This window comes from Sesamum indicum, linkage group LG9, assembly GCF_000512975.1.
Source record: "Sesamum indicum cultivar Zhongzhi No. 13 linkage group LG9, S_indicum_v1.0, whole genome shotgun sequence".
Lineage (NCBI taxonomy): Eukaryota > Viridiplantae > Streptophyta > Magnoliopsida > Lamiales > Pedaliaceae > Sesamum > Sesamum indicum.
This window is the reverse complement of record NC_026153.1, coordinates 5111991-5183575: the sequence shown is the minus strand read 5'-3', so window position 1 is coordinate 5183575 and position 71585 is coordinate 5111991. Positions and strand designations below refer to the sequence as shown.

The window sequence follows — 71585 nt, the reverse complement described above, 5'->3', positions numbered from 1 at the left end:
GGAACTGAAACGTGCATTGCTTAGTGGAGGTCTGGAATGATTGGAGAAATTGTTCTCTTTAATGGTTGGGATACCCACATATTCTTGTTTGCCATAAGGCTTGTTTGGTATTTGGTTTTCATTTTCTGAAGAAAACAAAACTATTAAGCATGATATGTTCAAGATAATTAATTAGACAAGTTACTATTTATTTAACATTTGAAATGGACATATCCTATACATGCCTTGATGGTGCCCCCAACTTTAGACAATAGACTACTGACAAGACATGCTTGGCAAACTTGCAATTGAGGTTACACAAGCTCTTAAGAGAATTGAATATTGATAAAGTTCAAGCATTAATGGTGTGATATTGATGTTATTTTGAGTTGATATATGCTATTTCGCTGATGTCAAATACATTCACTTTCAAGCAATTTTTCTTTTTTTTGAAGAAGTCAACAGTTTGCAAATGATGATTTGTGCTGTGCATCTCTGTCTGCATGCAAATGCTTAGCTGAGACATGCGAGGTACTGACTTCTTTCTTTTTTTCTGGTCAGTGTCGCTAAATACCAGGAGGCAAATCCTGCAGTTTATACCATTGTTACATTTCCATTTCTTTTTGCTGTGATGTTTGGGGATTGGGGTCATGGCATATGCTTGCTGTTGGGAGCTTTAATCCTCATAGCCCGTGAGAAAAGGCTTGGTTCACAGGTATGTCATGGCATTGTTCATGTATCTTCAAAGGATTTGGTTTCCGTTTAAACACAACTATACAATAATTTGTCGGTCCAATTTTATTACCCCTAGTTACCCTTTTGATGGATCTCAAATTTTGTTCTTCTGCTGTGTGCAGTCTCTGCCTTGATTCATTGATCTGTTGATGATTGATGTTGTTTTAGACAGATTGTTATTCTTTATTTGGATTGTGAAGTAGCTGAGGTGGGTACATTATTCAAGCAAGACCATTTCCTTTGGGCTCCTATTCTTGAGCATGTCATGTAGTCAATTAATTGTTTTAGAACATGCATAGGCAGTGGCTGGACCTAAAAAGTGATAAATGGTTCACTATGCTTATGATTCATTGTAGCTTTTGTTGTTGACAATAGTGTGGAGGAAACTTAGAATTCATTTGCTGGATTATTTCCTGGATAACAAACTTTCTTGCATGACAAAAGTGATGAACATATATGAGGGCACGTAGCCTGGAATACAATTCAACAGGCTGCTATAGCTTTACATATTTTCATGAAGTAGATGTAAAGAGTGCCTGTATCTGTCGAAGAGTTGGAAACATAGATCAACTTTCAACCATATTTCATTTACAATCAGTGGTGAGGAACCTACAAAAATATACATCGGCTGTTTGGTGACACCTTAATGACTGAATTTTGTACAGAGTTGTGCATGTAAATAAAGCTTATGAAGTTTCCTATCTAGCAAGGAACACAAAAAAAATGCAATTTTCTTGTTAACAAGAGCTAAATTGTCATGTGGTAGAAACAAATAGATTTATCAACCCCATGAAACAGCACAAAATGCACTCAAAACTAGATTCTGTTCCAATCTCTGTGGAGTGTGAAAATTCCATGGAAGGTATACAACATTTCGTAGTTCTGTTGCAGTGTAAAGGCACATGCTTAGGTGCCTCAAAAGTAAGTTGTTGGAGTAGCTGAGTGAAAAAAGAAAAGTACTGAAAAAGCCAAATACACTTATGAAGGATAAGCAATATAACAAGTCACTTCATTATGATTGGGATTTGATCACTGTTAATTAACTTGATATTGCCTAGGTGAGAGTTGATATATATTAACTCTAATAGAGAAGGGAAAGGTCTTCCTTGCGAAAATTTGAAAGAGTAGGTGAAGTAATTAGGAAAACTAACCTATTTCATGTTTTATCAATAAACTTTATGATGGTGATGCGTCAATTTCATGGACGTAAGTTTATATGTATTTGTATAAATATATATTTATATAATATGTGCTGCTTGGTTATGTTTATGTTAGTTATTTTACCTCCATTTAAATGTTTGTTCTGATCAGAAACTTGGCAGCTTCATGGAGATGCTATTCGGTGGCCGATATGTCCTCCTTATGATGTCTCTCTTTTCAATTTACTGTGGCTTGATATACAATGAATTCTTTTCCGTTCCTTTTCACATATTTGGTACCTCTGCCTACAAATGCCGAGATGCTACCTGCAGGTATGGAGTACCCATCTTTTTGTCATTGAGATACGTCTGTTCTTTGTTATATTTCCAGTTAAATTTGCAGTCTTATCTATTCTTCCTCTTCATGTTCTGCCTCCAAGGTCAGAGAAAAAATGACAATGAAAAAGAAAACTGGGGGGAAATAGTTGCATCAGGAAAGAATCAAGACTTAGAGATTTTAAAAGAAGGGTAGGGCCCTAAAAAGAAAACTAAAATACGGTTCCTAGGTCATAAAACAGAAGGCTAAGTGTGAAGTAGTTGTGATTGAATTTGGCTTCATGGACCAACAAATAGGGTCCATTAAGATGCCTTAAGTTACACTTAATAGTTTTTGAATTAGGATATGACCACCACAGCATGTGTGTATACTATTATCATTATTTTTTCCAAAATTTATTATCTATCGAGCATTTAGCTTACGTGTGACTGAAGTTGTTCATGTTCTATGAGATTGTGAAGTTTGTACCAAAATAAAGCATTGAATGATCATAGGCCATGTACGAGAAATTTGATGTGCATGCATTATTATATTCTTGGGATCTAAGTAACCAGGAGTGGATGAAATTAGCAACTGAAGCTTGTTAAACCCTGAGAATTCAACCGCCTGACTTCTTTGTTTGCCAGATCTCAATTTTTTTTTTTTTGGTGGAGTAAAAATTTATGATAGATCTCATTTGACCATGTTAATCAATGCTGATCTCCCATTAGCTTTCTATATTTCTGTGGTTCCCATTTGGTTTTTCCACATTTGAATATCACTATATCTCTGATTTGTGCATCTTTTCTTCTTTCTGATATATTATAATAATCATGTTTCTTCTTTTACTTGCATAAAAATTATGGATGTTGCTCTCTCTCTCTCTGTTTTAACAGTGATGCTCGTTCAGTTGGTTTAGTCAAATATAGAGATACATACCCATTTGGTGTAGATCCAAGTTGGCGTGGAAGTCGTTCCGAGCTGCCTTTCTTGAATTCTCTGAAGATGAAAATGTCGATTTTATTTGGTGTGGCTCAGATGAATCTTGGAATTGTACTAAGTTATTTCAATGCACGCTACTTCAGCAGCTCACTTGATATTAAGTATGTTCTCTGTCTTCTTTGCTCAACTCTCTAAGTTTTTATAGAGGCTTATTGTTTTGCTTTCTTACCAGGTATCAGTTTGTGCCACAGATGATCTTCCTTAACAGCCTTTTTGGGTATCTTTCTCTTCTCATTATTATTAAATGGTGTACTGGTTCTCAAGCAGACCTCTATCATGTGATGATTTACATGTTCCTAAGTCCATTTGAAGGTTTGGGTGAAAATAAGCTGTTCTGGGGTCAGAGTGTACTTCAGGCATGATTACCGTTGAATCTTGTGTAATTCTTCTATTATGCAAGTGCATAACTAAAATAGCGCACATTTAAACCAAAGTTGATTAGTAATAAATTTTACAGGTTATATTGTTGCTCTTAGCTGTTATTGCTGTCCCATGGATGCTCTTTCCCAAACCTTTTATTTTAAAGAGACTTCATACTGAGGTATTGTATGTACCATATATTTCTGTTCTTTTCCTTCAAACTGCTTTTCTTTTCTTTCATCTTATCCATCATCATAGGAAAGGATGGAAAATCTTTCTGCTTGAATCTGCCACATTCTTTCCCTTTGTGCTTCAAAAATATGTTTTCTCTTCTTTTATTCAGAACATTTACTGTTGAGGAATTTCCTCCCCATCTTTTTCACTGATATGGTTGTACATAATGCTTTTTGCAATAAAACCGGAGTGCCTTCTACTTTATCTCAAGAAAGCTATCAACTTGAAGTGCTTAGTTGGCCTTGTTTTCCTCGTGATTGTTAGCTGAAACAAGATCAGAAATAGGTATATCTGTGTATGCTGTTTTAATTTGGCTTATATGATTGGGTTCTTTAGAAACATTAGGAACAAAATTTGAAGTGAGTAATGTCCAATCTATTTGCCATTTTTATATAACTTTTTCTCCTCCTCGAAATATGCAGCCCATAGTTTGTTTTGGCACTAAATATATGATGACAGACACTGTACGATATGCATGTTCATTGATAGATTATGATGTTTTAGCATCACTATCCAACCATATGATGTTACAATTTTCCTGAAAGTAGCAACTTGATATTGAGTAAAGATTTCAATCTTGTAGTATTAGAGCTGTGTTTGGTAGTGTAGAGTCTATATTCATGAATGGCCACTTAAAAGAGTTAGATTAGTTTTTGCAATCTTGCAAACCTTGGATCAGGATTAACTTTGCATTTTCTTGTGCATATCTAAGAGATTTCAAGGCCGGGCATATGGAATTCTTGGGACCTCTGACATATATAATGATGAGGAGCCTGATTCTGCACGACATCCTCACGAATCGCACAATGAGGAGTTTAACTTCAGTGAGGTCTTTGTGCATCAAATGATACATTCTATTGAGTTTGTATTGGGTGCAGTTTCTAATACTGCATCATATCTCCGGCTGTGGGCTTTGAGGTATAGCAGTTTCAACATGCTGTTCTACAAATTTTTTATTCTTGGATTAGCTTCATCTTGTAACTGTTTTCGTTTCTTATCACAGTTTGGCCCACTCAGAGCTATCAACTGTTTTCTATGAAAAAGTTCTCCTTCTTGCCTGGGGGTAAGTTTTTGCAAAGCATGCACTCTATGCAATCGATGCCCTTTGAATTTTACAGGCTTTAATTTGAATATTCTTTTAGATGCACAAGGACTACTAGAGAAAAATAAAATTGGTTTTCAGAAAACTCCTATTGCAGTTTTTCCGGTCATAATTTCGAGCATAGAGTTCTCCTAAGTTCATGTATTTGTGGTGATTTTTAATAATTTTCTCCTTTTCTCCCGCCTTGTTTGCTGAATGATGATTTAGTGTGAAATTGAACAAAAAGCTATTTTTAACCTTGGATTTGGGTGGGAGAAACTTTACAAACTTAATGTATGTGAGCAGTTAGTCAATATCTGATGAATGTACAACCAGAGGTATTAGACATAGCCTGACAGATGACTTAACATGTTAACTTGATGGGCACTGTGACAGGATGAAACTACAGTTTCATATCTCTTGGAGGAAAATTGGGGGCAATTAGATGGTGGGTTTGAGTGAAAGATGCTGTTTAGGATGCCTGACAGAATCACATTCGTGATAAACTCTCTTCTGTTTGCTAGTATATAAAGGGTGTTCACATTTAGTCCGAAAAGAAAATTATTAATTGACAAGGCATTCTAATAAATGGTCAGTCCAAGAAGGGTGAGAATTTGACGATGAAAATGAGATGCGCATTCTTGCTGAGTGCGAACATGCTTCAGGCTCCAGTACAATGCTCAATATCAAGGTTGCCTTTTAATTGGTTGAATATTTTACTCTGCTTCATGCCAATAATGCAGGTATGACAATTTTATCATTCGTTTAGTGGGTCTGGCAGTTTTCTCTTTTGCAACAGCATTTATACTACTCATGATGGAGACTCTTAGTGCTTTCCTCCATGCCTTGCGGCTTCACTGGGTGGAGTTTCAGAACAAGTTCTACAGTGGCGATGGATATAAGTTCAGACCATTTTCATTTGCCTCATTAACTGATGATGACGACTAGCAATCTTTTCACGTCCATTTCTCTTTTGAGGTATTTGGAGGAAGTAGCAGGAAGAAGAAAAATTTTGCAGAGCCAATGGGACCATATAGTGGACCGCTAAGAGTCTTAGTTCTCAGTCTTTAACATGATACTAGTGGATTAGACTTGTAACTATAAGTCCTGACTCAACATTCGTTAGATGCAAAGGCGAGTTCATTGAGAGAGCTTGTAACTATTTTTGTCCTACATCCTTTCCTCCCTCATGCAAATAGGAATTAGGGATTCAGAAGCTGTAAAGAGAGACCTTTTCTTTTACGTACATACATTCTCTACCTTTTTAGTTCTTTCCAGGGAGCTACATTTATATAACCTTTATACAGAATGTGTACACGATTCTTTTTGTAATAATGTATCAAAGTCCGGCCGGTACATGATTTTCCAGATTATAGCATGTTGGCAAGAGAGTTATGTAGCGTCACTTGATCATAACTCTGGTTGTGTTATTTAACGAGGTTTTAGGTTGCAGGGCTCTTAGTTCATCTTGTTCTTCCCCGTTGTCTGTTTTTTGACATTGTTCTTTTACAGTTCAGTATTACATGTATCTGAATCTGCTTCTCTTGAGAATTCTCGTTTACTTTCAAGCATAGGCTAAGAGGCTACAGGGCATTACTGCAAATGGCGGATGATTGATATGGGTGGATTGGTTAAATGTCTGTTAGGGTCAATGTACAGGCCGTTATATCAAGTTAATATCTGAAATTTATTCATATTTTTGCATTTTTATTATCTTAATATATTTTCTTATTTAATTTTTATTATGACATAATTATGACATCATTGGTTATACCTCAATTCAACCAATATTCATGACTCAATTATTTTGACTCAGTTATTTTTTCAGTTCAATTACCGATTTTAATTTTAGAACATTGATTGAAAGCGACTCAAATTTAGAGGTCTAATTGCTATAATAAAATTTTTCAGGGAAGTAATTTGATATTTTAGTAATTTGTTCTTTATCAGTTCCTTTCTCTCCATAAACAAATTCGACAATAGAAACCCTAAGTTTGATTAGCAGTTAGTCTTTTCAAATATAAGGAGGGGTATTTTCATCTTTCACCCTTCACACCAACGTTTAGTTCGTGTAGGAAGGCAGTGTGCTATATTGTTTAATTCACATAGGGTAATTTATGTTTTTATTTAACATAGGGGTGTAATTTGTTTTTTATCAGTAACACATGTGGTATTTTGCTGTTAACCCTTTAAAAATATATAATCCTCATGTGAGTGGCAATGGTATTAATCATATAGTTGGGCTATTCTTTCCAGCTGAGATTTTCCTACAACTTTATGTGAATTCATGAGACTCAAATTGGGCATCTTGTGTTGTATTTTCTTAGAAATCAAATAAACACGTAACTGTATCTCGTTCTTCAACTAAAGTTGAATATTTCAACATGGGTTAGACCGTCTAGATTATTAGCTATTTCTTGTGGAGTTCATTTGTATGACAATAAAGCAGTCGTCTACATAATTGAGAATCCAATATTTCACGTTATAACTAAACATCTGACTATATTCATATACATATATATAGAGAGAGAGAGATTGTCATCACGTTTGTGCATGAATTATATAACCAGAGGTTTAGCCTATGTTTGTTTTTGTGTTTTGGCCCATCTTAGAGATGGGCCAAAACACAAAATCAAGTTTGGATTTGTAACTTGCACACCTCCGCTAGGTGTGCAAGTTGAATTTTAAACTTTTTATTATTTTCTCTCCACTTCTTTTCACTCTTCTTTCATCTGTCTCCACTTATTATTGTTGTTCCACGACACATTTCAGGGAAGCGCGTAAAATATCATGATGATGATGAAGCAAAAAGCAGAGGAGTCGGAGGGTCGGAAACTTGGGCAACCCCCTCAAGCATCTGTAAGACTCTTCGCATGGATGGCCTTAGAGAAGGATTTTCTTGAATGCACCAAATCCCCACCATCACTAGTCTCGCCACACCCTTCATGTCATTCCTAGCTTCCTCGTCATCTCCACCAGCATCTCTAGCTTCTCTTGGCTGTAGCACTCATAAATCCAATCAACCAACCCCTCCTCTTCATCATCCTCCATACCAAATTTCACACTTGACATGCAACAAACTATTTCAAGCAGCATCACACCAAAGCTATAGACATCCACTTTTGCTGTGATCGATGCTTTCCTAAACCACTCGGGTGCAAAGTACCCGACCGTCCCCCTAACATGCGTCCGTGCAACACGACTCTGCTCGGATAGTAGAAGTTTAGCCAATCCAAAGTCGGAGATTTTTGGGACGAGGTATTCGTCCAAGAGTATGTTTTGAGGCTTGACATCACAGTGTATGATCTGAGTGCTGCATTCTTCGTGCAAGTAAGCTAGATCTCTAGCGATACCGCACGCGATTTGCAGTCGTTGGTTCCACCGAGGCCTTGATATGCCGAAGAGAAGGCTAGCTAGAGAGCCGTTGCTCATGTGCTCGTACACTAGAAGTCGGTTATTTCCCTCATCACAATAACCAACAAGGTTTACTAAGTTCTTGTGGTGAGTCTGTCCAATCGCATTAACTTCAGTTGTGAACTCATTTTCGCCCTCGTTGACAGCCATATGCAATCACTTGATCGCAATATATCTCATGGGGTTAGACGGATTAGCGCCCTTATAAACAGTGCCAAAGGAGCCTCGGCCTAGTTGCTGCTTGAAGCTTCCGGTTGCCTCCTCGAGCTCTTTGTATGCGTACCTTCTTATCCCATTTAACGTTGAAGCTGGCTGCAAATTCAGCATCTTCTTGTGGTATACGAAGAAACTGGCGACCGATATAGCTACTAACAGAAGAAAGTTAAAGAACACAGAGCTGCCAAGAAGTACTGATATGGCAAGAACTAAAGTAGACTGATCTGTGCTTTTAGGACACGAGGTCGTCTCATTGTTCCGTGGAATCAAAGCGATCCCATTCACAGAGGCGGATTGTATTCCATTGGAAAGGGGGAACCTCTTCTTCCAACATTGGTCTTTCCCATTATAGATAGCAGCCGCACAAAAACAGTCACGGAGGCAGAATTCTTTACACATCTCCTTATCTACTTGAGGTCCTGTTTGGAGCTCATAGTCATTAAAGGGCCAATTAGTGTTGTTTAATTCCGTAAATCAACAAAGTCAGCATTCAGTTCCCATCCCTTCTGGTGGCAGCTTGGTAACTGAAAGTTCGGTTTGCAGCCTTGACTCATATCGAGTGGATCCACATGAGAGTATCCTTCTGGACACAAGCAATTAGGCCTTCCATTCGAATTCACACAATAACTATTATATCCACACGCTCCGCTTCCTAATTCTCCCAAGACTGCACTACACATATCTTCTGGAGTCGTCTGAATGACAGACCAAGCCGGTGAGTGCCTTCTGGCATCAGGAGTATAGTTTCCTCTCGGATGATTATAGTGCCTCAAAGCTCCATCATAATCAATCCTGGCCATATCCTGCCTGGGTCCCAAGTCCCTTTTGGTGACATTGAATATGTTTCTGTTTCTATCTTCTATGTAAATCAAACCAGCCTCATCAAAAACAAGCTCAGAGTCAGCATCAGGACGATTCGTCCCACTGGCCCAATAAGCTTTGGCTACAGCTTCACTTGGTAAGAACACAGGGAAAAGCACAAGATTTCCCGTCAAGTTGCATCCGGAGCTGGAGCTTCCCGTCTGTGTAATTAGTATCAGATCGACGCGAGAACAATCTTCCATCCTTGTTTAGCCTCTGACCAGGCAAGATTGTGTCAGTAGGCAATCTGAAGCTCTCCCATATATAAGTAGATGCTCTATTAATCAGCACAAAGTTGCCTGAATCAAGCATGGCTGCACATGCTATCCTTTCACTCCCTGTCTCAGCCATCCATATTTGCTGGCCCTGAGAGTTGTAGAGAATAAGCCGCCCTTCATCTGTGAGTTGGATTCTTGATCCTTCTTGAACTGGATGGTCATTCAAAGACCAAACTATGTTGGTTTGGGTATCTGATTGTAGCATATGGCTAACAAGAAGAGATCTTGATTGGTAGACAGGGAACGTAGGAGGGGCTGAAATCCAAATGCAAAATCACCTGCAGGGAAAATCCATGCCCCGCTATTCCCTCCTGCACCTGTAGTTAAAACTGACCTAAGTTTATGCTACAATGGGACTGGCTTACTGCAACTATGGCTGACAAAAGAGGAAACACTAAGCTGAGTAAACATAAGCGGAACTGTTTAGCTCGAAAGGCCATATCTAAAGCTCAAACTTAAGTACATACACATAAACCACAATGAATTGCATTCTATGATCTGCTTCTACTATTTAAAGGGAGACTGCTTCATATGGTTTTGGACAAGTCTGTCTCATTGGAAAAGTATGTTCATTAAGTATTAACACGTAAATATGGTTGGTAAGTATTTGATTATTCTTTCATCATTTTCTGTGCTGATTTTCATTGTCTTAGTTATCATGATTGGAATTGAGGTTATAGGACTTACAGATTTTTATTTCACTTGAAAGGTCTTTGCTATCTGTTCTGGATGAAAATTTCAAGTCTCGTGCTTCTTGACTACTTGCAATAGTAAATGCATCACTGACTAATTCCGCCTGCACTTTGCATCCCTGAAATATGCCTAAAGTCTGTGCCCCTAAAATATGCCTATAGTCAATATTTTGAAAATTGAACCGATGATTCAACTGGATAAATTATGGGAAAATTGGAACGACTAGTCCGATAGAAATGAAAATATCGATTGACTTGAAACATGTTATATACATGTATGTATATTTGTAGCATGTCAATATGTTATATATCAATAATTAAATAAATATAATTCATAAGAATAATTTATAACAATGATACAATTTTATAAATGAATGATATTTATAACAATTTAATAATAAAAACTAGCAAACCAATTGGAGGAAGCAAATCAAATCGAAATTCAAACTAGCAAAAATTTGAAATTTTAAACCCCCCAAACTAGTAATGTATAGTTTGTTTAAATAATTATTCATAAACCACTTGTCTATTTATTTCATTACCTTATCTTTTTGTAGAATATATTTTATTTCACTACACTATCCATTTTTTTTTTAAAAAAAATCAAAATCGATTTTGACTAGTTATCAGACAGATCAAACAACCAGTCCACACCAATTTTGATTAAGGGTGGTTCTTAAACTAGAATCGAACTAAGGATCTGGACAGCTCCTGATTGAACCGGTCAGTCCAATCCAATTTTAAAAACATTGCTTACAATCGTATTCACCTCCTAAAGTAGAAAAGTTAACAATTGTCCATAATTTAGAGTAAAAATTCCCTTTTCACTTATCTACCTAAAGTATGGTCTAGCATAAAATTGGCTCATAAACTATTTTTAGTATTTTTCAATTTTAATTCCAAACTTTCATTTAAAAACGATTTTAAAATCATAATTCTTTTTTTAAATTATATGATGTCGAATAATTATCGAAATGTGTAAAAGCTCAATATATGCAACTTCTATTAAATAATTAATTAACAACATTATTGTTAAATACTATGGAATATATAGAATTTAATTTTAATCTTTTTCATAAAAAGATTAAACGTATAAATATTATTCTTTTTGTATTTTACACTAGCACGTCGTTCCTACGTGCATATAATAAATAATTTTTTACTTTTTAAAATATATTATAATTAAGAGAAATATATAAATTAATACATTATATTAATAAAAAGAAATAAAAATCAATAATTTATCAATTAATGTAAATTTTAAAAAGTTGAATAAGTTAGTTATTCTATCATGATGGACATTTTTTACTTTATAAAAAATTGATGCGATATTATTATTAACCGTCATTTATGAGTGTAGAAAAACTTTTTTTATATTAGTATAAATATATAAAAAAATATTAATATAACCATGTCATTAACCATCATTTGTAAATATAAAATAATTTTTTTTTGTTAATATTAATATAGATACACATTGAGCGTAATTTTCATACTGTTCAAATTAAGAGTAACGGTTTGGAATAGGCAGCGAACTTCCACGGCGACTACCATCACGCGCTCCCCCCCGGTTATATTCCCGCTCGCCCCATTTTGAAAAAATCAATCACGCTTTCAGATTTCAGACGACAGCAGATCAAAATCTGAAACTCTATCAGTGTTTCACTGTAAAGGTGGATTATCGACACTGTTTTTATGAGTCGTCTTTTTAATATATCAATTCGCTTCATCGATACGCGATTGGAAGAGGGGAAAGATGCGATCTGTTTTGAAAAATCGAACCGCCGTCAGCTCCAATGCTCGTGCTTCATCCGCCGGTCAGATTTTTTTATTTTGCTTTATTGCTTTTCTTCTAGTTGCTTTTTTCACTTTTGAGGGGCTTGAGGAGACTAATTCCGATGTAATAGTAGCTTCGAGCTATTAGGGTTTCGGTATCTCGGTTTCGTTTCAGTTAGTGGGTAGTGTTATGTGTGCTGCATTGGTATGCAATCTGGATTTGTAAGGAGATCCAATTCGATTAAGTTTGTTACGGCAGTGAGAAATTTGATTGTTACTTAGGTCTTGAAAGAAAACTTTCAAGTTCCGGATATGTAAGTGTGCGCAAAGATGATGTTCGTAATCCTGTTACTATACTAAAGACAAAAGACTGACTTTTCACGGGATTGGAATTTGTATGCAGACGCGCCTCAATGTTAACTGATATGAACTTCTTCTTACTGCAAATTGGTTGGACTGTTCGTGATAATTACACTTAAATATGCTCCTGCACTGGAAAGATGATTTAGCTAATGGTTATAATATATTCACTCAATGCAGGATCAATTTCTTTTCTAAATTGATTTCAAAAGCTGGAAATTTTAAGGCAGTAATTTTTTTTTCTGTTTTGTCTTCTTGACCAAAGAGTAGAGTGTTAAAGACTTCATCTTGTGAGAAATGGTAGGGCTTTGGGGCTATCAGAGTAAGTAAATCATTTGGGAATCACTGATAGGCTTTGGCATGCAACTGCTTTTCACAATGGTTTTTGCCTAAAAGCACTTTAGATACAGTTATAAAGCTTCATATGCTACTAATAATTGAAACATTTAAAATATATCTACAGATGAGTTAGTCAATTCTCAATTGATTTGCCTCAACTTGATATAGGTCAGTGGAAATCTATATGGATATCTCACAATAAAGGAAAAACGAGAAAACAAAAGAATGCAAATGAATATCATAGTTTAATTTGTTAATCAGAATTATTACTCTTCTATCTTGCAGAGGCTTCAGAGAATTTTCCGGAGTTAGCAAGTCCTTGTTGTCCATCTAATGAAGGTAGCTGCTTCAAAGAGAATATCAATATAAACAAATCTGAAATCCCAAAGCTTACTTTGGAGCCACTACAGATGAAAAGGAAGAAAAAGGGAGCCGGATATAATTTGCGGAAAAGCCTAGCATGGGATCGAGCCTTTTTCACTGAAGAAGGTTACCACTTTTATGATATAGGACGAATGTTGTCTCTTAAAGTATAGCAGGTATTAGCAGTTAGTTATTAAGTATGGCTGATTGGTTCTCTCTGCAGGTGTATTGGATCCCCTAGAACTCTCTGTCATTACTGGTGCCTCTTGTAGAGAAGTATTGCCTTTCACTGATGAAGATACTCCTGGTCGTTCCCAGGTCCCTGTTAAACGCAAGGATGTGCAAAATCTTAAAAAAAACCTATTAAATAATCTGCAAACTAAAGATTTTGATAAAGATCAGAAGAAGGATTGGTCATCACCAAAGTTTGATTCATCTTCCTCTAACTTTATGACATCAACTTCTCTGGTGAGTTTCACTGGGTCACATTCCTCTTTTGAGTGGGAGAGGGTAGTTGGCGAATTAGTCTGTCTTATGTTTTATGATCTTTCAGACTTCAGACAAAGTTCCAACTGGTCTTGGTAGCAAATCCAGGCCAGGATGTGCTGACTGTCCTCGACCTTTACCACCATCATCATATCCTTCATGCTGAGTTAGACATTTCCTAATTTTTATTCATTCCGCATTAAATTTTTAAAGTGCAATGACCCTTAACAATTCCGTACATTAAAGAGGCCTGCAAATGTAAATGTCGGCAAAGCTGCAGGCAAGGAGTTAAAGCTGCCAAAAGTTCCTGGTTTAAAGTCAGACATTAGCCCAATTTGTGCAACAACAGAGAGTACTATACTGAGAGTGAACTGTGCGAATTACAACCAGATTACTGAACCAGGTAACTGCTGGTGATGGTTATTAGATTATGCATGTCACCTGCGTTTATGTTATTCATGTTAAAAGAGTTAGGTGGTTCAGTTTGACCTGCGTTTATGTTATTCATGTTAAAAGAGTTAGGTGGTTCAGTTTGTTGTCCTAGCAGGTTACATCTGATGCTTCAGACATTTGGACATTTTGTTCAGTGTGCCATACCATTGGTATATTCTTGGTAGAATGATGGTTCATATAGTCTCACTTATGTTACTTCTATTCAGGTTTTAATGACCAGAGCAATGAAGGATCAATCAGCTCCTATAAAAGTCTCAAGAACACCCAAAATGCATCAAAAGCTAATTCAGTGCGTTCAGCCCTTTATTCGGATAGAAATTCAGTAAGTACCTAACTGCTCTTCTAAGAGCCAGTGACGTTAAAAGTGTTCTAGCTGGTTGCAACGTACGTATTTAAGTCAAATCAGCAGACAACTTAACAGCACAATTTACCCTTCAGTTAGTACCAAAATTACATCTGTAGCAGTTTATTGAATGTGGAGTTTACAGGGCAACTCATCATTCAGAAGACATTCATCTGTGAGTATGCATTCTCTGCTGGTTGACAAAGCCAATCATTCAGTTTCAAAGATGATTCCAGACCATATGACTCCAGTCAGGCTGGTGAATTCATCTCAGAGCCAACATGAGCCGACAACTTCTACAGCTCCTTTTCCTCAGAATGCTCATCTTAGTTGTAGGACTATGCATACTTCACAGAATCAAAATATGAAACCATCAGGTTTGAGAATGCCATCACCATCTTTGTCATTTTTCAGTCAGGTATCACGATGTTGATTATGACATAGAGGTTTATAAGTAGAATATAGAAGTCTCTATGTTTCTTTACTAATGTTAATTCTCTGATACTTATGCAGCCTAAATCTTCGGTCTTCCGCAACTCGTCATTGAGAGATACTGATTTTTCTAGGGCTCAAAGACCTGGAAGTTTGATTTTGCTAGACAACTTGAGAAGAACACCCAAGACAGATAATAAAGTTCCAGAGAGCACAATTAGTAATAGTAAGACCATAAGCTCGAGAATGGAATGTTTAATGTCATCTCATGGCACTGCTGTTGATTTAATTAAACCGGAGTTGGAGGGAAATGATATGCAGAAGGTGGGTGTGAAGGTCCTTCATTATTTTTTAATTCTGCCAACATGTAGTAAGCTTTTTTTAAGACAATATTTATGTTTTGATGGACAGATTCAAGATATTCAGGAGAAACATGGAAGCAAAAGAATTTCTCATGAGGAAGCAGACATGCAGAAGATTGACACTGAAATGCCCTCACAAAGTGGAAGTTGCGAACAAGTAATGGATGGCAATTTTATTAAGAAGGCCATTGATCATTATCCAGGAAAAGGTGAATCATGTGGAAGTGGATGCAGAAATCCACAATTAATTTCAGAAACGAATTACTCTATTCTTGAATCTAAAACATGTGCAACTGATGAACCACCTAAAGAAAAAAAGAGAAGCAATTCCTTGGTCTTGAATCATGATGCTACTAATGGAACAAAATGTGAGGATGCACTTGATCATAGGCAGTGGAACTCTTTGACAATGCCGAGTGATGGGGAAGAATCCTCTAAGCCAGATTGTCAAGAACTTCACGGGGAGCAAACTGACCCCTTCAACTATTCTCTTTGTGGGATTGATAGGAGAACTGATAAAGATAATAATGTTTTGAAGACAAAGCAAAGAGCCAGTGATCAACTTGGTGTGTCCCAGCAGAATGAAAGTTGGTGCAGTAGAAGTGCAAGCACTGAAGCTTTAGAACCCAGTCGAGCCGAGGATGAAAATACGTATTTTAGGTCCAAGCATCTACCTGCAGATCTTTTAAAAGAAGCTGCTTTTATAGAGGTACCAGCTGATAATTTACTTGTGGGACTGAACCATATTCAGGTTGCTGCATGTGCTTCAACTATTGGAAGTTGTAAGAATGACGTCAATTTAATTTCAGAGGTTGATGATGACAGTGAACAATCTGCGGAACATTTGGTGGTTCAAAATATTAGTCTTAATGTTGAAACGGAGTCACAGAGAAATGTCGAGAATACAAGTGATAGATTGCTGTGTGAGAAACAAATATGTTGTAAGAAGTCCCAGCAAGAAAAGAATGATGATAAGCCTCTACTTGAAGTTCCAGACAGAAAAGATGAAAACGGAGCGATGGACACTAAGATGGCAAGCTCTCTGTCTCCTGGTAAAATGCATGATTCCAACTTCGGTAAAGAGAAATTGCTTGAACAACCTCTTATAAGCACAGAGCTCGATTCTATGGATAATTTATTCTCATCTGAAAGCGACAACAATTTAATCAATATGACTTTCAATCCGGATGGCGAACAGAAGGGCAATGCTAATGTGTTAACGAACGGTCCTTCTAATGAAAGCGTATCTAACAGTCTTCATGACGAAACCTGGAGAGCGGAGATTACCTGTTGCAGTTCATTTCCTGAAAGTGGGATTCATGAAGTGTTGCAGAAGAATACTTTTGGAAAGGTGACAATGGCTGGGCCAATTATACAAGTTGGTTCTGCAAACGATTGGTTTAGCTCCACAATGTCATTCAAGGAAAGCAAATCTGATATTGATAGCCTCAGATATATACGAGACGCAGCGACTGTGCTGGTGCAGTCACCAGAAAGCAGCACGTTGAACAAAAGCTGCTTTACAAAATCAGAAAGCATGGCATTGCCTATTGCAGAATTTGTAATTGAAAATACAGTGGGTTCTAATGACGGATTGCAATCTGAGAATTATTTGCAGAACGAAACCCTTACTGATGTGTCCTATGAAGATAATGCATTGGGGACTAAGGAAGATTCTGGTACAGGACAAATGGAAATATACTCGAGCACATCGAGAAGCTCCAGTATTTCTGCACAGGAATCAGTTTTAGAACATGAAAGTTGCAATACTGCATATGGAACTGAGGGTCGATCACATGTTGCGGATGCAATAACTGATCCTTCAAAAGTCGAAACTTTTTCTGATGTCACTAAAAGTGAAGTTTTTGATGACCCGAATAGTTCTTCCAATCGTCTTCACCCTAAGTTGGACCAGGGCAATGTTAAAGCTGCATCACCGCCAAAGTAATCATTAATTAACGCATCCTTTCCTCTTGGTTAATTTTGTATTTCCCTGTAATGTTTTTCTGAATCCAAATTTTTGGGCTCCATCCTATTTCTTATCTTCACAGCAATAAAGATGAGGATGGTCTTAAGGAGAAAAGTTGCTCACTCATTCTTCCACAAAATGCTATTCCATTTTCTGATGAATGGTTGGCTGCCATGGAAGCTGCTGGAGTGGTAAGTTCATGCCTTAGCTTTACGATGTGGCTCAAATTAAACATAATTATAACTCTTTTTTTCTCTTTCAGATGGAGGAAACTGCATTTAGATAATCATTATCTGGGGCATGATGCTAATTGAAAATTTTTGGAATCTTGGCTTTCTATTATATGTCAGAATGTCTCACTCTTAACAAATATTTGTCTGGGACCTGCACCTGGTATATGTATTAAGAAATGAAACACATGTTGGTAGGCTGTGGATGCTAAGATAAGTTGGTTTGACCTTTTGACATTGTTTGTCATCAACTTGACAACTTCCATCATCCCTTCCTTTTCTTAGTTTTCTCATCTGTATTATAGACGTATCCTTTTCCTTGTATATATAGTTTTTCCTTTTCCAGTCAATGATTTGAATAAATGAATTCTATAATCAGTAAGTTTTTTTTTTGCATGAGGTTTCAAATTTAACCAACTTATAAATGCATGACCAAGAAAAGAATTACAACTGTCCTCGTAAGAAAGTTTCTCCTTTCTGACTTATAAATTGTATTGTTTGGAGGTCAATCAGACTTCAAAATTAGTTTACGTGAAGTAAGCTAGTCTTGGTCCCTCGGATGGGTAGGACAAAATCAGTAACGAACATGTTATGGATGTACTTGCTGTCAACTCAATGAGTAGATGATATGGGAATAATTCACACAAGTATACATTGAGTGAAAATCATGAAACTTCTAACTGTTTGATTAGCCATTGTGTGCAACCGAATATCACATTCTCGAATTATTATTCAATCTTTTTACAAATAGAAATGTTGTACTTACCAAATTTACTATGCATTTCACAAAGTAATAAACAAAGTTTAATCTATCTGAATAATCTTTTATCATGTTTATATTTGAATGTTGGACCTCTGCCCGTAAAAGATGTCTAGATGGATCTTCTAATACACTTAGTTTATATTTGGATTGAGGAATTTGGAGCTAAGGATTTCGAATCCACAATGACAAATCCTTTAGTACTTATATAGATAGTTTCATACTTCAAAGGATTTCAAATCCTTGATCCCCTATTTTGGATTATATGTTGTGGCATTGTAATGGATTTTAAATCCATTTTAATATAGAGGCATTTGAAACTGTTTCGCCAAGTCCTCCATTCAAATATAAGTCCTTCCATCCAAATGTAGCATAAGAAAATTCAAGTTTCAATTGACCATTCTTTTGAAGAGCTGATCTTACACAAATTTAAAAGTAAATTGATTTTTCAATTGATAATATTGTAATATAGCTGAAAAAGAATTTGATTTTGCATTTCTATGCACGAGGATTGCATAATTGCTAGTTTTAATTTGTATTGTCAATGTGTAAGCCACTGGAATAATGGGATTATAAAAATGCCAGACTTAACTCATCAGATATAAATGTAGTTTAGGTCTATCTACCAAACCATTTGAGACTGAGTCCTAGGAAGTTCTTATACTGAATTTTCTTGCATGATTGCAATTGGCTAATTTTAGTTTCTTGAGATTTTTATACTGTTTATTGTATATTTAAACTGGCATGTGATGATGTAACATGAACTAGCAAGATGCAGATGTATTAAAATTTGTTAGACATTAGATATCATTAACACTCTTCAATGCAACTGCTCACATTCATTTATTTCTATGTGTTTATTGGTTTACTGTTGTCCATTCTGTTTGATTTCATCATTAGACATCTTTTGTTTAATTGATTGAACTACTTGGAACTATTGACAGGATATCCTCACCAGGAAGAGTGGGGCAGTGCAAAACTCACCCCCTGATAAATCTCTACCGGAGCCAAGCCCATGGTCACCGGTATGCTCTTGAGTTATATCTCTTCTCTGACTATTATATATGACCTTTGCTACGTAATAGTATATGTCGCATTTATGCACATAGACATATTACCAAATCTAAGGCAGGGCAAATCACAAGTTTGAGACATCACAATGATCTTTGAAGTTGACTGTCCTTGTTTAGTTTCTATATGTAAAATGTGGCATGACATGTGGCAGATAAGCAAGATGAAAAGCTATCTTGGGATTGGGAACGTGGATACTTATAGTCTTGAGAGAATTAGAAGTTAATTAGTTTGTATTCCTTACATCCCATTCACATTGACCTTTTCTTTCCTTGTCAGCATCTTGGTTAACCTTTTAGCTTCTCATTCCTTCACATTCGTCTCTTTCAATTTTATGTAAAAGGTTTTCCTCCTTCTCATCATAATTTGTTTTGCTAGCTGTCCAAGTTATGAGTTATGTCTTGTTCCATTGTGGCCTTTTATCAGCACAAAGCTGCTTTTTCCTTGCTATTCTTACATAAGTTCAACTGCCGTGGACTTGACATGCTCTGTTTGTTAACACTGGCCATCACTCTGCAAGCAAAATAAGTTATTGTTGTTATGACTGTCTTTAGCCTGTCAAAAATTTCATGCCTGCAGTGGTTTTTTCTTTCACATGTGGTAATTTTACCTAGATTTCCCTTCTTGGAACCCTCTTTCCATTGTGTTAAACTCAGAATTGTCAAAAATGCCCAGAAAACAAGCATAGGTCAAGCAAGGGCATTGTCTGCTAGGTCTTCTAGCCAACGTGCTATGATAAGTTCAAGACTAGAAGAATAAATAAATGCATAATGATAAAAAAAAATTCTATGTGAGATCTACAAAGTTTCTTTCTTCCTCCTTTTCTTTTCTCCTTTTTGTATTAATTTTTCCATCTCTACTACATCACACTGTTGAATTTTTTTGGGCTTATAATTTATGTGATTTTAAGAACCATTCAACAGCAATATAACACTTCGAATAATGGAAACTGTACAAGTGCTAAATATAAGCTTCTAAAGATATCTTTACTTAATACTGTAAAATAAAGTTCAAAAGATGTAACCTTGTCAAGCATCATTGCATAGGCGACCCCTTGCTTAAAATGAGTGGAGATGCTTGTTGTTCATGCATGCAAATGTCTCTGAAAACTTCAATTAGATAATTTAGATTTAGATTTGAGATGGTCTAGGAATTTTGCTGGATTTATACTTGTAGCTGGACACTAATTTCACTAGTTATCATTATCCCTGGGCTGATACACATGGGTTGGACTGTGTAGCTATTTGCTAAAAAAGGAAATACACATCAAGCAAGGTAAAAATTTGAAAGATAACAATGCTTTCTGTCAAAGGTAAATTAGTCAGTTCACTTTTATATTTAGACATGCCCCTCCCTAGTTGTGAAAATCTTGGATTTCCATAGCAATTTAACAATGCATACGGCTCTGCGTGGACTTTAGCTCTTCCAGGAAGAGCTAATTAATCAATTAGCAGCCTTGGAAGCTTCTTCCAGTACACCAATTGAATAATGTGCAAGAAATCAAATTAAGATAGCAATTAAGAAAGTCATACAATATTTCCTTTCTCCACACTTCTGTTTTTTATTTTTCGTGAATTGCATGTTATGACTTTTCAGGTCAAAAGGAAAAACAATCAGATCGGACCATTTGACTGTACGAAATTCACCAATATTCCTCCCTCTGACTCTAGCTAAATCACAAGGTTTGCCAGAAATTCATTGTTTTAATTGTAACTCTCGTTACTAATTCAGAATCATTGCAGTAAAGTCGGTTTGCAGTTTTCCTTTTTCACGAATAATAAGTCTTTTGTACTCAATACTTCAATTGGATTTGAGATGTTATACCCTCTCTGGCAAACGCTTGCACTTGGTTTGCCGCATTGCTTCATTCCACTCAGAAACTCAGAAGGTTAGGAAATTTCTCCTTTGTCATATAATCTTGACACTTGCTGTTGTACAATTCTGTTATTTTTGGCTAAGTTCGCGGACATTTTACCAAATGTTGTGGAGCTTAAAGCTGTTTAAATGTCATCATCTGCTGCTGCTATGATATGTGGTTATCTCTTGGTTTTGTTTAGGGAATTGCTCATGCCAAGAGCATTTCTGCTGATAGATCATTTCTTAGTTGTTGAAACTTTTTTTATCTCAATGCTAAAATAAAGAATGCTTATGTGCATACAAGATGGATGGATAAACTCAGTGCTCTGTACAAAGAAATCATAATACATTGTTTACCCTCTCATATGTTATATTTTCAGGCAACTATTGTGTTGGTTTCTATAGTAGATTTTTTTTTTTTTAACAAGTTTTGTATAAGATAATCATTCATGGAGTTACTCCACAAAAGGCATACACAACTGAAGTTTACTTGCTTTTTTATTAAATTAGTTGCCATAGAATAAATAATATTTTACGTTTTAAATTATATTATGAATATATATATATAAACCAACACATCATATTTTTAAAGAAAAAGAAAGAAAGAAAGAAAGCAACAAAGAAAAAAAAATTAACTTAAAGATATTATCGACATAATAATAAAATTAGTGTTGCAATATTATGATCATTATTTGTGAGGGAAAGGTCTTCTTTTATGTATTAGTATAGATAAATGCAAGAAAATGATAGTTAACATAATGTGTAGGAGGTGTTTATTGAAAATATTTTATTAAATTTTAAATAATAGGGAATTTATAAACTCCTTAAAGCCAATGAGTTGCAATTTTTCCCCGCTTCTTATTCCTTCTCTTTTTCCTTGGACCTCCAGTAGGAATAGATAGACAAAAGGCTTAGGATAATTATATTAATACTTTTTAGGGTTATGTCTAATGATAAAAATATTTTCTATTGTTGTGAAGTTACTAGTATACAATTTGAGAGTGTGTTATTATAATATTTTTTAGGGATAAAAAGTAAATATATTTGTATAATTAAATTTAATATTAGAAAGTGTGATGTAACATAGGAAAGGCTTAAGAAGTCATCATGAAATGTGTATAGTCTGAAACCATGTAAATCATAATTGTGGAACAAGTCAATACCATGATTAATCAGTTGAATACTACCAAAAACCATATCAATAGTTAAACAAAATTCCGTGGGCTAATGTCTGTTGAACCAAGAATCATGCTTCATATTTATCAAAGCTCTTTATTATTATTATTATTATTATTATTATATAATATAAACAGAAAATCCTTTTACCAATATATAAATGCATGTGGTCTGAATTACAACTAACCCACAGTGGAATGACTTGCATAAAGACAAAAAAATATATGAAACCCGATTTTTCATTGTCCTCACCTCACACTCCTACTCATATTTACTATATTCCACTAATTAAAAATTCAAATAAAATCTATAAAATAACACCAAAAACAGTTCTTGTAGTTCATATATATATATATATATATATATGACTGATAGGATTTAAAAAAAGTAATGAAACCTACATTATGATAAACTAATAATAATATCAATTTCATCTCAAAATGATTGGAATATTGAAATATCATTTTCAATTCTCTATATATATCAAAATTTCTACATAATTTTACTTTTCACAGAAAATTGACATATATATGGTAATACTAATATTATAACCAAATACGGCTGCAATTCTTTTATATATTTCTCACTTGTTTTATACTTAATCTCTTAGTATATAAAGGGAAATATTGCAGGCCAATGTATATGAGATATATTTATAAAATAAATCTCTTCAATTATGTTACTATCTAATATTTTTAAAATTGTTCCACTTCCAAGAGCTTGGATTGAATTGATATATTTCTTCGTCCAAGCTCTCACCTCCTCTCTCGGATCGTTTAAATCCCCAGGGACTGGTATGGAATCTTGAATTGCTGTGTTGCCATTATCTTCTTCAATGTTTAGCCATGCTGTATTTTCACATAGTCTCATATTATTATTATATGGTGGAACGAGAGCATATTCCACTTAATTGTAATTATAACAATTAATTATTATTTCTAAGGATTATCCATCATTTTGTGGGACAATAAACTTTCCTTATTCCATAATTGTTGTTGAGAAATCATTATGACAGATGATGAATATGTGCATAAACTATTAAGAAAAAGAGAAAAAAAGTAAAATTAGTGCAAGACACAAGGTCCACATGGTCTGAACAATCTTTCTACAAGCACGCTTGCCCAAAATCAATCAGTTTCATATAACTAATTGTAATAAGGCTGTCTGTAAGCTATTGATATTAGGGCACATGTAAAATATTATAAAATAATAATAAGTTTAAAATTTAGAGTAAAATGTAAAGCAAACTCTACACTCCAACAATTGTTCCAATCACCGGTAGAAGACAAGAGCTGAGAAGCAAACAACAGTAGCATCCATTTGGAGTGAAATGATAGCATATGTAAGAATAAGTGCACAACCATCATATGACTCTAGGAAGTGTGTTGGGGGGACAAATATACAATCAATCATTCAATTGCAATATGCAGTTTTAGGCTTTAGGTTGAGCTGTTCAGTTCTTCAAATTTGGGCTGCAATACTATTCATGCACATGCCGCCACGCCCCTTTGCATTCCATTCATTACAACACTCTGATTTTATTTCAATTGGTTTTTGTCTTTTGCTGTCTTTTAGAACTTCAGTTGTATCTCGTTCCACTGAAGGAAAAAACAACAGTACTGATGTTTTGTCATGATTATTAATATGACCAAAAGGAAAAGAATCGCACTTTAGTACTCACTGTTTTTATCGATAAAACCAAAACATTAGCTATTACTAAATTATGCTAAATATTTTTATTACAGTTAAAATCATGATAATATTGACTAATTGCAGTCAAAATGTGGTCGTGATTACCCATCTGATTCCTACTTACCATCATCTGGTTGTTGATACATTATCAAAGGTGGATCACATTTACATGGAATTAAAGCATTAGTTTCTTTATTCAAAACTGATGATCATAGATGAGTACGTAACATCACGAAACCTACAACATTATAGCATCATTCATGATTCAGAAACACTCTGATGATCCGCCTCCTCCTCAACTTGAACAAAATTCTTGTACTTATACAACCAAGAACACAAAACATAATAACCAAAGTTGAAAACCCCAATCACTACCACAACCCAATACACATTGTCTACCCTCCCACCATCATCAATATCATCAGGCAACCACTTCGTCACTCTTCTCACAAACCCAACCACCGCACTGCTCAAGTAAAACGCCATTCCAACCAGCATTGCCACCATTGCAGTCGCCATGCTCTTCAGACTAGTCGGAAACTCTTGATAATACAGCGCCACTTGCCCTGGAAAATGAAATGCCGCTCCAATACCAACAATCACAAGTTGTGGAACCAACCACATCACCGACATCAGCCCGTGGTGGGACATTCTGGCATTCCGCCTTTTCGACTCCACAATGGCCGAAACTGCCATGCCGGCGATGTTCAACACGTGGCCGACTCCTATCTGCTGCAATGGGGTTGGGCTCTTGCCGGCCACTTTCTTCCACATGGGCCAAAGAAAGCGATCAAATAGAGTGAGGGAAACTGCAATGGAGATCAATGAGAAGACTACCATGGAGCCTGCCGGGATTTGGAGGCGGTGGCCGAGGTGGCGGTTGGTGGTTAGAGCTTGGAGAACAGTGAGGCTGGCTTCAATTCCTATTGGGGTGGCTAAGAGAATGCTGCTTGACCATAATGGGAGGATTCTGATAAGAGTTTTGAGGTCTTCTACTTGTTGGACAGTGCATAGTTTCCAGGGTTTCGAATTGGAGCCGTTTGGGAGGATGTCTCCTTCAGTCTTGAGTGCTGCTCGATTCAGTATTCTGCACATATATATATATATATATATATACATATGATGACAAGAATAAAACTGATTGATCGCATTGCATGCACCCCAATGTTTATACCAAGAATATTATATGGAGCTAATAATCAATGCAAGTGATGAAAGATATTAGCCCTAAACGTGAATGAATATGATGTGGTTAGGGACTCGGCAAAGGATATCACGGAAAAATACATTTGGCACACAATTACTTCCCAAGTACTGGTAGAAAGAGAATTTTTTAGAAGAGAGTGTGTTATGAGTGGTTTTTTTCAATGAATAGTTAGCTTATTTTAAAAAATAATATACAGGTATTTATAGTAGTATTGAGAGTTTTAAAATGTGGTAGGATGTATGTGTTTATTGTGTGTTTTACATGTATATAGAAAATTATAAATAAATGAATACTACAAACATATACACTAGAATAGATCTTCTCCAGCAAGCTCTGATTGCTTACAATAAAAGATTAAATGATTAATTGTAATGGTTAAAATAAATAATTGTAGTAATAATTATTGACTACAGAGTCATATACGTTAGTTATGATTTTTACTAGTGGAGCTAAAACATTTGTCATGATTAAGAGCCATGACAAAAAATATTTTTCATAATGGATAAGTTAAATTTTTATATTGATTTTATCTAACAATAATTAATAAGTTATTTACCATGATTTTTAATCATAGCCGTTAAAACAATAGGCAATAATAATTTTTTTTTTCTAGTGGTAAAAGGGTTGAGCTGGTGGCTTCTGTATAATAAATTGTTGTTGCTTTGCATATTGTTGCCCCATTTATTTATATCCCATAAATTGAAATTATTTGTTAAAATGATAGAAGTACTTTAGATATTGCACTAAGATGCGAAAAACAAATAAACCCCATTACAACATAATAATAAGATGACAGAATCATAATAGACATCTAACCATATTCATAAATAAATTAATATCCTTACTTTTTAATAAATCTAGCACCAAGATTTGTCGGTCCAAAATGCTAAAATTACAATTAAAGAAATAATTATTAATTATTTAATGGATGGCAATACATATATATATATATATATATGCAAATTTTTTGTCAAAAAAAATATGTTCATTGCCTTCAATTCCAGATTTAAATTATTGTCATCTTTTCTATTTCGACCTGGAGGGATTTGAAAATCTGGGGGGCGCATCCATCCAATGAATCAAGTTGCAATGATGAATTGGTATAGTTGCTAATTAAGTTATTGATCAGATGCTGTAATGCAGAGCAGAACAAGTATGCATAAGCCTAAAAGGCAGCAGAATGATGATAGATGCGTCCAAGAACTGACCCAAACCTGCTGAATTTGTAATAACAAGTTTAATCCTCTACACATCATGAAAAATTATCTGATCAAGAATGGATTTTTACCGGAAGCTTTTTGTGAGCGCTCCAGCGGCCGCTCCTTTAACTCCATCGACATCTCCCCTGTGGTTTGTCATGATAATAAAACCGACTGCCAACCAAGAATACGGCTAATCCCACCACGTTACAAGCTATGCATATACCGTATCCCCAAACCCAGCCCAAATTATCTTCGACATAGACAATGCCTGTGGCGGAGATTAAAGAAGCAACATACAAGGTGAAGAAGTACAAATTAAAGTAAGTGGCTTGGTGCTTGAGTTTATTGAACTGGTTGGCTCCGAATGTTGCCAGGGTGTAACGTGTGCCGCCTAGCCCGATGGAGACAAGAGCCAATGCTGCAAACAAAACCGCATATTGGATTCTTGATGGGGTGGCACAAACACTTGAGCCTGTTTCACAATCAGGAGGCCTCAAGCCGTCAAGTGTAACAGTTAGCACCAAAAGAATTAGGCCCTGTGCTTTTCAAAAGGCAATAACTCTGGTCACATAAAAAGTATAGGGACAACTTTATACGTATGTGTATGTGAATGTGTATGTGTACCAGAAAAGATATGAGAGAGGAGATCCAGATGACAGTGAAACAGCCGAGAAATGAATCAGCAAGAATGGCAGCTAAGACAGGGAAGAGTTGGAGCAGCCACAGGCAACATTGAAGACTTGGGCAGCATTGATGCTCTTGATGTTGAATTCTTGGATCAAGAATACTATTAGGTTGTTCAACCACCCGCCTGCGGCGAGTGTCATTCCGGCAACGCTTGCTGCTTCCAATGCACCAAAATTAGTACTGCAGCATGTTACTGTCATAGAAAGTTGCCTTTTGTGTGTGATTGTGTGAGAAGAGTAGGGAGCACTGACCTAAGATTAAGGGGGCGGTGATGCAACCGCCACCTAGTCGCGGGTCTACAGTGGGTGGTGGCGGTGCTTCTCCATCGCCGGAGAGTGAAGTGTTTCCACCAGCATGCAAAGCAGCCATATATATATGTTCTTGTACTGTTGAGGCTTCCTCCTGGTGCTTTTGTAATGGGCTAACCAGTTGGAATACTCTCTTATAAATGTTCGATTTTATAGGCATTCCGTGTATATAAAGTCAAATATAAAATCAATAATAGTTTAAAAGGATAATTATATTTACGCTCATTATTTATGATCTATTTATATAAATTATTTATATTTTTGTGTAATTATATGAACTATTTCTGACAGTCAAAACTCAGAGATAGTTTGTGTAATGATTTGGACGTTTGTGGTGATATGTGTAATTTTTCAAAAAAAAATAGGGCTAATGTATTTAAATGATGTTGATGTTTTCATGGTACCAAGTGACATATAAAATTTTCATGGGCTTAATTGCATTTACTGTCCCGTGTATTAAAGGATGACAAAAAAAAGATCCTAAATATAGAAGTGGCAAGTGGCAACAAGTACCTTGTAATTATTATTATTATTATTATTTTTGAAATTATAGGACTCCGGCCATCGAATTTTTAAAGGTGGCCAAAATTTGCTTATGTGAACAAAATTAGGAGGTTCTTTTTGGGCCTTTGCTGACTGAGCATTTTTTTTAAAACTCAACTGCCACCTAAGCATTTAAGTGAAAAAAAAAAAAAAAAAACTTCTTCCAAATAAGCAATGATGTGCAAAAAAAATAAAACACCTTTTTATTTGAATTTTTTACTGATTGGACTTTTTTTTTGTTTCTCATCTACCACATAAACAATTACATGAAAAAAAAAATGTCCAATTCTATACAATAAAATTTTAAATTTATATTATATACTAGCTGTTGTGGCACGACGTCTCTAAATAAGTATAAATAATTTTACACACTTTAAAATGTATCATAAATTTAAAATTATATACATAAAATATAAATACTTAAAATTATAAAAATTAAATTATAATATTATAGATAATTCATAAAAATTAAAATTATTATTTTATATAATACAAATTTAATTAAAAAAACTTACACCCTAAGTCCACCCCCCCTCCCCCCCCCCCCCCCCCCCACCCCCCCCCCCCCCCCCCCCCCCCGCCCTCGGAGGGGGGCGAGGCCCCCACAGCTTGGGCAACAATTGTCCACTGGGAGATGTTGCATCGCCGCCTCTCTCCTGGGGCCGGAGACGCTATCCCCCCTCTCTGCTGAATCGTCGCCCCCTTATGTGAGGGGACGACAGCAATATCGGTGGCAGACGGGGGATGGATTGGGTTAGGGGATGGATTGAAATTCATAATACCATCATAATTTTGTCCACATAAACAAATTTCGGTCACTTTAAGAATTCGATGGCCGGGGTTTTATAATTAAAAATTTAATTTCGAGGTACCTTTTATTACCCTCTATATTTAGAGTTCTTGTTTTGTCACCCCTGATATACGGTACAGTAAATGCAATTAAATCAATTTTCATGTGCAATTATTCCATTGAGGATTAATATTTGATGGTTTAATATCAATTTTAATAAATTTTTTTATTGTAAATTCATATTATGTTTTATATACATAATATGCAATTATTAAATAAAATAAACGATATAACACGAATCTCAATAAAAAAATCAACTCAATTTCGAGCTACTTTTTCAGGGAATGGTATTATTATTTTATCAAGTAAATCATAATTTCAAATACTGACAAATGTAATAATTAATGAATATACTAATTATTAATATAAAATATAAAAAATTAGTCAATAATTACTATTAAAGTAGAGTAATAATTAATTGTTAATAAGATATGAACTCATGACCTTTTATTTATGGGACCCCAACTAAACTAAGCCTCATCAATATAAATAATATGATTAATGCAAAAGTAAAACGTCTTAATTATGATCAAAATATTTAAATTGCCTTTGTACTCAACCATATTAACTGCGTATGATCACCAGATAATTAAGGTAGATTTTGGTGCAATTTAAAAAGCGTTGGTGAGACGTAATTCGAAATAAGCAAAATCGTTGATTTCATATAATTATATGTTTTGAGCCTTAAGTTCCACGATTTCTACTTTATTTATCTTTCATCATAACTAATCAATGCTATAATGATGAGGATGAAAAATATCATGGCTGCCTGTGTGTGTGTATATATATATATATATATATATATATACGTAAGGTGCAATCTGTTTACTGCAAAACATATGTTATGAATCCGAGGAATTTTGATTAAAAGCTAAATATTGTGTCTCCTATGTTTTAATTTCACTGGATTTTTGAGTAGCTAATAATTTTGAAATAATTGTTGCATATTTTTCACTTTTTCTACATTAATATGACTGGCGATGTCAAATTAGTCTTTTTTTTCCTTTTCTTTCTTTCCTCAATTTTACCGCAAGCATTTTCATTTCACATTAAAGATAAAAACTAATTAATTCTATTTAAGACGGGAGCAAAAGAATTAAATCCCTCTAATAAGTGTGATTTCTTGAAGATTTGAATCATATCCATTCATAAAAATCTGTTGTAAATTTTAATTCGCTTATTATTGGACCAACAACTTGTTAGCAGTGGAATCACACATGAATACCTTTTAGACAGGAACGAAATTAAATACTTTGCCAACACGATGTGTATTTCTAATCGAGAATTTTAATTCAAGTAATTGTAAATTTTAGGCTACTAATACTAATATGTGTACTCTACATAGAAAAGTATATTTGTAATCGAGAATTTTGAATAACAAAAAAAAAATATTTCATTACTTTATAATTTGATACTTGTTAATTATAGTTTTGTGTTTAGTTTTAGACATTTTTCCTTGAAAAAGCTATCTTATGGATATGAGTAAGGGTTATGAACGTAAAGAATGGGAGTTTTCCAGCACAAACTCTTAATAGGTATTTGGATTTTGCTGAAAAGTTGTCATTTTATACTATATTTTGATATTTACTACTTCAATTATATTAAACGTCTACCGAAATTATGGCCGATACCTCTACTTTTAAGGATGATTGTATATATACGCATGTAATTTGAATAAACCTCAAGAAGATTTGCGTAATCAATGATGAAGAGGAAAAAAAAACAATCATTTTTATCAAGAACGTTAGTATGTTTTAACTGTATTACTGGAGGAAATAGATATGTAAAAAAATTCAAACTTGAAACCTTACTCGAGAGTGTGATAACTATCATAATCTATATCATGTTGGATCTAAAAAAAATTATTTGAGTTGCGTGTCATCGATTCTTTTTCAAGTATATTGTACCCTAATCTTTCCTAAGTTAATTTGGGATCGTTTAATAACAACTTATTAATCCTATCATAATTGAACATGTAATATGATGAAAATAGCACTCAAGAATATTAATCATACAATGCAAAGATTCTTTCAATGTCATAATTAATTGGAAGAAATTATTTTCACAAAATATGATCAACTCCCACTTACAACATAAATTGCACAAGGAACAGGAATAGTTTAATGAACAACTTTTGAGTTTAGAAGGCCCATCATCAAACAGTAGCAACATATTCTTATTCAATATTTTGTATTAATTCAAGAATTAAATAATCTCATAATATGAAGTACTGTTTGCCTTTGGTCATGGAAATGTATGACTAATATGAAAAGCTTGGCTTTTAAGTAAGAGGATCCTAACCAAGCTAGCAGCATGTTGTTTAAGCACTAGCTACAAGGGGCTTCAGCAGCACAAGAACATATATGGCTGCTTTGCATGCTGGTGGAATCACTTCAGCCTCCGGCGATGGAGAAGCACCGCCACCACCCACCGCAGGCCGGCGACGAAGCGGCTGGATCACCACTCCATTCATCATAGGTGTCTGATCTCTACTTTACACCACACACACACGAGGGAAGTTTTACTTATGTGTTGTATCATAGTAATATGGTGCAATTTTGATTTTAGTGTATTTGATGCAGCAAGTGTCGCCGGACTGACACTCGCTGGAGGCGGGTGGATGAACAATCTTATAGTGTTCTTGATCCAAGAATTCAACATCAAGAGCATCAATGCTGCCCAAATCAACAATGTTGCCTTTGGCTGCTCCAACTTTTTCCGTCTTAGCTGCCATTCTTGCTGATTCATTCCTGGGCTGTTTCTCCGTCATCTGGATCTCATCTCTCGTCTCTTTTCTGGTACATTATTTATATATATATAATAAAAAAAGTGAAGATACATCCTTATGTTTCTCTGTGACCAAAGTTATTGCCTTTTGAAAAGCACAGGGCCTAATTCTTCTGGAGCTAACTGTGACCGTTGATGGCTTGAGGCCTCCTGATTGTGAAACTGGCTCAAGTTTTTGTGCCAGCCCATCAAGAATCCAATACGCGATTTTGTTTGTAGCTTTGGCTCTTGTCTCCATGGGGCTAGGCGGCACACGCTTCACCCTAACAACAATCGGAGCCAACCAGTTCGATAGACTCAAGCACCAGACCACTTATTTTAATCTGTACTTCTTCACCTTGTATGTTTCTTCTTTTATCTCCGCCACAGGCATTGTGTATGTCAAAGACAATTTGAGCTGGGCTTGGGGCTACGGTATATGCATAGCTGGAAACGTGATGGGATCAGCCGTATTCTTGGCTGGGAGTCGGTTTTACTATCACTACAAGCCACAGGAGAGTCCATTTACGAGCTTGGCACGTGTGGTTGTTGCCTGTGTTAGGAAAAGGAACGCTGGGATCTCGTCTGAAAGAGCAGATTATTATGTGGAGATGCTGATGGAGTTAAAGGAGACGTTGAAGAGGCACCAATAAAAAGCATCCGGTAAAAATTCATTTTTTGATCAGATAATCTTTCATGGTAGTCTAGAGAATTAGTCTTATTTACTCAATGAACTTATTACAAGCTCAGTATTTTTTTCCTTGGGATCATCTCCATTCTTGGATGCATCTATCATCATTTTGCTGCTTTTTCGCTTATGCATAATTGTTTTGCTCTGCATTACAGCATCTAATCAATCATTTAGTGAGCATCTATACCGATTCTTTGCAACTTTATTCTCAGATGTGATCAGGTTCTCTCTATATATCTTGTGTTATGAGAAAGTTGGAATTCGAATAACGAATAATACAACCGGAGGCTTAATTTATCAATTGCTGATGGTCCACTTTTGGTGTTATCCGATCTTTTCTTCATGAATGGTGAAAAGGGATAAGATTGTTTTGGAATGGAATACTGATTTAACAACTTAAAAAGAATCTCCAAAAATTTCTGCAGACAACAAAATGCACTTTCTATGTTCTGAAATCCAATAGGCATCTTTTTTGTATTATTCTTGTCAACTCCAGCTCGTTGCAGGTTGTAAACACTGTACATGGAGTCGAGCTTTAAGCGTTAGAATTGGCTTTCTCATTCAACATGGAACCTGCAGCGGTCGTATACTAGTCTATCTGAAGCAAGTTCAAATAAACTAGTCTTATACTGAGCTCAATCTTTTACTAGTTAAGAATGAATACGACCTTAAACAAGCAGAGCATAGAAGAAAAGGTCCAAATAGCTTGAGAAGATCTATTTATTCAACTTTGTGGCTCATTATTTCCATCACTTGCATTGATCTTTTAGTCAAATTATACATGTATTAATGCCAGCATATATTAGTTTTGGCCTAAATATCAAGCAAAATAAACATTGGAGGTCAAACAGGAATATGATAAATCACTTCTCTCCTTCAATTTCTTCTTATGATATACATGTGCAGGATACTGAATCGAGCAGCACTCAAGACTGAAGGAGACGTCCTGCCGAACGGCTCGATTTCAAAACCGTGGAAAACTATGCACTGTCCAACAAGTAGAAGACCTCAAAACTCTTATCAGAATCCTCCCATTATGGTCAAGCAGCATTCTCGTATCCACCCCAATTGGAATTCAAGGCAGCCTCACAGTTCTCCAAGCTCTAACCACCCACCGCCACCTCAGCCACCGTTTCCAAATCCCAGCAGGCTCCATGATCGTCTTCACATTGATCTCCACTGCAATTTCCCTCACTCTATTTGATCACTTTCTTTGGCCCATGTGGAATAGAGTGGCAGGCAAGAACCCTACATCGTTGCAGCAAATAGGCATCGGCCACGCGTTCAACATCGCCAGCATGGCGGTTTCAGCCATCGTCGAGTCGAAAAGGTGGGCTGCTGCCACAGCCCACCACCTCCAAGGTGGGCCGATGTCAGTGTTGTGGTTGGTTCCGCAACTGGTAATTGTAGGTATCGGAGAGGCATTTCATTTTGCGGGGCAAGTGGCACTGTACTATCAAGAGTTTCCGACTTGTCTGAAGAGCATGGCCACTGCTATGGTGGCAATGCAGATTGGTGTGGCCTATTACTTGAGCACTGCTGTGGTTGACTTTGTTAGAAGAGTGACAGAGTGGTTGCCTGATGATATTGATGACGGGAGGGTAGACAATGTGCATTGGTTGCTGGTGGTGATTGGGGTTCTCAACTTTGGTTATTATCTGGTGTGTTCTTGGTTGTATAAGTACAAAAATGTTCATCATCAGGGTGTTTCTGTGTCATGAATAAAGTTGATCATCAACTATACGTAAAAAGATATTGAGTGCTGGTTTTGTGTTTTGTAGGGTTATTTAAGTTGTGATAATGGAGATGATTTTGTACTTAAATCTATCCTCCTTGGAGGTTTATATGAAGTTGCAAGTATAAAGAAGTTGTGGAAGGGATTCTGGTTTTGGAAGAAATTGATCATCAACTCTGAAAGATAGTGTTTGGCTTGACTCTTTGTAGGGTTACTCATGCATAACTTACACTATAATAAAAAATAATATTAAAGATAAAATATTAAACGGTAATTTTTAAAGTTGTTATTAAAAATACATTTAATAACAATGATTTTGATAATTGATCATGTCAGTATAAAGATGGCAATTTTAATTTTATATGATTCATTTCGACAATTTTATCTTACAACTTTATAAATTTTGTATATTAAGAACAAAAATTGTCATGATTTGCTAAAATGGTTGGTCTTCTTGTGGGATGCCCAGCTAGTAAAACACCGCAAGTGCAAGTCCAGCAGTCGTGTTCTTACATGTGTCCATATTGATCAGTTGGCTTGATTTACCACCCCTAATCGAAACACAACAGTAACTGACAAAAGGGATATAAGATTTCCTTGTCTGAGGCCCCCCATACGGTGTGAGAAAACCAAAGACAGTGTTCACAAGTAGAAAAAAATGGTAACGTATTGAGTTGATGCGTCATTTAAGGTGGCAAAATATTGTTGGAATGTCAAGTGAACTGGTTAAACCACGAGCAATTGATCGTGGGCATGAACTACAGAACTAGCACGGTTTCACCAGCAAGTCTATGTTGGAGTGCATATCATCTTTTGCTCCTTGGACTTCATCCACTTTTGCTTGCTGATTTTTCTTTATTCTGTTTCAACTATTTGATCAACTTTGAAAAAATGATACCTTAAATATGGTCGCATATACTTATAATTAAATCAAGAAACTTAATTTAGTATCCTTGGTTGATTATCATCATCACATAACTAATAATTGCATATTCCGTTGTGGTAAGAGAGATCCTCCCTAAATTTATGTGGCTTACGATGATGAATTTTATTCAAGATAAAAACTACATCTATTTGCAAGAACTCTTTTATTATTTCATAGATTAAAAATAAATTCCTCAAATAAAGAATAATTATAAAATAATTATTATTATTTTATCTTTAGTGAATTCTTTTTTAACAAAAAATATTTTTTTAAAAAAATTAATAAATTAAATAATTTATAAAGCATGCTGCGAATAAAATATTTTTAAAATTTTATATATAATATATAAAATTATAATTTATAATCTAGATGAACAGTAAAATTCACCACATCAACTTGTTGAATTGTTTCCATGTTTGACTGATTGAAAGCCGAATTTAGTAGTCATATCGGTTTTGGCTGAAAATGGTATATGGTGTATGGAAAAGTAAACCAGTAACAACCCCAATTAGGAAAACATCTGGCAAATAATTTTATTTAGTTTGGCGAGTATTACTTTATGTAAATTTTATAGATAATTAAATGACAAGTGTGGTGGGTACCATAGATTTAGTACTTTGAGAAAGACCTATACCAAAGATCGATATTTCAGTAAAGATGGACGCAAATTGCCCCAAGTCACTGGAAAGGATGAGCTCAATCTCATATCATGTGAGACAGGGAGGGGGGGGGCATTTTTTGGCAAATTTATTTTCCGGGAAAGTGATGACCATATATCATTGACTGCCAACAACAATGTCAAAAACCAACACATCCATCAAAAGAAGCACAAAACAGATCAACAGATCCGCCGAGTTTTGTAAGAATTAGAACATAAATTCTCAGAAATAGGCCAGGCCATCACTCCTCACTTCATGTGCACCACCCGCTACCTTACGCATCAGCAAAACTGCAAAAGTGTAGTATAGAAACATATAAGTGAAATCCTCATACACAAATACTAATAGAAACGTGGTTGCCATCATCAGCAGACCGAGCAAAGATTCAAGCGCCTTACCCCAACTCAGAGAGCTTCAAGTGAGCCTCTGCATAGTCCGCGAAGAAGGCATCCTCATCCTAAAACACAAAACACGACCATTAGTTCATACAGAAGCAGCTCACGAAATACAGTCGGCACACACGCAGAGTGGAGGGGGTCTACTAACCGCAGCATATTTCTCAACAAACGGGCGGAAGGCTGGGTCAGAAAGGAGAGCCTTGTCTGATGGCAATTGCAGAAGCCCTTCTTTCTCTCCACTTAGAAGCTCCCTGTTCACAATCAATACAATCAGAAGACTGCAGCAGCAGATGAGGCGAAGTAGTAATATAGAAGCACCAGTATTTCCAACAAGAAAATATGAGGTCATATATGTCTTTACTTGAAGTAAGAGTTGTCAAAGATGAGAGGGTTTGCAGTCCATGGTCCCTCAAATCCAGAACGTTCCTTGTGGCATCTTCCCTGCACGATAAAGCAGAAAATTATATAAGAGTTACCAGCATGAAACTTTTCCTATCTAGGAAAGGAAGAACAAAAAAATAGCTAATACACACCAAGGTGTGGCCACCAGAAAGCGCAACAATATCCTGGTCGGTCAGACCCATTTGTTTCACAAAAACATCCCTCAGGTGGTCAGATCCTGTAATAATGGATAAAGGTAAGACTCAGGAAACCCTTGCCATTTATAAGCACAAGGAATGTAACCTAACAAATTTGCTCAAGGTTATCTCATGTTTCTACCTAATTATCACAAAATTGCCAAATATAGAACGTTTTGAACTTACCCTTGGTAGCATCAGGCAAGCGACCCTCAACAGGTGGCTCCTCCTTGTCCTGAGATTTCAAATCGTGAACCCACTCAACAATCAAGCAAATAGTATCTTGCCGCAAGGACCATGAACAAGGAGTGCTTGTAATAAATTGCAGAATACCATAACACAAACAATGCCAACAATTTCAAACGATAATGAACCTCTTATCTTTCAACAGAATTAGACAAGCAACTGATGCCGAAAGCAGGACAATCCCGATATATACATTAATGAAACCCAGAGTTCTTTAATGAACCTATGTGCCGTAGAGACGTAGGGATCACACTTCAACTTTCAAAAAATAGAGTTAAAGAAAGAATAACATCAAAAAGAACAACCATACAGCATTAACAAGTAATTTCAGTTTTTTGTTATCAGCTAACATCATACCATCACACGAAATAGAATGTCTAAACATGTACTAAAGGATGCACCCACTAATTCAAGATGAAGAAATTTCACTAACCGGCCTTCCTGGGTGGAATGGAACTTCAGGTCCTCCAGTAACTTCAACAGCAACAACTCCAGCCAACTAAAGTCAATGAAAGACATGAATTGTTCAATTTTCTAACAACTAATGTTATGAGCTAAATTCAAATATATACAGCATTAAGAGAAACTACCTGATAGAAGTCAGCATGAGTAAGAGTGGGGAATTGATCCCTGATGGGTTGCAAGAGCCTGAGAGCAATGTCAAGACCATTGTTAGCAGCATGCCCCTGCTCAGCCTTGAATCTCATGGTACCAAAAGGACCACCAGTCTTGCTGCACTGCTCGAACGTACCAGCAGAGTGCCAACTACAATCACAGAGCACCAAAGTTGGATTATAAAAGAATAGATTACAAACACTTGGACACTGGGCATAATCGCAAAAGTTACATTGAGTTGAAGAGCTTGGAAATGTTAGGCTAGCACACGCTCACATGATGCCATCTATCAATCTCGTGTAACGAACAACAATAGTTTCACACCATTAAATTAAATGTTCTGCTTAAGCTTTTACAGCCCAGCAAATACTTATTTCTGGGATTTGTAATACAATCACATTTGTATTACTCCCGGAAACCAAAAAAACCAAAAAGACAAAAAACCAAAAAACAAACAATTAAACTCCAAGTGATCCAGTTATCTACTCCAATGCTTTTTATTTTGTGTAACTTATATTTTTCTCTCTTTTTTTTTTTTCTCTACAACTTCGGAGTCTCTGCCTTCTATCATCAAACTTGCCATGACCATCTTTTCTTCTGTTTTATATTTGTTTTGATTTGTTCAAGTAAATTGTAATTTAATTATTAACATCAATAAGAAAAATCAATAAATATCTTCAAAATAGAAAATTTAAGTCAAAAAACAAATATTCATAGTTTTTAATTAATTATGCACACTACCATGCATATTAGTTCCAATAATAAATCAGTCAAGGATTCCTTACTTTCCAGAAAATAAGTATAACAAACCTAAATTTCCTAAAATCCTAAATCGATTTATGGCAGAAAGTCAAAACCATAAAATGACAAAATTACTAAGTATCATACATCTAAATCTAAATCTAGAAAATATTGATCAAAAACAATACGAAAAAATTAGTACAAAAACATACGCAAGGCGGAGCATGATAGGAGCGCAGTTCTTCTCAGCGATCAAACCCCTGAGCTTCTTCTTGCATTTGTCAACGGCCTTCAGGTACTCCTCACTCACGGTTGGATAGTTCTTCACCATTTTCACCGTTACCTACAATCATAGTCATTGCATCAACACAAAAACAAGAAAATCAAACACATTCTCACAGAAACAACCACTTCAACGACAGAAATGAAAGAATCTGATCTCCTCCACCATCAGAAACACATAAAGAAACTGCAATAAATCACACACACGCACACAAAGTCAACGATGACAAGATAGCTCAAATCGACACCGATCGGGAGTAAAATCCAAAAAAACACAGTTATGATCGAGGAAATATTGAGTCCACTGACCCGAAAATACACAGAGAGACGAAACGCTTAATCCCTAGAAATGTGAGTGTGGAGGGCACAAGCAGTGAGCTGGAGATGTAGGGGAAAAGGGAGCGATATATATAGATACAGGAGGGGGAAGTTTCTAGAATATTAAATTGCAACCCTGGGATGATGATGATCGTGAGGATGGTGTTGCGTTTGGGGAGGACGGCTGAGATTGGTCCGAATTGACGGTTGGCGATCTAGTGGTAGGTGAGGAATTGAGAAAAATGAGTGATGTTGAGGTGGAACAGGGCGAAGCCATGAAGATGGACTTTTTGGTCGTATTATTTTTGGATTGTAATGACGAAAATGTCCTTTTGCCTTTTTCCTAGGGATTAAGGAGTTTCTATCCTGTGTGGCATGTTCCCTGCTCAAAATGGTAGAGGTTGTGCCTGGCATGAACTTTTGATCGTAGACTAATAATATGGAGTACATTACACGTGTACTTAAAGTTGTTTAAAATAAGATATATAATCTTTTGTTCAATTTTTTATGGATAAGAAATACCTAAAACTATAATTTAATTCAAAAACTTAATTTATAAATAATAATAGTAATAATTTATACACAAAAGGAGAAGATCAATTTTCAGAAAAATTAAAAATGAAAATGAATTCAAATTATATTGAAACCCGTCAACGATTAGGACGAGATTTGAAGCCATAAATGAATTTTGGGACGGGTCTTGGTGTTTTGTACCAAATATATTTCAAAAATTTAATTATTTTTAATTATTATTTTATATGAAGTATATTTATACATTTATTAGAAAAATGTGCATGTTTTAGTTATACTTACATATAATATTAAATAATAATATTTTTATAGATTAAAAAAATAACAGAATAAGTATTAATTCTAATGCATATACGAATAATATATATTTCAAAAGCTTTTATATTTTAAAATCACGCACATATAAACTCATAAAAAAATTTAATAATATTACTGGGACGTATTTATAAAGTATTAAAATTTTAAAAAATACATTTACTTTTAAACATTTTGAAAATCCTAAATTTGGTTGACTTTACCGGATCTAACCCATAGGATCCGGAGGCCTAAGGATCAGGTCCTGCATTTTGAGGAACACATTCTAAAAATAGGGGATGTAAGCGGGTGCAGGGGATGAAGAGAGGGGGAGAGGGTAAGATAGGGAAGCGGAATTAAGCGTTGAAAGGGGAAGTGTGAACGCAAGGAATTAGACGGAGATTCCATGGGGCAATTCCAATAATCGAGCGTATGCAAATAGAAAAATGATCAAATGGACGGGAAGCATCGTGCAACTGCGGACCCCCCAGCCAGTCCCCCATACATTTGATTTGTACGACGTCTGCAGAATGTGAAGGCAGCATATGCCCCAGCCCCTCCCCCACCCAGGGGGGCGATCATCATTTTTTTAAAATAATAAATTTATTTTTATAATTTATAATAATTCCTATAATATAATTGTTTTCAACTCATTTTTAAAGCCGTGTAAGACTAAAAACCCCCTAAAAAATATCCAATTGGCATGTCATGTCATTTTTCCTGTCAAAAATTAAAATTTCGGCCACTGAAAGATAAATTTCATCAATTTTCAAACTTAATGGAGTTATAAAAAATGGGCATAATTATCAAATTAAAATTATTATTGAACATATTTAATGGACTAAAAACATAAGTTTTTCTATAGAAAATTAATTTTATATAATATAGATATAACATATGTATGTTTTAATAGGTCCAGGTTGACCATGAGGGGCATTTTATTCGTTGTCCCTAAAAAAATAGACTCAAGTTGACTATGAGGCAACGTGAGTCATTATTCATAATATAGGGGTAATTTTTATATTTAAATTTTCATAGGATTTTTTGTTGATATTTCCATATCACAAGTGGGTTACAATGACTTAACCTTTTTAAATTATATTGACAATCTTATATTAATTATAAATGAAAAGCTTTAGCTAATTATAATTTTTAAGGCCTTTGCAATTTAGCAAGATGTATTTTCAGGATAAAATCATGATACTGATATAAAGTCAAAACGAATAATACATCTCATCAAGTCATAAGCTGTGTTTTTTTCAAAAAATTGATAATTTGATTGGTTTTTATTTTTTGCTCAAGTAAACTGAAACCCATGGAATATCGATTTAAAAAAAATACATATTGCATTATAGTTTTATAAATATATATATATATATAATAAGCTTGATTTTATCTAGTTTTAAATATAATAAACTAACATGAAAATTACTAAATCTGTTTAAATTTACTAATTTTATTTAGTTGCAAATTTAACTGAGATTACTTTTTTAAATTTAATTACTAATTTCATTCAATTTTAAATCGATTAGTTTGGAACAACACCGAATCGAGCAGAAAAAATTTTGAGTTTTACCGAACCAAGGTATTCAGTACGTCATTTCGGCGTATGCTTAAATTCGATTCGGTTAACTGAAATGAACACCCTTAATGAAAAGGAGACATTAGGATTTATAATCCAAAATCAAACTCATCATCTACAGTTGATGTGGGATGTTTGTCTGTGTCAATTTCTATTTACCTACTAAAATCTTTCATTTACAGTGTTAAAATATGTCTATCATAAAATTTTTCTATGAGATTTTTGTAGTAATTTTTAATTTTAAATAGATTTTTTATTTAAAATTTATCATTTTATTATAAATACGCATAAACTATATTTGACTAACATAAACTATTTATGAAAAAAATACACATAAAAATGTATAAGTTTTGATATAGTCATCCGTATCATACATATAATTTACAAAATTTCATGTTATATTAGAATTATATAGTTCATATTCAATTACATGAATATACATTTAAAATACATCATTTCATTACTAAAAAAAATATGAAATTAATATATTTTACAATACAACACAAGTCTAATATATTTATAAGCATTTAGATATAAAACAACAACAACAACAAAAAGGGGTATTTTAAATGTTCAAACAATTATGACCTTACAAATTTTATACAAAGGACATAATAGTTTCTAAACTATTATCATATATCTGATTTTTTTTTTATTGCCTTTTTAATAGAGAGGAACACTTGATTTTTATTTTCTTTTTAAATAAAAACGATGAACTGTTATTAATTAAAATAAATCGATTACAATTACAATTATTCTTGTCAACATTAATATTAAGAAAGACTAATACAATAATTAAATCCTACTTAACAATACCTACTATTATAGGAGATAACAACACCTACTATGCAGTAAGCAATATCGCACGCACATGGCGTAGTTCGAAACCATAATTTTTAGGATCATGGGGTTTTAATTTCGCCAATTGAATTAAATCTCGTTGATCGAGACGCTTTATTCTTGAAAATAGCAAAAAACAAATAGAATTGGCAAAATGTAGGGCCCGCGTCACCAAAAAATGCACAATACATTGGAACTAAAAAAAAAAGACATATGGCAAATTACAGGGCATTATTGTGATTATGAATTTATGCTTTTAAAAGAAATAATAAAATAATTACATAGTACATCATGAGGATTATTATAACTCATCAACAACTCCACTAACAATCAACTTTTTAACAATTTATAAAAAAACAAAGTATTAAAATAGACGTCCGTGCAGTGTATTAGAGATACAAATAGTTGAAATTTGAAGGGGACATTAATGATTGATCCAGCCCCAATTAAATTATCCATAAGATCGGATGATTTAATAAAATTTATCAAGTATTGACTTTTACATATTAATTGGTGAAAATTAATAAGAATATTGTCCAAAATAGTGTGCTGTACTTATTTTGAATTGGGCAGCATTGAGTAATTCAACCCCCGTTTCTCGGTTGGATTACTTATTTAACTCAATCCCACATTTTTCCTAATCAAGAATGTATAAAACATGTGATACAGGTGTTTTATAAGTTCAATGAGTAAATTGAAATCTACCTACATGTGATATAAAAAATGGATAAATAGCCCCCTTATAAAAAATAAAATAATAATTTACTCACTTTAATGTTTAAAAAAAGTGCAAAATGCCCCCTGGACACTAGTGGTGTTGCGCACGCTCGAATATTCTTTTTTTAATCTTTATGTTACAATTATTGGATCTGATATAATATAAATCAACAATTTATATTCTATCTATAGTAATCTACAGTCGAGATCATATGTTACTTAATCTATGATCAATCCCTTATCTCTTCAAATCAATGATTGAAATTTATTCTCATATATTTATTTATATATAAAATTTATAAAAATATGAAAACATACAAATAATAAAAAAAAAATGGTATGGTCCCTCACGCATACCACCCCCTGTTCTGCCATCGCCCCCACCTCTTCCCCCGCCCCTGCCCCCGCTTTCACCTCCCGCCTCCACCACTGCCTCCCTCTGCCTCTATCTCCCCGCCTGCGACTCCACCTCCATCTCCCCGTCTGCGCTTGCGCCTCTATTTCCCCCTGCCTCTCCCTCCGCCTGTGTTGCCACCCTCTTTTTTTTTATGTAATTCTTTTAATTTATTTCTAAATTATGTATATATGTATATCTATATATGTGTACGTATATTATATGTATCATTTATTATATAAATCTATTTTTGTAAATTTATTTTTATAATTTGATTAAACTTGAGCCATTAATCTGACTCGAATGGATGTGAATCATTGAGATATATATCAAGTATAGATCATTGATTTAATCAGAAAAGATATATACTATCGATTTGTTTAGTAGATCTGAATCGCTTATGTATATATATATATATAACAAGATCTAACAATTAATGATCGAAGGTATAACAGTCATTTTATAGCAAAAAATAAAGCAAAATCGCACCCAATGTGCATGTTGCATACCTCCTCAGTTAAGGGGGCGTTTTGCACATTTTCTTAAAATTGAGGGAGGTTAAATTAGTGTTATTTTTTTCACAAAGGGATTATTTATCCATTTCCTGTATCACAGGTGGATACATTGCACAGCTGAAACTTGTTTCCGTCTGACAAATAAGTCCCTCAATTGGTATAAAGATTATCTGGAAAATTACTTCATCACATGCATTAACGCATGAAAATGTATAAGAGTTATTCGGTTATAAAAAAAATTATCTGACCTGCAATAAGTATAGTTATTTATTGTTAATATCAATAAATTTAATAAATTTTGACCAACGAAAGTATTTATTAATAGATGCAAGCAAACATCAGGTGTGCTAAATATAAATTTTCAAATTACAAAAAATTTAAGTATATCTACACCAAATTTTAGGAGCTCGGGTGTGATTATTCATCTTAAATATTATAATATATAGTTTTGAATTGTGTGTAGATTACAACTTTTAGTCATGAGTTGTGGTGTGACCCCACAATCACATCAGCATCACATTGACGATAACATTTGGGAGTACGTCAAAACCGGCGCACTCGATCAACCTCACCTTAGTTATTAGTATTTTTTTTTTTTGCTGATCAATCATATGCTGGCTAACCCCGCCTTAGTTATTATTGAGTGTGGAGTAGTGAGTAGCCTCATCTTCATACTCGTCCCTGATTGGACCAAGCTTCGGAACACCATGTTGCCGCGTGTGCTCCCCCACACACGACGGCGCGATAATATGAATCCGCATGTGATTGTAACCCATGAATTTTTATAATATGATAACATTTGTTCATTATAAAGTTTATAATCTCTCTCTGTTTAACATACTAAATACTGAAATATTATTATTATTTGTATTTTTTTATGTATATATATATATATATGTGTGTGTTTATCAATTATCTTAATGTAACTATTTTTGTATCTTACTTGGCAAAAATAATTTTTTTTTATCATTTTTAATACTTATTCTTTTTTTAATTTTTAATACAAACCATTCGTATTATCAAAAGAAATTCAGTAAATATTAAAACTAAATCGATTAATTTGGTTTAGTATTTTGTATATCATTTTGACCTATCAAGTTTTGATTTATCAAAATTTAATTTGATTTAATTTATTGAATAAATATTCTTAGCATCAAGTATGCTAATGATCTGGACGTTAAAAGATCGTTCATTCTAATTAGATTTAGCCACGTTAAATTAATTAAATTTCAATTTGCAAATATTGATGTACTTATGAATGAGTCTATTTAAACTATAACATAAGTGTAATATATTCATTATAATTAAATTTTGTTAGACCGAAACCCAATTTAAACTAAATTTTTGTAAACCAAATATAGATTTTTAATATAATTATTATTCACTAAAAACTAAAAATAGTTGAAGGATTTATGGGTGAGCTTATAATTTTTTTAAAAAATATTTCGTATGATATTTGAAAATTTATAAGATATTAAATATATACATATATATATGTTTTAAATGGGCTTATAAGATTAAAAAATAAAGGTTGAGAGCTTATAAACACCTTAGAAGAAATAAGAGGTTCTCAACTTATTTTTATAATTTTAACATAGTTTTTATCTTAATAATTATAATAAATTATAATGAACTCATCTGAAATTTGATATAATTATGAAAATTCCCTTGTTGTTTAAGAAATTATAAATTTTTTCTAATATTTGATGAAATTTTGTAATTTTTGAAAGAAATCTGAAATTTTCAACTTTGCCCTTTCTGTATTTTTTAAATATATATATATAAAACACTAGGATGAGGTGAATAAAAAAATGTAAAGAAAAATATCTGCTTAGTCCATAAAAAAATATATTATAATTCATAGTTTCAATGACATTTTGGTCAATTCATCGCAAAAAAATAGATGAGAACTTAGAGAAAACTAACGCGTTGTACTAATTATTAGACAGTCGTTGAAATCAATATGGGTATTAGTAACTTTTCAAACAACAAGGGGATATTTATAATTATAGCAAACATCACGAGAGCTTGTTGTAATTTATTCAAATAATTAAAATAATCATATCAACATCTTATAAGCTTTATAATTTTATTTTATCCAAACACTTCAGGAACTTATTTCTAAAATAAAAATCTAATTTATTATAACCTCAAAAAAAATATTCCCTATGTTTGGTTTTATATTTTTGTATTTTCATAGACAAGATAAAACACACTCAATGTTTGTTTTTTTTTTACACCTTATTTGTGTGTTTTTTTATTTTTCAACTTTCTATATATAATATATATATACACACTTATATATATAATATAAAAGAGACATGATTTTATAATGAACAGTAATTTTTATCTCTAAAAACTACAATATTAAATATATAATATTTACATATACACATATTTATATATAAAAATATATAAATGAGATATGATTTGACAACGAACAATGTTCTTGTCTCTCAAATCCAAATATAAACCTACACTATTTATTTTAAAATATTTTAAATTACCTCAAAACACAAATCCAAACATATCATTTATCTCCAACACACATTTATTTATCTTTTATCTTTCTCTCTCTGTTTTGAAAATACCAAACAAAATACGCAAAATACAAATTCAAACATTGATTAATTTTGAGCTCCGATTCAGAGGTTAAATCAGTATCGGGATTGGGCCCAGAGTTGAAATCTAATGGATTTAAGAATATGGACTTCCGGGCCCATAGCTCGTCTAGGCCCAACACAGGTAATGGAGCTCTCAACACAAGAGATTCCGTGTATAGAAACACAAAATTCTCAATTCAAAAACAACCTTTGAATGAGGCTAAGGGGCAAATGCAGCACAGTTTTCCCATTTCTGGCTTAATTAGACTTTAAATTAATTAAAATTAGTTGTCATGACACGTTGTTTTTATATATATATAATAAATAATTTTTTATATTTTAAAATATATTATAAATAAAAATAAATTATATAAATCAATATCATTAGAAAGAAAGAAAAAAACGAAATATAATTTATTAGTTAATATGAATACATTAATTATTTTATCAATTGAAGGGCATTTTGACTTTATAAAAAATTAGTACAACGACATTAATCGTTATGTGTGAGTACAAATTCGCTTTTTTTTTTCTATATTAGTATAGATAAGAGAATTTTTTACAACTAATTATTTCATCATTGAATACTATATTTTGTAATTGAAATATTTTGAAGAACAAGCAATCAAGAGATAGCATGTGACGCTCACATGTCACGTATAATGTGGGATGCAAAATCAAATTTAACAAAACAATCTAAATTTTTACGTAAAAAAGTAATCAATATTTTAAAATTAAGAGTGTATATAGTTAGATTGGATTATTTTTAAACTAAATTTTTTAATTAAATCTAATAAGTATGAATTGTTGCGAAATTAAATGAAATTGTATAACTATTTAGTCGAATTGAACATTTGGCTATGTTCAACTTATTCAGTGGTCAAAATTAATTTGTGGTTTCGCCAATCGTATATCATATATGGCAGGAGAAGAGTAATAGGATGTTTCATGATAAAATAACAATATCAGACGATCTAACTAGGAGAATAATCGAACAAATCAGAAGAAAGATCGTAGACTAGAATATTTGTTATACGTTCCAAAGGTCTGTATTCGATTTTAATTCAATAAGCATATAATATAGGAGCTTAGTTTGTACATTATTCTCTTATTTATTAATGCAAATTACATTTTTTCAAAGGAAAAAAAATCAATATAGTATATGATTTGACCTAGAATTCTATTGGTGGTACATCCATATCAATCACATAAAGTAAAGAGAAGGAACCAAAATTAGGGCTTGAAATCTACCCTAAATTATCGAAATTGGATTTCCTACTACTTTTAGTCGGAGCTCCGTCAAAGCACCTTCATTTGACGTCTGCGGCACAAGGTCCCGAACCCGGAACCTAACCCGAGTCGGAAGTATAGCCCGACCCAAGTGGCCACAGCGTAAAGACACCCTCAATCGAACCCAACCCTTTCACTTTTCTCACTCTAATTCTCTCTCTGAATTCTCAGTCTTTGTGGCTCTCTTTCTCTCTCTATATCTGTATCTATATCTCTATATCGCTATTCGTTTCATACTCCTCTATCTCGATCCAATCATTCGCTGTAAGTTCCCGCATCTCCAATCTCAATTCTCGGTTTAGATCCCTAAATTTATTGGAGCGACAGCGAAATCAATTTCGTTCAATCATTCTGAATGTTTTTTTTTCGGATTCGTTGGTCGGTTTGAGTCCAATTGATGCTATTTAATGTTCTTTTTGGATTGGATTTTAATTTGGACTGTTAGTATGTGGAGCTCAATTTTGTTTGATTTTATGTACTGGATTTGGCTTGAATTTTTTAATTGGTTTTCATTAGTTGGATTATTCAAGGTTTACTGGTCGACGGGGGCTTGTCATTAGGAAAGTTTTCAAGACTTTTTCGGATAAAGGTTTTTAGGGTTTGACTTTGGATCGGGGAGGTGGAAAGTGTGTTTTATTCCAAAGTTAAGTTTGTCTTGTGGATTCTGCTTTTATGTTTTTGAATTATGATTTTTTTCTCTTTTCTTTTACTAAATCTTTAATCTTGGTTGTGTTGATTTATTGTTCTGCTGGATGTGGATTGAGCTCTTCATTCGTTGTTGCATGATATTATCTTTAGTTTAATCTACTACCTATTTTAAATTATTGTTTGAATGTGAAAATATTTGTGTTTTAATTGCATCGATATCTGCTTCTTATGTGTTATTTTCTAAAGGCAACAATGAGTGATGAAGGAGAGAAGACTTGCCCCCTCTGTGCTGAAGAGATGGATTTGACTGATCAGCAGTTGAAGCCTTGCAAATGTGGTTACGAGGTGTCTAACTATTCCAAGTGAATTCATTGTTTATAACTGTGAAAACTTTGGTTTCTTGTCGTCTCTGAGCAATGCCTATTACTTATGTTTTTCTTTTCCTATTTTGATGATTATTGGAATTTGATTACTATTTTACTAATATTTGAGCCTGGTAAAATCGAGTGCCTGGATTATTAGATTTCCTTAAAACCGTTAGAGGATCATAGTTATAAATGGTGCACTATGACACATGGCACAAAAGCGAGCGCGGAGCATCATTTTCAAAAAATGATGCTGGGCTCTCACCTTGCGCAGCCATGGCGCCTTTTTTGGTGCGCCAGGCACGTCATGGTGTGCCTGGATGAAGCCCAACCTTTTAATGCTGGGCTTTCTATACAATATAAAAAGAAAAAGAAAAAACATGCTGAAGATGTCTACAAATTTGCTTTTTTCTTGAAACCTTTGGCTAAAAGTTTGAAAACATAATCTTGAACATGCTGATTTTGGTAAATGGTATAAACATATAAATTATTTATGCAAAATGTGCCATGCTTCAAAAAAGCGCTCTCCGTGTTGTGCTCTGTCTGCCATGGCTCCAGAGCAACGTTGTGCCATGATGCGTCATGCACCTTTAACAACTATGGGGAGGAGTGAACTAAGAGATGCCGGGAGAAAGAGCTAGGAAGGGAAGTCTTTTGCTTTTACATGCTTAGGCCAGAAGATTCCTTCCCTTTCTGCATGGCTTGCAGCATTGGACTCATCATTGTGGCTGTCGCATGTACCTCTTCACCTGGCACGTCATAATTAATTTGCGTATCAACTTATTGATATTAAGCTGAGAATCTTTTATGTTCAATGTTTAGAAGTGCGCATTTCAGTAACGTGATTCATATGATTTGATATGCTTGATTCCAGAAGATATTAGTATCCATATGATATCCAGGGAATTTCATGTTGTACTTCCTTGTATGTAAATTTTTCTGCTTATATGGATATGTGAACGTTTACAAACCTTTCTTGTAGATTTGTGTTTGGTGCTGGCATCACATTATGGATATGGCTGAGAAAGATGAGACAGAAGGGCGTTGTCCAGCATGTCGCACTCCTTATAACAAGGAAAAGATTGTTGGAACAACGGCAAGTTGTGAAAGGTAACTAATATGTGGTGTTAAGTGGATACATGTCAGGGAAGGAGGCTATATTCTTTGCTCTAATTATGATCGATTTTTAACAGGCTGGTTTCAGAGATGAATGTGGAGAAAAAACTAAAATCACAGAAGGGAAAAAACAAAACGTCAGAAGGAAGAAAGCAACTTGCCAGTGTACGAGTTATCCAGAGGAATCTTGTTTATGTTGTGGGCTTGCCACTTAATTTTGCAGATGAGGATGTGAGTGCTTCTACTTTCTTTTGCGCTTATCCTTCCCCCCTTATCTTTTTTCTTGTCTTGTTACGGACTTATTGTTGATTTTTGTCTGCAGCTTCTTCAGCGTAGAGATTATTTTGGTCAGTATGGAAAGGTGCTGAAAGTTTCTATCTCGCGCACAGCAGCTGGTGCTATACAACAATTTGCAAATAGCACATGCAGTGTGTAAGTTGGTATTTCTTGCTAAAAAAGTTTGTATTATGATACTAGAGGATTGCTTGTTTTAAGTCCTGTGCGATTTCATTTATATTATGACTTGGATTTCATGTGTGCTTGTATTATTGTTGTTAAAGGCACCATGGCACAAAAGTGTCAGGAGTCATGTCACATGACATGCCTTATGCAAGCGAGGCACATAATCTGCAATAGATTATTGTATAGTAGCTTTCGACAAAAATAATACACAAATAAACGAATATAAAAGATTCGAAAAAGAGAACTTGGTTTGCACAAACCTCAGTGATTATTTAATTACATTTAATACTTATTTCTTATATTGATCAATAACTTGGCAATTTCAACACTTATTTAATCAAGTTGAACATTGATCTCAGCTAATTAAGATCTTTTATTTGCAGTGAATTTGGTCAATATGTCCACAACAACCTCACATATGTTAGAAATAATTTCAATAGTTTAAGCAAACATAAATATTTTGTTACTAATTTGATAATTAAAATCTTAAAATTGGCTAGAAACTTATGAGAAGTAGAAAAAAGAGAGAACAGAAGGGACTCGTAAAAGATTGGCAAGAACAGAGAAGGAAAAGAATAAAGAAAAGGGAAGGAGAAAGAAAATCAAAACAAAAGAAATTAGAAGATGAGAAACAAAACTGAGCAAAAAGAAGTGGGAGGCATATGTGCCTGAGAGGAACACTGAATTTGCTGTTGCAAAGGATTATGCTTTCTTCCCCCCTCTCTTAGCAAAAGATCCAACTGATCGTCTCTCTTCAAGAAGGTCGCCACGGTTGTACCATCGTGCCTTGGAAAAAGGCACAAGGTGAAGCCAGGCATCGGCCGTAAGCAAGGCTAGTGCCAATATTGAAGAATGGTGTTGGCCTTGCGCCATTTGCCATTTTCCCCATGGTCACGGTGAGTGCCATTGATAACTATGGCTCCTGTTACGTACTTTATCCAATTTATAATGTAGCAGGACCTAGTGCCTCGGTTAGGGGTTGTCAGATAATTGAAGAATATGAATATATGATTTATTTAAAGTGAAACATGCTTATTATTTTCTTTTTTGATTACGACTTCATGTTAAACTTGGATGGTTACGATTGCTTATGTGTTACATTTTCTGAAGTATTGATACCATACCTTACATCTTCATTCTTGTGCAGAGTGCTATATTATATATGATGGTAAATATGTTATTCATTAATTAGCAATTATTTATCTTTTGCTCATTTCTGATTATTGTTATTTGTATTACTGATTTTTTTGAATAGATACATTACATATTCAAAGGAGGAGGAAGCTGTTCGTTGTATTCAGTCGGTGCATGGATTTGTTTTGGATGGTAAAACTTTGAGGTGAGTGTTATCCTGCATTTGTGTACTATGACCTCTTTTGTGATATCAAATGGTTTTTGAAAAGCTTGTTGCAGGGCATGCTTTGGGACTACAAAATACTGTCATGCATGGCTGAGGAATGTGGTATGACTATTATACATTATAAATGACTGTCCCTATTACACATGCTCGGAATTTGCACAGCATATTTGTCTATCATAGTGTTTCCTAATAAAGGATTTCCCCTTGCGCCAGCCTTGCAGCAATCCCGATTGTCTATATTTACATGAGATTGGTTCACAAGAGGACAGTTTTACTAAGGACGAGATAATATCCGCTTACACAAGGTATCTATATCAGGAAATGTTCAATTATATGTTTTCCTTTTCCATCATGTATTTCTATATCAGGAGCATTCAGTTATATGTCTCCCTTCTCTTCCATATGTTGATTTTCGCATTTTTCACATTTTGTCCACCTAAACATGCATATAGCACACCACTCTTTTCCTATTTTGGTTAAAATGTGAGTCGTGAATGTCTCTATACTTAGATAGGCAGACCTCAAGTTTTCAGGAGCTAGTTTCATCATATCATGGGATTGTTATTCTTATGCGGATGGTATCTACCCTCCTAACCGGTATTGAATCATTTTACAATTTAATCTGAGAACACCCGTGGTATGCCTCCTCTTTGATTTTCTGGATTCAGGGCCACCTTCTCTACTTAAAAATTTCCTTTATTCTCCTACAAAAGACTTTCCTTCATTGTAGTGCCTGTTTCTGTCCCCAGTAATGGCATTTTATTTTCATGTTCGGAGATGGTAAGTGAAGGTCTGCAGAACCCTTGCTCCCAATTGGGGTTGGGGGGGGGGGGGGTTGGGGGGGGGGGGGGGGGAAAATGGGGCTTGAGAAATTGTACTGTTTTTGGAGGCAGGGGCAATCCTGCCTATACATCAGAAACATTCTTTGATTGCCTATGTATCCTGTGGTGCTGATTCTTTTGGGGGTGGGGTGTTATATGTGCAAGCATCTTAAGCTGCAGTTTTCATGACGTCTTTTTAGCAGCTAATCTGTGTTCTTCAGAGGTAGGGTGATGTCGGAACCCGTTATGATCCTATTATGCAATAGTTAATATATTTCCTTTTTCTTTGGGTCTGAAATACTTTTTAAATCTTCTATAATTGTTTCTCAAGTATCTGATCCACTTATATAATGGTTGGAAAGGAGTAGAGTTCAACAAATTACTGGTTCCTCAAATAGTACACAACGGCGTTCAGGAAATGTGTTACCTCCACCAGCTGATGAATACTGCAATAACACCTCCGCTTCTTCAGGGAAACCTATAACTAAAACTGCTGTAAATACAAATGTAAGATTTTCTTGTTTCTTGCCTTAAACCCCCAGATCACTTGTCTTTTCCAACTAATGGTGGTTCCTCGCCAAGTTTTCTTTTATATTCAGTTTTCTGCTTTTTGTAACAGTTGCATTTCTCATGAATATGCTGCACTGAGCTCCTTAGTCCTCTGCTTAAATCAGTTAGAGATATTGGTGTTACGTTCTCCTAGGAAAATATCTGTGATGCAATTGATGTGTGATGATTGTGTTATTTGGCAGCTCATTCTGCCATATTGTGGTCTGGTTTGGCAATTGCCGCATAAATTGCTGCTGCTGGTATACCCCACACCTTTTTCTCTTTCTAATATAATTTCTATTACCTGGTAAGCAGAATACGGTGCTCAGTGCAAGAGTTTCTCCACCAAATAGCAGCTCTGGTAGATCTGCTGCTCTTCCTGCTGGAGCCTCATGGTGTGCTATCATCCGGCTGTAATTTATTCTAATTGTATTGGCTGCTCTTTCTGACTGTTGATTGTCTTGATCAGGGGAACTCGTGCTTCCAATAATCATCCTTTAGTTACAAGTGTGCAATGTTCCAATGGACCACTTAAACAGAAACCAGGCGTGTCTAGTGGAGCAGTTGCTTGTTCTACTGCAGTTGCAAACCCAATTCAGCTTTCCTCGATCCATAGTGATACTGGGAAGATGAGGGTTTCAAATGAAGAAAGCCCCACTTCTCAAAGTAAAACGAAAGCAGAAACCTTAGAACCAGGGAAGAAAGAATCAAGCACAGACAGGAGAGTTATTGTTTCAGAGAGTTCCGTTGCATCTGTACAGCCTGTGACTTTGCCGATAAGTAGACATCCCCATAGCCAACCTACAACCAATGCGCCACCTATTAGTGCAGATATTATTGATTCTTCCTTAATGCTTACTGTACATGCTTCAGACAAAGATTATACTGATGCTACAGAAGGGAATGTGGAGAATATATGTTCTGATATCTCCTCAATGAGCATTCATGAAAACCAAGTTTTACAGGATTCTAATGTTGGGCAGATGAGAGAACCAGTTACATCTCAGACAGCTGGAACAGCTGCAAGTACAACAGAGGACGCCACAGATGTCCAGTCTGATTTTAGATTGGGAGCACCAACTCACGTAACCCAAGTTGATATGCATGAAATAGATGATGATTTGTTGTCTTTTAATAACCAAAGGCTCAAGGATCCTGAGGTTGTTAGCAACAGAATAGCAAATTTTGGTCATGAGTTTCATCTGTCAACGCATTCTAATGTCAAGTCTCATCAGTTCAATGGTGCTGATGATTTGGACATGCAGGTTCTAGATAGAACTAGTAATTTGATGGCTTCAAAATCTAATGTTCCTGCTCGACATCCTGAGAGTGTGCTCAAGAGCCCTCTGGCTATTGATGTTGAACATGCTAATTTGTTTCCTAGTAAACTTCTAGGGAGATGTGAGGGTGACGTAGCTAGTGGTGGTTTAGATATGGGAGAGAGCAGCATAATATCCAATATTTTGTCTATGGACTTTGAATCATGGGATGAGTCATTAACTTCCCCTCAGAACCTGGCTAAGTTTTTAGGTGAAACTGATAAGCAACAAGGTTCCTTTGGAGTACCAGTCTCCCGGAAAAGTCAGAATAGCAGTCAATCAAGGTTTTCTTTTGCTAGAGAGGAACCGACAAGCCAAAAATCTGATTTTGGACAATCTATTGATTACTTTGATAAAGGCTTTCACCAGCGTCCTTTTAGCCATGATTTCTCTAACAGCAATCCCTTGCATATTGAGCAGCTTGTTAGCCGCAATGGTTTTCCTGTTTCTAATGGCACTGAATCAGAGAGCTTTGCAAGCAGTCATTCTCATATCTCCAATAACAAGCTCTCCCGTAAGTTATCGCTTATTCATATTTATGAATAAATATCTCTTTTCATTTTGTTTGGACATTTGAAATGTGTGACCTTATAATTCTTTTTTTCCTTTACACTCCAACTTATGATATGAATAATGTGGGTATCCATTGATCATATCACTAAAACTTCCAATGGGTAATGAGTTCTATGCCCCTCCGCAGAGTTGCTCCCTGAGAGTAGTCATGGGGCATTATCTTCAGAATCACTTATATACATTTGCTTTCTGTTTCCATGGTTTGGGAATATAAAGGTCTTTGTAAATTAATTTAAGAAACATAGCATATTATGTGTTTGTGTATTGTCTATGGATACATTTGATCTATGAGATGTGCCATTAGACTGGTTTTCATCATATTATCAGAATCCATACCTCGTATATATTCTCACTTCTTTATGGGCTTGGGTTGGGGGGAAGGATGTCTGGATGTATTGTGTCCTTTTCTCATGTGCATCAGTAATTCACTGTTGACAGTCAATGAAGAAAGCATTCTAGTTTCATTATTGTTTATGTCATGGTCATCTGTCAAGTTAGGCAAACATGGATGGTAGATAGGGTGTTAAAAGAGCCTACTTCAGCAAGCTTGTAGATGGTTGTACCTTGGTTGATAAAATTGGCAAACCTAAAGACAAGCACTCAGGTCTTTGTTGCTGGAGTCATACTTTAGTGAGCCTTTTCATTTGGGGCCAAGCTCATCTTAATCCATGTAAAACTTTTCCTAACAAAGTTGGCTAGTATGGTTAACTGATTGTTTCTCGTCTCATTCACTGACCCAACACAGAGCTTCAACATGTCATGCTTGGCTCACCTTTGATGTCAATCATGATTGAATGAGCCTTTTGTCAGTTGAATCTGAGCCAAGTAGAAGTGTCTTGATTTTTAACTTATTGCTTTTAGCTCAATGTCGCCTGGCTCTCTGTGATAAGGTCCGAAGGAGCTAGTACAAGGCTTTCTATAGCCTGCACTGAGATACCAAGGCCTAATAACAAAATTGTAGTTAGATCTCAGTGTGGTAAATATCTATGCATACTTATGTACGGTCAAACTTTAGTGTTGCTTGGTAGTTTAGATAGGTTTAACAGTAGATTAGTATTTAGTCAAAATGAACTATAATGAAGAGAAACTGGGAAAACAATTGCAAATTGTATGCTTAGTAACTCAACAAGTCCAATGAAGTATACGTGTTGCTGGTCTCTTCCTTTTTCTGGAAATCATTCTGTCTATCCAATTGCGTTTACCTTAAAATGCAGATTCTAAAAGATGTTCATTTATGTATTTCTATTTCTTTCTATTATCTATATATTGTATGTATGCTAAAGATGCCATCTTGCTTGGACTTTCAGGAAAATTGTTCTACATTTTATATATTGAGGAAAATGTCTAGATTATAATGTGGGCGGCTAAAATCAAGCTGTGTTTGCTAGACTCATTCATATGGTGGAGTCAGTGAGGATTTTTTGTGATAATTCCTGTTAAAAAATTCTAATTTATGCTTCTACAGTATAATCAACTAAAGGAAGACAAGCAGTCTTGTTTGATTTGACTTCATTAAGGTGCATCAGTGTTGCTTTAATTTCATGTTGAAGACTGAAGCTACAGCTTGTTCTTGTTGGGTTCTTTCTATGTGTATGGTTGTTTTAACTGCGTAATGCTTTAGCAGTTAGCATCCTCCCAAGTGTGTTGACGCTGGTTACGGATGTTTGGGATAGAACCAGAGGTGGATAAAAGATCTATATCTTGGAGAATAGGGAGTTGGTCCATAAATTTCTGGCGTATTGTCTTGGATGATGCTCATTGCGGATGTTTGAGATAGAACTAGAGGTGGATGGAGATTTTCTATCTTGGAGAATTGGGACTCATCTTTGAGCTCCAAAAATTTCTGGCACCTTTGAGATAGTAGTTGTGAATTAATATTAATTTACTCTTTTCCAACATGTAATGGATAGGGAAAATTGTGTGATTAACTGCTTATCCATTAGCTGGGCAGGAGTACTTTTTGTTTTCCTTGTCTGCTAAGGTGTTAATGGGAATTGGTTTGATGTTAACTTGCATTTCCATTTATCTTGATATCATGGAAATGTAATTATGATGCATGGTCAGTTCCCTGATTGGGGCAGTATTGGAGCTTTTCTTCTTAGATATACTTTAGGTCATCACTCTTTTAATTGCTATTGCCAGTTTTGTAAAAAGCAAATCTAGATGCCGCCTCTTTTCTTTTGGCTTCCTTTTTTATTACTTAATTGTTTATTTATTTATTTATCATCTCCTGAAGCTCGGGTTTCCTATGTCTTTGAACAGTTTCTCGATCTCAGATTTCTGCTCCTCCAGGATTTTCTGTGCCTAGTAGGGCAGTACCCCCCGGCTTCACTTCTCATGAAAGGACAGAGCAAATCTTGGACACAGTTTCTGGTTAGCTCTCTATGCTGAGCTCAGTTGAGGTTTCATATTTATGTTAAAACTGAATAAGTTTTTTGAAAATCAGTTATATTCTGTACTTTTCAGGAAATCAGATGCTTGATGCTTCCTCTGTGTTAAGAAATCACTATCATTCACCTTCAGGTGGTAATCCCATTAGTAATGGTGATATTGAGTTTATGGATCCTGCAATATTGGCAGTTGGCAAAGGGACGCTTCCAGTTGGCATCAACAGCGCAGGTGTAGACTTCAGGTCAAGCTACTCTCCGCAATTGAGTACATACGGAGATGCGAGATTCCAATCATTTTTACAAAGGTCTCTTCCTCCACATCAGAATCAAAGATTTACTGACCTGGGGGACAGCTTTTCCCCCCTTAGTGATGCTTATGGAATTCCGTCCAGGGTCATGGAGCAAACTCTAGCCAATAATCTTTCTCCATTTTCTCAGTTCACCGTGCCTCAGTCTAGGAATGGAATAACTTCTAATGGACAATGGGATGGGTGGAATGAGGTCCAAGGTGGAAATAACTTGGGTATGGCAGAACTGCTCCGCACTGAGAGATTGGGATTTAACAAGTTCTACAGTGGTTATGAAGAATCCAAGATCCGAATGCCCAGTTCAGGCAATATATACAATGGAAACTATGGGATTTAATATGAAGTGTCTCATTCGATGTGGTTGGTGATGACCATAAGTGGTGAAATAGGATGTTTGTGTGTGACTTTGACAAGCCTGAATTAAGGATTCAATTGTTGGCACTCTAAAGATCGAAGAACTGGCTCTTTCTTCACATTATTGAGTGACCAATAATTTTTCAGAATGTTCCTGTTTGAGGATATGAGGGTGAGTCTGATTAGTCTGACATGGCTGCTTTCATGTTGGTGAAGGATTAAACCTTCTCAAATGTGGAGTCCGGAAACCAACAGGTAAACTTTGACTCACTTCTTTTCCTATCAAGTGATATACATTGGTGAATGTTATTGAATTTTGAGTTAGGATTGTAGCAAGGAGTCGTAGGAAAAGAGTCCAGAAGAGGCAAAGATGGTGCTGCCATGTTTAAAATTGGAATTTAGAAAGCTGGAGAAGGAGGTCGCAATGGAAGAATGAATACAGCACTGCGTTTACCTCTGTTCATGTTTCCTTTTATTTGAATTTATAATCATATGGTGATCATATTTGCAGGTGAAAGGAGCTTGAGATGAGAATGAGGGTCAATGTGATATGGCTATGCAACGAAATACTGTACATGGTAACACCCATCAATTTCCAGTGTGTTGTTTTGGTAGGAGGGGAGAGAATGGAGATGAATGATTGGAGATAAAGGATGATGCTTTTAGTATACTGGCTAACATGTATCATTAGATTGGCAGCAGCCAGCAGTAATTGATGTTTTGTAATTGCTAAAAACATTCATTCTTATGTAAAGTAGTGGATTAAGAGAGAGAAGAGAAAAAAAAGGTAGTGGAAGCACTTCTTTTTCCCGTTATCGAGGTACAAAAATGAGTTGCAAACTTATATTAGCAATAAGGTGGTTGACTGATATATAATAACGAGAGAGAGAGAGAGAGAGTGTGTGTGTGTGTGTGTGTGATAATGCAGCTGCTGGTGAAAAAAGATATTCATCTGTTTCTCTGTATAAATTATCCTTTGTCTAGTGACTAATTACATGTATTATATAAAGCAAAAAGGAAAAGTTCTACATATTCTGTTAATCTCATCATACTCTAATAAAGAAGTGAATGTATGAGAAAAATAAAAGGTACAAATTGGCTTTTACCAGAATGTGTGTGCTTAAAGTAAAAGGGAGTAAAATATAAAGAATTTTCAAGGTAAACAAACATTCTCTTTTTAATTTTTATCTGGTAAATGTTTAATTTTTTACACGCCCTTTTTGGTGCATGCATGTCTATATTAATTTTTTTGGTCATACGTTGACACTTTCTAAATTTAGTCTAAATAATATAAACGTCTTCTCATAAAATTCCAATTATACTTTTGGAATTTATAGTTGTAGATACAATTATATTCTTTATTCAAAGGCAAAATTTAGAAATATTATATTGACAGCCCCTTATGGGGTGTAGTTGTAACTTTATAAAAAATAAAAAATATTTGTATAATTTGATTTAATATCAAGGGGTGTGTTAAAGTAATTTGGCCTTTTTTTTTTTTTTAATTTGGGAAAGAATATACGAAGTTATACTTCAATTATTCTGGATTATATACGCTGGATGCGTGTATAATACATAAAATATGAAAAGTATGAATAAGTTTAAAATGTCTACGTGTCTTAACTTTTCAAAATGTATTGGTTCCATCACGAATTATAAAAACATATCTTAAAATAAAAAAAGTGTTTTTAATTGGGTTATTATATGAATATAATCTTTCAAACCCCTTAAACTTTAAATTTTTAGATCCATCTCAAAGGTTAGGGTTTGGGGTCGGGATTTGAGGCTGGGTGGGGCAGATTCTCAATCCGATTATTGCTGAATTAGGGTGGATCCTAAATGTAAATAGAGCAAATTTAGAGTCCCGTTCAATGTAAACAAGTCCTTTTTACTTACATTAGTCTTTTTTAATAATTAATAATGATAAATGAATTATAATAATTCGATATATCAATATAACTAATAATAATAGATAATATAAAGTGATATAAATATTCATATTTTTAATAAGATTGAAAATCATAATCTTCAACTTGTTAATAAAATTTTAATTTTAATCTGAAGGACTATATTAAGACATTGTGGATTGTATGTTAGTAGCTCCCAAAAGAAAAACAGGCTACTGCACAAAAGTAGTAAAGTACAATTGTACTACGTAGAATTTAGAATTTTCCCAAGAACCGAAGACCGGCGATAGCCCGTACTCTTTTGAGGCTGAAAAGTGAAAACGATTGATTTATCCTTAATTTAGATACATACCGGATCTACCCTTCAACAGTAATACCTCAGTTCGCCTCCTACATGTATTTCACTTTATCTTCTTTACAAATAATAATAATAATAATAACTAGTAATATAAAAGCATAATATTTATTTATTTGATTATAATTACATATTTATTATATATGAAATAAGAAAAATATTAATTAAGATATCTATATTTATTAAGTAGTATCTATGGATTTCTTAGAATAAATATTGAATAAAAGTAAACATATTATAGTTATCTTTCTTATTTCTTTATTGTCGACAATCGTTACTTTAAAGTAGTGCAACATTATCAAGCAATCTGTGGTATCTTACTTAATGTTTGGCCCCAAATTTCATTTTAATTTAAAACAACAAAAAAAGATCAATTTATAATCAAAATATTGTGAGAAACATTTTTGAAATATTACATGTAAAATTCACAAAAAGTCTAGCGAATTGAAGTATAAAACATACCAAACTTCAAGTGTGCAATTATACTTTTCAATTTTTAACATGAATGTATTTATGGTTGGGCCAAACCTCACTGATGCAGATATGATTTAACCTATTTATAATCTTTTATAACCTGAATTAAACACATTTTTTGAAATTACATTTAGTAAATTCACATAATAAATGTGAATACAGAGAGACAATAAGGCCCTCCAATGTTGTCTAAATCCCAACACACTTAAGCAGAGTCTGTGAAGAGATTTCCTAATAACAGCAACAATTCCTAGAATTCAATATGAAATTTTAGAAGACTTTTTGCCTCTTCATAACTGAATCCTCCTCCAAAATCACTACCAATAAATACCAATTTTCTGTATACATCATCAAAAAGAAAAAGAAGAACTTCTCCCGCCAAGAAAAGAATAACCAAATATAAAATAGAAAAGAATAATTCCTGCTTCGACGTATCCCATTTAAGCCGACGGTGCTTTAAGGGTGTGGGAAGGAGGGTGTGATATGATGAGAGTAATACTGAGAAGCGTTTATGGACGCATGGGGGTACGAGGACAAGAAGCGGAGATTGAGGGCCGTCGTCTGATATGAAGAATCAGAGTTAGTAGCCGTTGATGAGAATCCTGATGATGCTGCAGTGGACAACGTTGCGTTTGGGATAGCACGAGCCCTGTCGTGCATTTGCCATGCCCAGTTACCCACTTCTTGTCCAGAAACCAAACCGGTTCTTTGCTGGCTGGTCCTTTCCTGCCAAATTCATGTAATAGTCTTAGACGAACGGTTGAATTTTCATGTCCGATGAAAAATATTAATATTTCAAAATTCAAACAATAGTACAATAGTAAAGGGGTGATTGCAATTGTTTAAGTGTTTATCAAAATTTTGATGAAACCAAGTTCAAAAGGAATGTTTTTTATTTTCAAGTTATGACCTTGAACTGTTTAAATTAAGTTTATTTAATAAAAAACTACAAGTTTCTCCTACCAACGTACGAGCCCAAACACTCTTAACTTCTTTTCACTTTTAGTTTCACACATTCCCAACTTTCACTGCTAAATTTATAATTTTCTCTATAATTAATTCACACTACAAACGCAAAAAGTAGCAAACGTCCCCTAAAATAGCACGTGTTTCAATTAATCATATATATGAACATGAAATCCATATGCGACCAGAGTCTCTTTGTTAAGTTTTGTCCAAAGTCTAATACCGCAGTTTAAATGTTCCAAACATCATTTCTTTTTCACATAGCATTCCAATAAGAAATTATGTCAATACCTAAATTTGAAATAGATTGGATGGAGGAGATGGTCCATTTGGCAACTAAAACTACATCCATTAAGCCAAACGAATGAAGTTTGTCTTCTTCTATTGTAAATTAGTATTGCACTTCACACGGTCGTGAATGCGTATAACATTCACGATTCCCATATATTTAAGCAAATATTTTATACACATTATGTATATATGTACAGTGCAATATGTTACGAAATATACTGATTTGTGACACAAGATCTAAAGTGAATAAAAAGAAACAAAAAGACAACGAGATGCTTGTTTACCTCATAGTTGGGAACAAATTTATCATTTACACCGGTCAACAACCTAGGATGTTCCAATGCTACCGGAGGTCCGTTGAGTGGTGGATTACCAGAATTTTGCATATGTAGCTGCAAAAAGCAAAGAGAGATTGACTTATCAGCATCCCATTTGCAGAGAAATGACAGATGATGGAGATAAAACCCCCCAACATCTTTTACCTTCAACATTCTTGAGTTTTGAACGTTGTAAGGCGGGAACTGAAAAGACCCCAGGTTTTCACTCTCCTTAGGAGAAGAGGTCGACATCCCCAAATTCAAATCAAGATCATCTCGGCTACCAGCTGCTTTGACAGCATAAAAAATTCAAACTTCTTTCTTAGTTACCAAACACAAAAAAATATGCACGAAATGCAACAAATCCTCCTGTGAAACTACTAATATGCAAAAGTTCCAAAAGGGCAATGCGACCACTGTGCAGGAGGCCCTGAGCTACTTTTCTCAAAGTTGGGGGGTCGTGCTGCCTCTTTTTTCTTGTTTGGAGGGTTTTGTGCCTATTAGTGTTTTTACTGGGAATAAAATGCAGTTAACCCACTGCGCAAAAGTAGGGAGAAAAAAGACGGGCGAAAAGTATAGCACGAATATTACCTTCATTCCCAGGTTTCGGGATCATCTCCCCGTCATACGTGCTGGGCTCAAAGTTGGTGACGGCGTCCCTCCCGTTACACTTGATGGCTGCCTTATCATACGCCCTAATTTTCAAGAAAACATCAAACTCTTGAGGTCGGGATATTATCAGTCAGTAAGATGATAGTGTAAAATCATGATGGTTTAGGACCTTGCAGCCTCTACTTCAGTGTCGAATAGCCCAAGATACATATACCTGCAGCGAATCGCAATCCTCACTAAGACAATTCAACATTTTCTGGGCTAATCTACACTTGAAATTCTCAGCTAAACATCGAATACAAATTATTCCATTTCCCATTAATCCCAACTCATAAATGTAGCACCCTTCACTAGTAAGCATTTGACATCTATGGGCAGAAACAAAGCGCATATCACACAATAGTACCGAGAAGAGTGGAGTTGCTTACTTCTTTCCAAGGAACTGCCCCATTCGAGCCTCCCAACGACCGCACTTGTGGAGCGTCACTCCTCTGTATTTCGAGCTCCCTCTCGAGAATCCGGTGCTCTGCCGACGCAATATATGCACAAATTCCTCCTTCGTCAGATTCTTGGTCTGCATTCATCAACACCAGCAAACATTAACTTTGTGAATATCCATTTCTTTCATCAAATTAAGGTCAATACTGTTAGGAACTGCATTCAGTCAAATTATAACTCTGTGCAGAAAATAATCGTAAACCACAAGATTTACATAATTCGGAAGAATTCTATGAATAAAAAGTCACACATCAACTACTTATACCCGTACAACATTGTAATATAATTTTATCCCGGTCAAATCATTTTTCCTGGGGACAGTTCCACATTCCAAAAACATAACACTATGTTTGGATTCATATTTTTGCATTTTTCAAGATAAGATAAAATATATCCATTATTTATTTTGTATTTTTATACCTTATCTATGTGTTTTTTAATTTTTCAACTTTCTATATATATAATATATATACTTATATATATTATATAAAAAAGACATGATTTGACAACAAACAGCGATTTTTATCTAAAAAAAATACAATGTTAAACATACAATATTTATATATATACATATTTATATCAATGAACAGTGATTTTTGTCTCCCAAATCCCAACATCAAACCTACACCACTTATTTTAAAATATTTTAAATTATCTCAAAATACAAATCTATGTATACCATTTATCTCCAAGAGACACTTACTTATCTCTATTTTCTCTTTCTATTTCCAAAATACAAATCCAAACATTAGGATATATTCTGTCTACATACTGTTTGCATACATAGGCTTTTCTCACCTGTTTCATATCCTCCTCGTAGTCACTGAGGTTGAAGTTAATATCAGCATCAACACCCCGGAATTTTATTGCAGCTCTATCGTACGCTCTGATGCATAAATTTTATCAAATTAAATAGGTTAAAAAAGGAGAATGAAATTTGATTAAAAAAAGGGGAAGTAGAAGAATTCACCTAGCTGCAGCAAGAGCAGTGTCAAATCCACCTAAATAGAGACCAATACCAAAACCCATCAATAGCAACCCAAGAAAATATTGGGAAGGGAAAAAATATTAAATGAAAATACTCTGAATATTGATAGGCTGATTGTACTCGTACCCAAATAGACTTGTTTACCACAGTCCCTGATCAAATTCAAGTTAAGGTAAGTAGAGTTTCAATGGAAAGAAATAAAAGAAAATTATATATATATATATATATATATATAAGTATTTTTATACCATATATGGGACTCCCACCGGCCGGTTCTTCTGTAGAAAGTAACTCCTCTGTACTGGGAGCTTCTCGACCTGGGTCCTCGGCGGCTCTTCCTCGCTTGCACTTGTTGTACCTCCTGCTTCTGTTGTTGCACCGCCGTCGTCGGCAGGCCATGATCGAACCGGAGATTCGCTGGTTCAGTGATCTGCCTCCCAAGATTCAACTCGCCGAGTCGGCTCACCGGAAACAGCTCCCGAGTCACCAGACGCGACTCGGCCAAAGTCAACCCGCTATCGCCCTTGTCGACCGGATCATCGTTCCCGGAATTGCTGGTGTTGGCGAGGATGTCGAAGTTGAATGTGAAGGCGGCGCTGTCGCCGCCGCCGTGGATGGGGGAGGCGGCGCGTGTGGAGCACGTGTCGTCGTTGCTGGAGCTGGTCTCCCCGGTGCCGTTCACCACCGACGAAAGCGACGTCTCCGGAGACTGTCCCTCCGAGTGATCCGTCTTCAACATCGCCTTCCCATTGCAATCTACGCTCAGATTGAGATCAAACATCTTGGATTATCAACCGTAATTTCCCCGCACCCCGTAAATATAAATATCCGCGTGGTTCTTGTGTACTGTCCGCAGTGCGTGTACTATGTGTAGAAATGAAGCGGGCGGAAGAAGCTCATACTCAGCATTAGATTAAAGGGTCTTCAACTTTTGAAGCAACTAAGCTGATGACACGAATTTGGAGTTGCGTTTAATAATCTGAAAGGTGAAAAAGCTCAAGGGATCAACAAAACAACACGCTCAAGCTCTTCTCCGGGCCTTCAATATTTATAGTATTCTTTACTCACACACAAATACACACATATATGTATATATAAATGTAGAGAGAGAGAGAGAGAAGAGTGTAGTGATTTGCATTGTGAAGAGGAATCATGAATCAGGGACGACTACAGTGTTAATGGAGATAGGACGACGTTTGGAGGAACATATTTTTCCCAACACTCCGCTTCTTTTTGTTGGTTGGTTGGAGAGATGGGCAACTGGAATTGTCGGTTTTTCCTTCTGTTTTTTTTTTTTTTTTTAAATATATAAATTTATTACTATTATTGTTATTTATTTATTTTCTTGATTCTGTCAATAATATTTGTTTTTAGTATTTTCACGAGGATTTACGTTATTGATATGATGCTCTTCTTCTCTCCAAATTTCCTTCTTCGATGGATGCCTTTATTTTCATAAAATAAAAAAATCAATTCATCATATTGGCTCATAAAAATATTTTAGAAAATTTTAAGAAATATTTAAAATTATAATTTATAACTCAAAAAAATATTTTGATCAATTCACCATAATAATTAAATAAAAATTAAAAAAATGAGCTCATTATTAGATGAACGTTAAAATTAGGAGAATATTTACAATTTTCCAACAGTGGTCAAGTAATTGTAATTCATCCTATATTTTTTTTCTAAAAATAATTTTATTAATTGATTGTTATAAATTACTAATATATCAAATATGATGATTTATTTAATCACTTCAGCTAAAAAGGGCAATTGGAAATCTTGAACAAAGAAAAAAAAAATAAAGCAAGAAAAGGACAAAAAGAAAATGGTGATTGGTGGGTCTCCTAACGTAGGACTTTCCGTCGGTAACCTTAATATGAGCTGTCTCTCTTTTTTATTATTTTTCCATTTTTAGCCTCGCCCCATAAAATGAAAGAGGCGATCATGATTTTTATCTCATTTTTGTATTATATATTGGTGTCACATCAATCAACGATTAATTTAAAAAAATTAAAATTTAAAAATATAATTAAATTACAATATAAATAGTTATTTATTTTGAATCTTACCTTAATAACATAACAACAATATTATAGGGTATATTATATTAACAATCCTTAAAATTAAATTTAATTACATAAATATTCTGTCTTTTACAAAATTATAAATATCTCTCGTAAAGTTGTAGTTATAATTACAAGTATTTTTTCTACTCAATGGCAAAATTTATACAAAAGCCCCTTGAGTACATTGCACTAACACCCCTTCAGGGGTGTATCTATAGTTTTATAAAGAAAATGGTTGTTAATATAATTGAGCCTAATTTCAAAGGATGTCTTTGAATTTATCCAATACTATACTTATTATTAATTAGTTTAGCCCTGATCAGACCCAGTCATGGACTAAGATTTTTCGAATGTCAATCTGATGCAATGCAGTTAGCCTTTGAAACTTTAGATATACATTATTGGAAAATAATTAAGACAAATTAAAATATAAAATTTAATTAATAAATTTATTTCTACTATATTAAGTATAATAAATGGTTAGTTATGATGTGTGGTACATTACTAGCTTGTGATACGTGAAAAATGATTGACGGCATCTAGTCACCATCCGGCCTTGTCCAGTCAATCGAATAAGTGTCAATAATTGAAGTAATCTGGCCTTGGTTGAAATAATGTGTCATTTGAAGGAAATTATGTGTTCCATTATGATATAAATGTAACTATTAAATTTGTAAATACATAACATTCTACAAACATCTTCTATGTCTATTCAATCACACATTTATGACATTATAAATACCCCAAAAAAAACCCATCAATTTCCAAAATGCAAAATTTCGAAGCAGTTTAGAAAATTAGTATTTTGTCTTTTATTCAAAAAGTACCAAAATATATTTGAATTTGATATTTTTTAAAAAATTCATAATGCTACTATCTTGAAAATATCAGGTTGTTGCGACTTTTTGTCAATACACAATTATAGCAATATATTCGATTTTTACCTACATATTAATTATTCTCCACTAAGGTGGCTTTTGTTATAGATAAGTTTATTGAAGAGTAAGGACAAATATGAATTGATTAAAATGCTAAATGATGAAATATATGAATAAATAAAGAAAAAGTTTGTCCCACGTACACTACACCTCACCACTTTGTTAATTTACTCATCAATTAACGACATTTCTTCATTAAAATAATAATAATAATAAATAAAAGAAATCATAAATGTGTGAAGCTTCCTCATAAAAAAACCTTATCCCTAATTTGTTCTCCTCCCTAATCAAATTTGGAATGTTTCCACAATAATATATTACTTTAATTTTTATATATTTTTTCAAAAAAACGTGCGCACTATTAGAAATATGACTATTCGTACATAACAAAAAATTCAAAAAATATCGTGATGGATAGTAATTAAAAAAGGTGCGAAAATTCAAAATTACCATTTGTTTCAGCAGACGATGTCAAAATATTAATTATAAATAAAAATCATGGCAGACGCTTTGAACATAACTAAAAGCTATAATAAATACTACAGTAATCAAAATTTCAGTTTTCACTTCGATTTATTTGAGGGATCATAGTTTTTAAATTGTATCAATGTGAGGATTAATTTCTTTCTTTTTTTTTTTTTTTTGGTGGTATAGATTTTTGGCAAAAAGAGAAGTTAATGCTTTTGTGTATAAGCAAATTAGGGAAAAAAAAAAAAAAACATGTAGAAGATTCCTTTTTCTAAGTAATTTACAAAGGTGGTAATGAAATGAAAGGGCAAAAAGAGGAGACAGAGCATCTTTGGAATGTTGATTCATTGAGATAAGGTATATCTATATCTATATATATATGAAATTAAATTAAATCAAAATAAAAAAAGTTTTATAGAAATGACATCTGTCTATTCATCCCCTTCCATTGTAATAACTTTCCTTTTTTACTCAATAAAATTTATTCATTCAATTTTGTTTAAGCATAATCACCTTTCTCGTATCCAACACTTCGGTCCTGTAGATGTTACATTCCATGTTTATGTAAATTGCTTCTAATTCAATTAGAATGTTTTTTTTTCCCCCCCAGTGAATTACTGTATATTCACCGCGACCAAACAAAATCAATATTATCAATAACTTGCAATAATTTTACCAATAATCAAAATAATTGTCATAATTTTTAGTTGTAGCTAAAGTTTGATATTTCTATGAACGTTGCGGCGTCATAATTCTTTATTATAAACATGGTTGTTAATCATAACAAAAAATCATATTTCTTTTAATAAAATTATCATAACTGATCAAAAATTATTATTAAAATACAAACAAACAACTACTATCAGAGTACAACCAAACAACCCACAAATTGAAAGAATTTGAATCCATAAATCTCAACTTCACTCATTACTAAATTGGACACTTTATTTATTTATTATAAGCTTTCATATTATACTCATTACCATAATTATATTACTCTTTGAGATTAGACTATAAATATTTTTAAATTTTTGTGAAATTATGAATACACTCTCTAAATGGGTGTTAGTGTAATGTGCTGTAAGGGGTATTCTCATAAAATTTTGCCACGACATAGGACATGCACTTATAATTAGAATTTAGAACTACAATCATAAGTAGTGTATTTATAATTTTGTAAAGGCCAGTAAATATTTATATAATTAGGTCTAACCTCGTATGACGTCAAATGTCAATATAATTTATCTTATTTATTAATTGCTCTCTTTCAACATTTTGATAATCAACCCACAAATTTTACAGACAAACTCTTCATTTTAACAAAAAAAAAAAAAAGAAATATATATAAGAGAAAACAAGATGAAGTAAAAATAATGAAATGATGGTAGAAAATTGGAAGGCATGCGGTAGAATAAAGGATAAAATACAATGAGTTCTTTTGAAATTTGTCATAATTATAAATATTTTTTTATTATTTAAAAAATTATAAATATTCCTTAAAATTAACAGTCGTTCAATAAATATCTTTGGAGACAATTCGTTGTACAAGGACACTTGTTAGACGATCATTAATTTTAAAAAATATTTATAATTATAACAAAATTTCAAGAGAACTCATTGTAATTTACGTTAGATTAAATTAGAATAAATACAACCCTATCTCGTATATTAAAATTTAATGATGCATAATTGAGAATGTGCACATCCCTAACCACCCTAGATTTTTTTAGGTACGTACCCGCACTACCTATTGTTCTAATCATGTACTTGTACTTTATTGTTCCACGTAACACAAATAATTATTTCCCTATGTATATGTATATATGCCACGCCAACAATTTTCTATATGTTATATTGTAATTGACTAATATTATTCCTAGCGTAAAGATATCATAGTTTAGAAAAGAGTTTATTGTGGTTTAACATAAAGTGTTGATTGATATTTATCCTTTTTTTAATGATCATCTCGTTTAAAAAGTAAAACTGTAAATTAAAAAAATTATTTAATATTTGATATATTTAACACGCTCTGTAATGTCTAGAAAGTTTTTTTATTTTTTTTTTATTTTTATTACAAGTCTTATATGTGGAACTCTTTTTCTTTTCATAAATGTGTTGCAGTGAGATTCAGGTTTAGAAAATCTTACTAGACCTGATTCTAATACTATATTAAACAATCAATTCAGCAATATTTGCAATAGCTTAAACTAATAAGCATGTATCAACTTATGGCTGCAAATAATTAGATTGAAACGTAGTGCTTTTTATTTACAACTTCTAATTCAAAACGACTTATATTAATTTGATTTAAGCCAAAAACTATAACCAATTTCTGTAATTTATTGATAAATTATGAATATTAATTGTTTTCTCAAATAGCCAAACTTCAATTTTTTTTTCATTTTTCAAATAACTCCAACTTTAACTTACAACTTAGAAGCTATTAGGAACTCCCCATTCATCTAAACGTTTAAGCTGTTAAAGAGTAAAATTATATAATAGTTAATATCTCTGATACAATGACTAGTCACATCATTCAATTCAACATACGGAAAATTAATTAACTAAGTACATAAATAATTATACCGAAACACATACACCAAAAGACAATAAACTACAAATTACTCTGAAAATAAATAAATCCAAATTCCCACATATACGAGACTCAAACCCAAAACCTTTATTAAAAATCAACAGCTTTAGGTAGATTTCTAATTTTGTTTAAATATATGTACTATTTATTAAGTGTGGGGGATTATGATAATATATTGACTAAAATACTCTCGTCATACATATTCTTACACAGATGACCATTTTTTTAAATGTTTTTTGACCGATAATATTATATTCATGCATATAAAAGATTAATAAAGAATATTTGAGAAGTTATTAGTTTTGATCAGTACTTTATTTTTATTTTTTTTCTCTTCCGTACAAATAAATAAATATAATAAAATTTAAATTATATAAATGCATCGAGTGTTGCTTCAATACCTAGTATTATTATTGTTGTTGGCAAAGTTGCGTGATGGGTTGGCAATAAGAAGGGTTAGCTAATTACCGTCTCTAAGCAAAATAATTATAACCTCCTAATTAACTCACTTAGAGATTAATTACTTACTAATTTGGTAGCGGGCTAATGGAATTATGATTTCTAAGGTGTCCTAATCATATATAATGCATTTTGCTCAAGTAATTAATGAAGAATATATACATTCAGATTTGATCGTTAATGCTAATTAATTCATGTGATTACTTTAACTAAAGACTAATAATAACGAATAAATACTCATTTCATTTTATCTATTTTTTTGGCGCAAATATTACTGCAAAAGAAGAGAATATTAGTGACATTATAAAATTAAGTTATGATAATTATAGTTTTAATTTAATTATCTATAATATATATAATTGAATAGGATGGTTTTAGCATTTTACACATTGATATGTTATTTTTATTTATAATTTAAAATGTGTTAATTTATTTATTTTTTTCACTTGTAATGTTCGAATAACTACCTCTCACTTGCCCATCGTCCCATCATCCATATTCTTCATATTTGAATTTTCTTTTATCAATTTCGTTCCTATATTTTATTTAATTGCATTATCATAAAGTTTATTATTTTAATAAAAAATATTTTTTTATTATATATATATATTGTATTTGCGCACACATAGAGTGTGAGTTTCTCACTAGTATATTTTAATTATCAAAGAAGACACATGTCAATCTCATATCAATGCGACACCAAAATATAATAGAAGATCTCACCACTCAATAACACGCTTACATCAATATCATAATTCAAGAATCCACACACTTTTGCTCAGATTGGGGTCATTACCCATAAAGACCATCCGAAGTAACTATGATCCATGAAGCTCAGATCATATTGATGTGACTGATTCAAGTGGACTTCAACTATAGATAATCTAAT

At 34.1% G+C, this 71585-nt stretch overlaps 7 protein-coding genes and 1 pseudogene across 13 annotated transcripts in view; 4 read left to right on the top strand and 4 right to left on the bottom strand.

Annotated features, from left to right (window-relative positions):
* The window catches only part of LOC105170684 (V-type proton ATPase subunit a1), a 13969-nt gene extending 7665 nt beyond the window's left edge, over positions 1-6304 (top strand). Inside the window, exons 11-18 of one of the 3 annotated variants that reach the window (XM_011091556.2) lie at positions 541-694; positions 2026-2186; positions 3066-3272; positions 3344-3527; positions 3629-3712; positions 4478-4683; positions 4769-4828; positions 5590-6304. In XM_011091556.2, coding sequence (XP_011089858.1) covers positions 541-694; positions 2026-2186; positions 3066-3272; positions 3344-3527; positions 3629-3712; positions 4478-4683; positions 4769-4828; positions 5590-5794 — 1261 coding nt within the window. In that variant the 3' untranslated portion in view covers positions 5795-6304. Of the gene's footprint in view, positions 1-540; positions 695-2025; positions 2187-3065; positions 3273-3343; positions 3528-3628; positions 3713-4477; positions 4684-4768; positions 4829-5589 lie in introns of those variants that run through there. The other 2 variants (XM_020696722.1, XM_011091557.2) reach the window with 2 other exon arrangements.
* LOC105170868 (G-type lectin S-receptor-like serine/threonine-protein kinase LECRK1) lies at positions 7490-8433 on the bottom strand. Its single transcript, XM_011091789.2, has one exon. It carries the CDS (start codon positions 8408-8410, stop codon positions 7790-7792), a length of 621 nt encoding a protein of 206 aa, XP_011090091.2. The 5' UTR covers positions 8411-8433; the 3' UTR covers positions 7490-7789.
* Positions 11869-21494, top strand: LOC105170683. The gene is made up of 12 exons (XM_011091554.2): positions 11869-12124; positions 13068-13271; positions 13369-13613; positions 13699-13781; positions 13871-14034; positions 14291-14406; positions 14573-14845; positions 14941-15183; positions 15271-17165; positions 17273-17381; positions 19125-19205; positions 20848-21494. The coding sequence occupies exons 1-12, from the start codon at positions 12064-12066 to the stop codon at positions 20923-20925; spliced, it is 3552 nt and encodes a 1183-aa protein (XP_011089856.1). The 5' UTR covers positions 11869-12063; the 3' UTR covers positions 20926-21494.
* LOC105170866 lies at positions 24153-27441 on the bottom strand (annotated as a pseudogene).
* Positions 30920-35783, top strand: LOC105170865 (protein NRT1/ PTR FAMILY 2.7-like). The gene is given in 6 exon segments (XM_020696716.1): positions 30920-31251; positions 31356-31491; positions 31493-31571; positions 31662-32182; positions 33137-33206; positions 33208-35783. Coding segments are annotated over 6 exon segments (1665 nt in total). The 5' UTR covers positions 30920-31136; the 3' UTR covers positions 33952-35783.
* Positions 35637-38877, bottom strand: LOC105170682 (L-ascorbate peroxidase 1, cytosolic-like). Its single transcript, XM_011091553.2, has 10 exons — positions 38719-38877; positions 38340-38470; positions 37362-37536; positions 37205-37270; positions 36712-36760; positions 36481-36566; positions 36309-36388; positions 36096-36198; positions 35948-36006; positions 35637-35839 (listed from the first exon to the last, which is right to left on the bottom strand). The coding sequence occupies exons 2-10, from the start codon at positions 38456-38458 to the stop codon at positions 35824-35826; spliced, it is 753 nt and encodes a 250-aa protein (XP_011089855.1). The 5' UTR covers positions 38459-38470; positions 38719-38877; the 3' UTR covers positions 35637-35823.
* On the top strand, positions 47526-58759 carry LOC105170680. Of its 4 annotated transcripts, XM_011091551.2 has the most exons (14): positions 47526-47757; positions 48388-48486; positions 49489-49616; positions 49700-49853; positions 49945-50054; positions 51340-51423; positions 51498-51546; positions 51658-51749; positions 52628-52772; positions 53130-53209; positions 53284-54647; positions 56969-57079; positions 57173-58013; positions 58270-58759. In XM_011091551.2, exons 2-13 carry the CDS (start codon positions 48394-48396, stop codon positions 57739-57741), a joined length of 2979 nt encoding a protein of 992 aa, XP_011089853.1. In that variant the 5' UTR covers positions 47526-47757; positions 48388-48393; the 3' UTR covers positions 57742-58013; positions 58270-58759. The 4 variants fall into 4 exon arrangements, with proteins under 4 accessions (XP_011089853.1, XP_020552277.1, XP_020552278.1 ...); XM_020696618.1 differs by lacking the exon at positions 47526-47757 and having other exon boundaries at positions 48370-48486; XM_020696619.1 differs by lacking the exon at positions 47526-47757 and having other exon boundaries at positions 48394-48486; positions 52634-52772.
* On the bottom strand, positions 60568-65444 carry LOC105170679 (ethylene-responsive transcription factor RAP2-7). Of its 2 annotated transcripts, XM_011091550.2 has the most exons (10): positions 64415-65444; positions 64293-64318; positions 64149-64179; positions 63977-64064; positions 63109-63254; positions 62850-62894; positions 62660-62763; positions 62234-62355; positions 62036-62143; positions 60568-61220 (listed from the first exon to the last, which is right to left on the bottom strand). In XM_011091550.2, exons 1-10 carry the CDS (start codon positions 64945-64947, stop codon positions 60951-60953), a joined length of 1473 nt encoding a protein of 490 aa, XP_011089852.1. In that variant the 5' UTR covers positions 64948-65444; the 3' UTR covers positions 60568-60950. The 2 variants fall into 2 exon arrangements, with proteins under 2 accessions (XP_011089852.1, XP_020552605.1); XM_020696946.1 differs by lacking the exon at positions 62850-62894 and having other exon boundaries at positions 64415-65443.

Excerpts from the sequence above, each read along its gene's own strand:
- LOC105170680 (XM_020696618.1), top strand. The coding sequence starts at position 48,370 with ATGTGTTATTTTCTAAAGGCAACAATGAGTGATGAAGGAGAGAAGACT. Across the intron at positions 48,487-49,488 it reads CTTGCAAATGTGGTTACGAG|ATTTGTGTTTGGTGCTGGCA; the intron begins GTGTCTAACTAT and ends CCTTTCTTGTAG. Across the intron at positions 49,617-49,699 it reads ACAACGGCAAGTTGTGAAAG|GCTGGTTTCAGAGATGAATG; the intron begins GTAACTAATATG and ends GATTTTTAACAG.
- LOC105170682 (XM_011091553.2), bottom strand. The coding sequence starts at position 38,458 with ATGGTGAAGAACTATCCAACCGTGAGTGAGGAGTACCTGAAGGCCGTT. Across the intron at positions 37,537-38,339 it reads CCTATCATGCTCCGCCTTGC|TTGGCACTCTGCTGGTACGT; the intron begins GTATGTTTTTGT and ends CTGTGATTGTAG. Across the intron at positions 36,389-36,480 it reads TTTCTGGTGGCCACACCTTG|GGAAGATGCCACAAGGAACG; the intron begins GTGTGTATTAGC and ends TTTATCGTGCAG.
- LOC105170679 (XM_011091550.2), bottom strand. The coding sequence starts at position 64,947 with ATGTTTGATCTCAATCTGAGCGTAGATTGCAATGGGAAGGCGATGTTG. Across the intron at positions 64,319-64,414 it reads CGGTGGGAGTCCCATATATG|GGACTGTGGTAAACAAGTCT; the intron begins GTATAAAAATAC and ends GAATTTGATCAG. Across the intron at positions 62,764-62,849 it reads ACTGAAGTAGAGGCTGCAAG|GGCGTATGATAAGGCAGCCA; the intron begins GTCCTAAACCAT and ends CTTGAAAATTAG.
- LOC105170683 (XM_011091554.2), top strand. The coding sequence starts at position 12,064 with ATGCGATCTGTTTTGAAAAATCGAACCGCCGTCAGCTCCAATGCTCGT. Across the intron at positions 13,614-13,698 it reads TTATGACATCAACTTCTCTG|ACTTCAGACAAAGTTCCAAC; the intron begins GTGAGTTTCACT and ends ATGATCTTTCAG. Across the intron at positions 17,382-19,124 it reads CCATGGAAGCTGCTGGAGTG|GATATCCTCACCAGGAAGAG; the intron begins GTAAGTTCATGC and ends AACTATTGACAG.
- LOC105170868 (XM_011091789.2), bottom strand. The coding sequence starts at position 8,410 with ATGGCTGTCAACGAGGGCGAAAATGAGTTCACAACTGAAGTTAATGCG.